Source organism: Pyrgilauda ruficollis, unplaced genomic scaffold, assembly GCF_017590135.1.
Source record: "Pyrgilauda ruficollis isolate IOZ18807 unplaced genomic scaffold, ASM1759013v1 scaffold111, whole genome shotgun sequence".
NCBI lineage: Eukaryota > Metazoa > Chordata > Aves > Passeriformes > Passeridae > Pyrgilauda > Pyrgilauda ruficollis.
In genome coordinates, this window is record NW_024509322.1 from 333,057 (window position 1) to 404,025 (window position 70,969).

The following is a 70,969-nucleotide window of genomic DNA, read 5'->3' on the forward strand; positions in this document are numbered from 1 at the left end:
CACATCGCTTCAGAGAGTGGAAAAATGCCTGTGAAGGTCTTTTAGTGGCGGAGAAATTGTGAAACTAGTGGCACATTACATCTGGCCCTGTTGTCTGACCTCACTGATGAGCTCAGTCAGTGTCCCATAAATCCAGCACATATTCCACACATTCACAGGAACTTTTTCTGGGGAGGAGCACAGAGTTAGAACATAGGCTGCCGCAAACCGCTGATTTTTAATATCTGACTTCAGCCAAATTACTTTTTTTTTTCCTTTACATAAGCAGAAACTTAACCTGGAGCAAAATGTTTTATTTTGGGTGCTTGAAGGCCAGCGGAGTTGCTGAACTGCCCACGCTGCTGCTGCCCCTCTGCTGCCCTTGGGTGATGCCTCTCCTGCTTTATATGTGAGGTTTGATTCCCTCCTCCACAGCCTGACCTGAGTGCAAGGAGGGGCTGCAGACCAGAGTGAGTTAGGATGAAATGCAGAAATAAATAAGGCTGAAATGCAGAAATAAGGATGAATTGCCTTCCCCTCTGACAGCCTGAAGGCACCAAGAGCTCAGGCAAGTGCTCAGGCTGTGGTGGGGGTGCCCTCATATCACCCCAGCTTCCCACCCCTGTGAGTCCTCTGGTTTTTAAATTTCATAGATTTTCCACCATTATAATACTTCTTTCTGCACAGGAAAAATACAGGCTTTTCCATAGCTGGCTACCTTGAAGGTCTGGGTTGGTTTCATTCCAGCTGGTCCAGTGTTTTCCCATGGAGCCTCTCCAGAGCAGGAAGTTGTGGCCCTTGAACTTGTCCTCTCTCCTGCCCACCCCTCCTCACTCATCCAAAGACACGAGTCTTTTACATAAGAATATTTATTGACAGAAATACATGATGCTCTCAAAATATATTTGTAGGAAAATGCAAGAATAATCTCTTACAATCCAGTTCCTCAGTAAATTCCAGTGTAAATCAGACTCCTGTCCCCGTGAGAGGTGTTGCTACAGACAGTATGTAAGAGCTCTGCTATATGTGCAAGGTTCAACAGGTAACCACCTGGGGAATTAAGTTTTCCTTCACCAGTCCCTCATGGATTATGACTTCTGTGTGTCTTCTGTAGGCAGCAGTCACAGTATCAACCTCATCAGCTGGGTCATGGCACTGCGAGCGGGAAATAAAATGCTCCTAAAGTATTTACACATTTCCTCTTGAATCTGAAAATAGAAAAGTCTCTTGCAAGGACATCTGAGCTGCTTGTAAAGCTCTCGCCGAAAGGTAAGAGCAGGAATCTCTTTGTACAATGTGTGGGATGTTAAAGCTGTTTTGGGGCAGAGAAGAGGAGCGCAGGGAAGGGAGGAGGGGCAGGGAGGAAGGAAATGCCTCGGTAAATCTTTTATTTTTATTTATTATTTTTGGTCTAACAATTATGGCTACAGTCTACGAAGGGAAGGGTTAAGGCCAAAGATGCTCATTGCTGCATTTCCTACCTGATTTTTTTTTTTTTTCCAAAAAAAGAATGTTCTCAACATTAAAAAAAACAAAAAGTACTGTTTTCTTTTCCTGTGGAAATAGTTCTTTTAAATAGGGGAAGGAAAATCTACTATAAAATATTAGTGGTTTAAAAATATGGTGTCTGGAAAAATAAATAAATGTACAATTCCTATTCAAATATAAATCACTATAAGCACTTGCTGAGCAGTTAATATCCTCACTGGTCTCTGCTCGGAAAGATTTAAGGTTACTTGATCTCAAGCCTCTGTAGGATTCTCTTGGAAAGTCTTTGGACCTGACTCATTAAAGCACTTTGGCATTTCTTTGCTGGGAAGGGGGAATCTTTAGGCACATGCCAAAGCCTGGAGATGCCCTGCCAGAGGTGTCCTTGTGACAACTCCAGCCCCGGTGGCCACAGCATCACTGCTGCCCTGTGTTTTCCCTGTGTTTGTTTTCTGGGAAGGACAGAAATGTGAGGTCATGGACCTGCTGCTTGTCTGTCGGGGCAGCTGGGAGGCCACACTGCTCACAAGAGCAGTTGTGGATGTTGAGTCCCATTCTCTGGGACTCATGGCTGTGTTAAAGAGCTGAACTTGATGCTGCCAGAACAGGGACGAACCTATGGCACAAAGTTACTTGGGCAAAAGGTGTTTTTCTGCTTCATGTCAAATTTTATTCTCCTACCAGGCTGGCATTTAGCTTTTTCTTTATTTTTTTATTTTTAAGATTTTAAAGGTTTGTTTTTTTTTTAATTTGTTTTAGTTGTTATTTCCCCTCCCCTCCAAAATTACTTCCCCATAGTGCAGTGCACAGGTAAGTGAAGTGTGCGGAATACATTGCTAATGAATAGCAGGAATATTTACATACAAAAATAGAAAGGTTTGAACACTTCAGACTCTCCCCTTCAGTGCAGGACAGAAGGGGGAAGAGCCACTTGTATCTTCTGCCAGTGCCTGTCCTGTGGCTGAACGAAACACCCCAATCTCCTCCTTCCTGAGTACTCCCAACTCCACCAGGGTTTCTCCAAGCTTCCCATAGCTTGGCTCTGCTTTTCCCCTCATTCAGGGCAGCCATGGGAGCAGATCCCAGTCGGGTTGGCTTGGTGGCAGAGCCCAGAGGAAATCTCCCCATTGTGCCTTGGTTTATGGCAATAGAGGAGAAGGGCCTTGCTCTTGTCTGCAGCTCCTCTGGCTTGCAGAGGGTTTGGGACAAGCACCATCCTCACACTGGGAGAGAGACTCAGCCAAGTGACCTTCTGGTCCTCGTGTGCTGGAGGATGGACCCCAGCTGGAGGATGATCCCTGCCTCTTCCAGGACTGAGCTGCTTCACCAGAGCAAAGGCATGAACCTCTCCCCAGCCTTTTAGAGCCATTTAGGAGCTGTGGTGAGGAGTCAAATCCAGAAATGGCCTCAGTCCAGCCATGTTTTTCTTCTCCCGTTTAAAGGCTTCAGCAAAGGGAGACCTGGCTGCAGGACAAAGCTCAGTCCCAGCTTCGCTGCTGAGCTGGAAGTTGCTTTGCAGGTCTCTGTTATTTTAGTGGCTTGTGAAGAAGAGCTGGAGGCTGAGCTTTTAAACCTTGAGGGTGTGAAACACCAAGGCCACCTGAATGCCACTGAGCTCCCTGGTTCACGTTCTGCTGCTCCTCCACCTCTTCTGCTGCTCACACAGGAAAATGCGCCCTCAAACATCACAAACCGTCGTGGTGTGTGTGTCCCACAGTCTCGTGGAGGATGGATGAGGGCTGTGAGATGCTGCTGTGTAATTCCTGGAAGGCAAGTGATCCTTCCAGAGGGAAGTGCAGCACCAGAGCTGAGCTCCTGCACCACAAAACCCCCAGCATCACACCTGGGCTGGAGACCAGGCATCGCTCTTGCTCTCGACACCCTTCCTAGAGTGATGAACTCAAGGAATTCCTCCTTTTCCTCTCCCTCCATCTCATCCTTTCAAAACAAGAAGCTGCTGCACCTTTCTCGGTCTCCAGGTGGGTGCAGGATCTGTTCCTCAGCCCTTGGCACGGGGGCTGAGCATCACTTGGCACTGCTGCATCCCTGCCATCCCACTGGGTCTGGGTGCATCCTTTTGCCTATGGCACAACGAGGGGCTCTTGTGCGTTTCAGCTCTGAGGAGGGGCTGGAAACTGGATTAAAAAGGAACAGGCTGTTCCAGCATTTTTCATTCACTACCTAGGTGTCAGGGAGGGCAGGGCGATGACTAAACAGCGTGGGCCAGAGGATTTGTCGAGCTGTAATTGCCAGGTGCTGCTTTGCTGTCAGATGCACTCCATCTCCCACCCTATTTATTTTATTTCTCTTGATTTTTGAGTCACTCAGTAGCTGGAGGATGTGGCTGGAGTGGTCAGATGTGGGATGGGAAGGGACATGCTTGGAGGAGACACCAGCAGCTCTTCAGGAGCAAAGCCACCCTGTTTGCCCATGGCTGGTCAGGTCTGGCGTGGGAGGTGGGTGGGGGTTGGAGGATGCTTGGCCAGATGTAGCCCCCAAAGTGGCTTGTGTTGTTGTGCCCCAGAGGTGTCTTCTCATGTCCTTTTCTCTTCCATCTTGCACCCCCTGTGGTGGCACGAGGGGCCACGATTAGTTCATTAAGGGATTTTCTGCTTTTTGGGGGGAATTTTGCCTTATTTTGGAGGTCTGTGTGCATGTGTGTAGGGTTTATGGGGTTTTCTTTTGGGGGGGTGGTTGTTTTTCTCTTGATCAAGTTCTGCATCCTATAAATGCGTGTCCTCCTCTTCCTCCAGGTCCTCCTTCATGAGGGTGTCCAGAGGAACGATCCAGCTGTCCCCCAGCTCTCCGTTGAGGTTCACCTTCTTCTCCTGCATTTCGGAGGAGGTCTCCATCACCTCCAGCGTGGGGTTGTCGTGGTAGCCGTTCTCCATGGTCTGCATCTCCTCGGTCAGGCGCTGCTATGAGGAAAGAAAACCATAAACCCCACTGAACAACACCTTGGCCATGCTGCAAGTGTCACCTCAGGGCTCAGCCAGCTGTGACAGCTGCCCCATAGAGATTTATATAGCTAAATATAGAGACTTTCATGGTGAGGTTGAGGCAGGGGGCAGCAAGGGGATAGCATGGAGCTGGTAAGAGGAAGACTCTGCTGATGATGGGAAGGAGGAAAGAGCAGCCAGAGACATGTGGAAAACCTCCAGGAGCAGCTGCCAGCTTCAGTTTATTCCATCCAGGACCTTGGGAAGAGGTTGAGCAACACTGCATCCCAACTCCTGCCTCCCTACCTCAAATCTGCTCTTCCCCTCCCCTTTCTATCCACCCCTGGCCTTTTTCTAATTGCTTTATTATTCTTCTCCTTTAGTCAGGGGCAGCTTCCATCTGCCAGATCTTGAGCATTGTCCTTCCTCATTCTGGAACTCTCAGTGGAAAGCAGGCAGGGAAAGATGGAATCACACACATAATCACCCTGGTCCTTTGGTATGATGTGCTTCAGGCTCCAGCTCAGCCCTTCATCCCTTGGCAGAACCCCAGCCCATCCTAATTTTGCATTCACTTGGGCTTCTGCATCCCCATCCTTCCCTAGAGGGATTCAGTGGGGAACTGAGTCCTTGCTCAGCCCTTTTTGGGAAGCACAGGGCTCTTGGTGGATCCTTCATCCCTATCCTTCCCTGGAAGGATTCAGTGGGGAGCTGCAGTCCTTGCTCAGCCCTTTTTGGGGAGCCCTGTTAAAATCTGCCTGGATTCACAGCTTGCTCTATTACAGTGCTCCTATAAATGTCAGGAGACAGACGTGGGAGGGAATCCATGGAGAAGGAGAGGGATGGAGAAGCAAAACTGCAGGACTTGGTGCTGGCAGAGAGGCTGCAAAGGCACTGCTGGGAGTCCCCTGTGTCACTCGTGGGATGCTCGAAAGCAGAGGACACACCTGGGCTCTCCCAAGGGCTGCTTCCCTGTGGGATTGCTGGTCTCCCACCATGGCAAGGCACCTTCCAGCCATGCAGCGAGGGGAAGGGGGCTGTAAAGCTGGGCTTTAGTCCTGTTAAAAGCCACTGGGCCCTACCAAGCACCGGAGGTGAGAGCTGGGGGTGTTACGGATGCGGCGCCCGCCCCTCCGATCCCTGTGTTGGAACTCACATTAAAGATCAGGGCCACATGTCCATCATCAAACCCGGGGACATCAGGGTGGATGTTCTGGGTATTTCCAAGATAAAACAACAGGGAGGGAGGTGGGGGGGCGAGGAGGGTTGGAGAAAAAAAAAATAAAATAGAAAAAAAAAACTTTCAAGTCATTTTTGGAAACGAAACAGAAGGAGAACAAAAGAAACCACCCAAAAACAAAGCCAGGAAGGAGGAATGTGTCTGATTTTCGGAAATGGCATCCCTTGCTTTGGTTTTGCTATTTTACCCTGTGTCTGGTGGGAATTTACCTCTGGAACATCCAAGCTGAACTGGTACCTATTCCTCTGCACCAGGTTATTTTAGGAACATGTGTTCCCATCACTAAAAATACCTTATTTCTACCCATTTTCTGAACAACATGGGACGTGTTACGCTGTTATCTGTCCCTGGTGGGATGTTTTTCACGCCAGCCAGGGAGGTTTCATGCAAGGGATGATGAAACCCTGGAAGCTCCAAGGGGACCACAGTGCAGGTCAAATGTTTATTGAGGTATTGCTTCTTCCCCTATTTCTTCCCTAAAAATCAAGCCTGGTAAGTACAAACAAGTATGACAGGGGCATTAGTTTGCTCTTCCCTGCCTTCTGTGTTCACCTACCTTGCACTGTAAATATTTAAAGCTTTATCCCTTGTTTTCCCATGGGGCAGAGGTTGGGATCGCTGAGAAAGGATGGACTGGTCCAGGGCAAAGCGATTTGAAGTAGGAGTGAAGTAGGTTTGCTTCTCCATCAGGAGGGTGATTTACCCTGATTGCATAATCTGATTTCATAATTATTTTCCTTTTCCATTTCTGTCTGAGCTAGAGCTAAATCCTCAGGAACAGCAGCTGGGACCAGTGCAAACCTTGATGCCCCAGGGTGTGGGAATGGCCAGTCCTTGCAGGTGGATGCTACACTAAAATCACCTAGGATTGCTTCCTGAGATAAAAATCACATTATTTTCTCTTTCTGTGTTGGTTCTTCCTTAAATCCTGCTGCTGCTGCTCTGAAATTGGGCCTTGGCCCAGCTCTTGCAAAGGCTGAGCCCTGCAGTGTTGATGCCCCTCCTGCTGACACCCTCCTTCTTCCCTGCACACAGCCTGGGTCTCCCTGGCACCCAACCCAGCTCCACTACTTGTAGAAGTATTTCAAGAAATTTTTTGAGAGGTACAGCTTGTTTTTGGAATGGGGTTTTGGATTGAGAAAGCCTTTCTTGTCAAAATTACAACCCAGGGTTGTGCCCACTGGGCAAACCAGGTTGTCTGCACCATGAGAGACAGCAACACTGACGATCCTCATCTCCTGAAGATGCTTCTGGGATGGAAAAGGTCTTGGCACACCTGTCCCACCCTCCTGCCACCTTACCTGGTCCTTCTTTTGGGAGAAGCGCTGGTGGCAGCCGTAGATGGTCGCGACGAGCAGCAGGGACCCGGCCAGGGTGATGATGGTGATGATCAGGGGCGTGCTGAACTCGTCGTTGATGGTCATGTCCTCCACCATTTTGTCAGAGGTGATGTTGACAATGCCGAGCTGCCACAGAAGGGACAGGTCAGGCTCCTGTGCCACCCACCATTGGGTGACATCCCTGGGGCAGCTGTGCTGTGACCAGGGACCCACTTACCTCCTCTAACATGTCCTTCTTCTCCTTCAGCTTTCCGAGGACTTCTTCAGAGTCCAAGGGAACTGGGGGAAGAAAAAGGCTTCAGTGAGCACAAGGTGTGGGCAAGGACAGGTTGTGCCACCATCCCCTCATCAGAGGGGTGACCCAATTTCTGGAGGAGGTAGATGAAGATGTGTGGGGATGAAGCCAACCCTTGTAGGTACTTCACAGCCTGACCAGGAACCAGGACCTTTTCTGGAAGGGGGGAGCTCCAGAGCCTCCAGGCCCCACCACCATCTTCAGTGGGTGATTTATGAGCAAGCCCAGTGAGGGGCTGTACTTGTCTCCTCAAGGATTAGTCTCCAGTGCCTGGGTGCCTTCCCTGAGGTTGGATGTGGAGTCTGGATCACCCACCCAACTCCTGCTCTGATGATGAGTAAGAGCAGGATGGAGTTCAGACCTTCCTCCCCCTCATGCTAGGGCAGCAGGATGTCTCCATCTCCCAGGCACCCTGATCCTAAAGCAATGTTTGGGCACACCCAGGCTGAGCTGGGTATCCCTACAGAGCTCTGACATGGGCGAGAACCTCTTCTCTGAGGTCTTTGGAGAAGGATTTGAACTGGGCACCCAGTTTTAACCACCTGGGAAGAATTCTTCCTCCTGGAGACTGGTCAATGCCTTTACTCAACATGGCAGAAGGGTCTGGTGCATTCCTTGGGGCGCAAAGGATTTCTGGGATCGTTCCTCTCCCAGACCACTGGGATGGGACAGAACAGAGCCCTTTGGCCAAGCTCTAGTAGACTTGAGGGCTCTGCCAAGCCTCCAGCTCTGGGATCCCCACTGCCACCCTGTCCCCCTGCAGCAGGAGGAGGGATCATACTCACGGTGCAGGACCACCCGCACGGCCCAGTGGCTGGAGGGGCTCTTGCAGGCCGTCAGCATCACCTTGCAGTTGTCCCTGCTGGCATCAAACACGTGCTGGGCCGTGGAGCAGAAGCTCTCAAAGAAGGAGTTGTTCTTGCTGGCAGTCGTCCACTCATCCTGCGGTGACAGCGAGGGTCAGCAACGCTCCCCCGCCCAGGGACTGCCCAGGATCATCCCTCCCCATCACCAGCGGTGCAGGACGTCCCATGCTTACAGAATGACCCCTTTAAGACTGGATGTGCCACTCCGTGCCGTGGTTTGGTGGAAAAGGTGGTGTTGGGTCATAGGTTGGACTCAGTGATCTCAGAGTCTTTTCCAACCAAACGGATTCTGTGATCTTCCCTCCTCCCTGTGCACTGCCCGGCTGCTGCCGGCCCTCCCGGGGAACAGGAAAAGTTTAAAAGTAGTTTCTTTACAAGGAGCCGAGCTCTTGGCTGCCGTTCCTCACCGGGGCCCTGCACCAGCCTTATCTGTGAGCCACAGCTTTTGGTGTTCCAGGAATAGCAGGTCCCTGAGGGAAGCGGGGCGGGGGAGCTGGGGAGGCCAGGGGGCCACAGCGGGAGCAGGGCAGGGCTGTGCAGCCCCACAGTTCCCCCACAGCCTTTCTGCCCTCTGTCCCCACCAACACAGGTCTCTGTCCTGCCTAAAACTTTGCAGGGAAGAGCAAGAAAGCAGCTCTGCAGGGAAGAGCAAGAGAGTGTGTCTTGCTTTTGGAGAGAATCACAGAATGAATCACGGAGTGGTTTGGGTTAGAAGGGATCCAAAACACCATCCAGTTCCACTCCCTGCCCTGGGCAGGGACACCCTCCATAGACCAGATTGCTCTAAGCACCTCCAACCTGTTCTTGGACACTTCCAAGGATGGGAAACCACAGCTTCTCTGGGCAAACCAAAGCATCCCTGAAGAGATGGGAGAGGAGTAGATGGAGCCCATGCTCTTCTCTGGGATGTTCCTGAGGTTTTTTGCTCAATGCTTTGTAGCATCTGGGAGCTCACTAAAATGCTCACCCTCCTGCCTGCACGGATCCTGATGTGTGGATGTGGCACTTGGGAACACAGGTTCATGGTGGATTTGGCAGTCCGGGTTAACTTGATGATCTTAGTGGGCTTTTCCAACCTAAATCCTACCATGATTCTGTGCACAGACCTGGCCCTCACAGGTCCTATGTGAGAGGTGCTGTATATACAGCTCCTGCATGCTCAAGTCTTTCACGTGCAGGTGATCCTGTGTGTAAAAGACTTTAATCCCTGCTGAAATGAGGTGCCTGGCTGTGAAAGGCTCTGCTCCTGCCTGCTCCATCACCCCAAACCTTCCCCTCCCATCCCAACACCACCGGTGGCTGGCAGCACCCCGCTTTGCTGCACCACAGGGACGGGAGCTGCGGGCCCCGGGACGCACCTAATCTCACCCCATCTTATCTAAATATTTGGGAAGCAGCAGTGGAGACAGGATGCACTTGCCGGGGCGGAAGGCTGGCCCCGGGTACAGAGCTCAGCATCGGGAGGCCCCGGCTGTCCCTGGGAACGGCCACTGTCCCTTGCCTGTCCTTTCGCTTTGCATCGGGACAACTTCCCCGGGGCCCCTCTGTGGGGTTGTACCATCCCTGGGAAAAGAGCTGGATGGGAAATCTGCCCCAGCCCGAGGGCAGCATTCCCTGCAAAGCTGGTTCCCAGCGGTACAGGGAGGAGGGGGCTGCAGCTCGGTGGTTTTATCACATCTGGACGCTGGGTTGTGCTCCTACGCTTGGAATGTCCTGTGATTTACCAGTCCCTGTCTGTGCAGCATTTTCTGCTTGGCAGAGGAAGGGAAAGCCCCTGCTGCTTCCCTGCATCCTCCTTCCCCTGGTTTTGCCGCAGCTCTGTTTTCCCCCGGCCCTCAATAACCTGCCTCTTCCCCTACCACCCCATGGCGGGGAAAAGACCCTTTTTGGGATGGGGAAGGAAATGAGATGCGAGGCTAAAACCTCGCTGAGACCACTTCAGTGGCGGCTGGCGAGCAGTGCCTGAAGCCCTTCAGAGGGTGAACTGGAGGGATTGGCCCTTTCCAGGGCTGGAGAGGGGCAGGGTGAGGCCGCTGGGCCGGCAGGGATGCCCCTGGCAGCTCCCCGTCCGCCGCCGGAGCCGCTCGCATTCCTTGGCCGGAGTTGACAGGCGCTGCCGAGCGGCTCGGATCCGGTTCCCACACTGGCGGGGACCTAAAACCAACATCCCCGAATGAGGTAACAGCACTTGAGTCAACAAACCACCCCCGCCAGCTGCACGGGGTGAGAGGGGACCACGACCCTGCTCGGTGAGGGAGTCCCTGCGCCTGCTCCAGGGACTGTCCTGTGTCCCCAGACCGGTGGGTGTCACACAGCAATTCCAGTGGGCTCGAGTGGTCCTGCTGTGGTTTTTGCATCCCCCACTGCAGCAGGTTCTGGTGCTCCCCAGAATGCACTGACTCAGCTCCTTGGACACATCTGTGTCCAGGTGGGGGACATGATGGAGGAGGAGCACCTGGGAGATGGGCACGGGGTTGTGTGGCTGAACCACAGCTCAGGCTACACCAACTACCTCTGTCATCGTCACTTCTTGCTTCACCTAACTCATTTTGGGGTTAGGGTGAGGAGCAGAGCATCCATCCATCCATCCATCCATCCCTCCATCCATCCACCCACCCATCCATCCACCATCCATCCATCCATCCATCCATCCATTGCTTCCAAAGCAGGAGAAACCCAACTGAAAATGTTTGTGAGCCAGACCTTAGAAGAAGTCATCCTCTAGAATGTAAAGTATTGAGCTAATAAGTCTTACTAAAAAACTCATTAAGATCCTGCTGTAATTAAAGGAATGAGAAGGAAAAGGTGGGGGAACATGGACCAACCTGTTCAGCATTGGTTCAAAGCATCACCTGAAGAGGAAGGATGCAGGGAACCAACCAGCCTGTGAAACACCTACAGTCCACAAAGTGCTACCAGCTATATACTTGGTGCTTCTTTTTTTAAGGATTTCTAGTTTGAGTTCCTTGTTTTCTGGACAAAGTGAGGTGTGGTGGGGTGAAAGGTCTGCAATTCCTGGGTTCAATCCCAACTGTTTGCAGGGTACACCCATCAGAGGTGCTGCCCCACCAGCCCAGCTGTGAATGGGGTGGGCAGCTCTGCACTCTCCTTTCCCCTGCCCTATGTGATCCAGACATGTCCCCCACCACTGGTGACCCCACATTGCCCTGGCTTCTTGCTGGATCTGAATTTTTAGTACAATGCCACCCCGACTCTGGCTTGTTCTCGGAGCAGGATTGGAGCTGTTTCTGGAATTGTAGCACACACTTTCCTGTTTTCCCACGGGCTGTGAAACGCAGAGGATTTTTTCACTTTGCTGTCAGGATTTGGCTACAGACGTGTTTACCAGGCCTACAAAGCAGGGAAACCAGATAGTGCCATTTCTCTGTTATCTGCTCGGCTTGGGAGGCACAAAATGGGCTGGAATTTTCAGGAATACAAGGAGTGGAAAGTTAAGGGCGAGCTGGGGGGGAGGTGCTCTGCAGCTGAGGAGGGCGATGGGATGGGAGGATGCACCCTTGAAGCCCTGAACCTTTCTGTGGCTGTTTTGAGCCTGAATTGGCATTTTGTGCTAACAGTGCTCTGGCTCGTTATTACACCCAGAAGAATCAAAGGGAAGCAGGGTGGGAGACTCCCTGGCTCACCAGCTGCAATGCTCCATGGCCCTGGAGCAGGCCATGATGCCAAGATGTGATCCCTCAGCTCGCTGGTGCTTCCCAGCCTCACCATCCCTGCTTCCAAAAGCCTCCCAGAACAGCTCCATGGGAAGGACAGCAGCTCTGGAACATCACTGTGCCCAGAAGGAGGGGGGAAGCTCTAAATACCAGCATGGTCCTAAGTCCCTTTAGGCTCCAAAATTGGATTTTGTCAATCTGATTGAATATTTTTATATATTCAATACAAAATTTGATGAGAAGGTTTTCCAGCATGAACCTGCAGCCATGTCCAGACAATACATGGGGAAAGGGATGGTCTCAGGAGAAGCTGGGGCTTCTCAGAAATTAGGCCCCTGCTTGGAATCATCCTCAGGATTCAGAGCATCACTGAGGACATCACCACTACTGCAGGTGTGAGGGCAAGGAGCATTCACACCCAGCAGCAGCCAGAGTAGAAGGTGACAACAGACAGCAGGCAGGTGCTTTCCCTCCTCCAGGAGCACAGTGGATGATGCTGGGAGGTCCAAGCCCTGTCCAGGGCTGCCAGGCAGGGCCATCACCCAGGAACAGGGAATTTCAAGAGCTGCTGTGGTCAGTAGTTGCATTCACAATGTGTCTGAAGGGGTTTTGTGAACACTGTGGCATCACTTGGAGAGTCCCAACTTGGCTGATTCTGTGATTCCCTTAGGACAGGAGTGAGAGGACAAAAGGGAGGAGTTTTAAATTAAAAGAGGAGAGATTTAGATTAGATATTAGGAAGAAACCCTTTACTGTGAGGACGGTGAGACACTGGAGCACGTTGTCCAGAGAAGCTGAGGCTGCTCCATCCCTGGAAGTGTCCAAGGCCAGGCTGGAGAGAGCTTGGATTAATCTGGTCTGGTGGAAGGTGTCCCTGCCCATGGCACAGGCTGTGAGAAGGTCCCTGAAGTGACAATTTTCCACTGCTTACACTGCCAGAAACCAGAGCATTATCATGCCAAACTCCTGAGCCCTACCCACAGTCACTCTGGCAGGACCTCACCAGCCATTTTTCTGGTGTCTCTTCCTCTTTTTCACCAACTTAAAACTTGCTGCTGGTGCTCCAGACCCCTCCCCTGGACATGCTCCCCTCCACCTCCATCCTCATTGTCTCTTCTCTGGAAAGCTCCAGGAGAAAGGGATGGGAGTAAATGACCTTCAAAGGTCCTTTCCACCCCAAACAGTTCTGGGATTCTACAACGTGGAATTGCTTTGCTGGCAGATTTTTACTCTTCTGACACAGGAACAGCAAGAAGAGCTGCAGGCTGCACGTGGGATGGAGCTGAATTAACACCCCTGAGAGGTTCCCACCTTCCCAGCTGGTGCCATTACCTCGTTTGAGGAAGAAATGTTGGGTTGTGGGTGGCCAGAAGTGCAGCCCTCTGCCTGGTCTGTCTGGTCTCCTGGGGCTGGAGGCTGGGCACTGGCAGGGCTCTGGGAGGCACTGGTGGGTTTGGCTGATGCAGATCCAGCGTCCTGGGTACTCTGGTCTGGCTCCACAGTATGCACCAAAAAACAAGCAGACAGACACTGACACAGTATAGAGGATACAGCTGGCACAGCCCTCTTAGGGATTACCTCAAAATCACTTTTCATCTCTAGTTCTGCCTTGAAGCCCATTCTTCTGGAGAGGCTTTAGATTGCTCCTTTAATTTTATCTATTTTTTGACTTAACTTTGATATGGAAAGAATCTGATTACTGATTTTGTTTTCTGCTGCTGAAACTCATCAGAGAGGAACCAAAGGCCATGGGATGGCTGTGTGTGGGTAGCTGGGTAATCACTGAGAAGTGTGGGGTGACCCTCTTTTCACTTTTCCTGGGGAGTCTTCCATGGAGATTTCCTCAAAAGACGCAGACCTGGCTACCCAGGATCTGCCTCTGTTGGGAGGGGATGTAATGCCATAACCTCTGCTGACTGCACCTCCATGGAAAAATTCCAGGGTGACAAGCTTAGAAGTAGTGCCTGGTTCTACAGGAGACAGCCTGGGGTGTCCTGCCTGGTATTCCAGGAGGGCACAAGTCCCAAATCGACCATCCCCATTCAGGTGTCTCTGATACCGGAGGTCACCTCTGAGGACTTGGTTAAGCTCTGTGTCATAGAATTGTTTGTGGGAGTAGGGCAAGGAGCACAGCAGCCTCCTGCCTCCCCAGACCCCTTTGAAGACATGGATCTTCATCCCTGACTTCCTAACTGATCCTTAAGTGGTGACAAAGAGAATTAAAATGCCACAGGATGTTCACAGCCTGTTTGCTCTCGGGACTCTACCTCTTCCACAGAAAAGATGAGGGATATTTCTCTCCCAGACACATTCTGAAGGCTCCAGGAGAGAATTAATTCCAAAGCCATCTGTTTCTCATGAATTCTGCCAGCTATTTATTAAAAATAAAGGGTTTTTTAGACCTCTTCTGGCTTAATGCTTGAGGCCCAGTTTGAATTAACATAATTTTATATATGACCCTTCAGTGGAAAACAGTCCTGTGGAGCAGGAGGGGAACGAAAGAAAAAAAGAAATATCCTTCATGGATATTTTCACCTCATTCCTGCCCACACATGAAAACATGACTTGGGGGAAGCCAAGATGGCCTTGCAATAAAACTTTGGCCCACTCAGTGATGCCAACAGCTGAGGAGCTGAGGGGATGGAGATGGTTTTCAAGTGGCTTCTGTATTCCAGGTAACTGGAAACTGGGTCAAGAAGAGCATTTTCCAGAGGAAGATAATGAAGGGCTCCAGTGTGATCACAGCTTTTATTCAGAGCCAGGTGAGAGCTGAGCCCACAATGCCAGCCAAGTCTGGAAGGCTCCATGGAGCCCTCACAGTCCCACAGGGTCTGTGAATTCCCTGTGAATGCCACCAGACAAAATGCCAATTTGGGAGGCTGAACTGTGCCTTGCCAGGACACCCAGGAGCTAGCATGACCGTAAAACTTCAGAGGTCACAGAAAACACCTTATTGGTGTTCAGCAAGGTCCTAAACAGCACGTGGACACTCCTACTGCTGCCTAGACAGCAGCCAGCAGCCAAAGCCCCTGCAGCACTGATGGATGTCCTACCAAAGTCAGACTCCTCAGGGGCTGTAAACTCAGAGTTTAGCCACAAAATCTCCTTAGTCATCTAAAGCTCATTTTCTGTGCATGCCCAGACAGCCTTCCCTAAGCTGTCAGCTGCACCAGGGATCTCCCACGGGCAGCATTCCGACAGCTTCCCAAATTCTCCTGCCTCAGTCCCCAACCCATCGCCGCTGCTCCCGTTCGCCGTCACTGAAGATCGAGCCACTGCAGTTGATGGTGCTTCAGGCACCATTTGGTCCATCCAAAAGCCAGTGCCTGCACTTTGCCACTCGATTCATTCCTTGAATTTCACTGGCTGCCTTGACTCAACCTCCACCGAGGGCAACAGGGACTTAAACACGCGCTTGTCACACAGACAACTGCGCTGGAAAGTCCTAAAATGAGACAAGGTGCTGACAGCCCGTAATGGCAGGAGGTGCTCAGGTAGCTAGAGGAAGAGAAAACACAAAAAGGCCTCCCCAGCAGAAGAAACCTGCCTCCTGTTACCTGCCCCAGGAGCTGTCCTGGTGGCTGCCTCTGGGATGGTGCCTTTGCTGCCAGGTTGTGGCGTCGGGGTGGAGGGAAGGGATGAGGATCCAGTCGGAGGGGTAACAAAAGTTTTGGTGCTTCCAGAACTGGTGGAAGGGATTGGTCCCTGGGCTGGAGAACTGGAAGAAGGAGGAGGCTGCTTTGTAGGACAATGCGGATCAGGGACAACACACTCCTTGGAGCTTTGGGAAGGGTCAGTCCTCGGCACTGCGGTGCTCACAGTGGTTTTATGCAAATGATCCAAAGGCTGCTTTCCCTGAGACGCTGTTGTGGGAGAGGATGTGCCAACAGCCCCTACAGCTCCTGGAGGACTGGCTGCATCAGTGAGGATGGATTTTGCAGCAGCGGTGGTGCCTGAGCTTCCGGAGCTGGCTGTAGTACCCGGCTGCTGTAAAGTAGTGGGGCTTGCAGCAGCGGTGGTTTTGGAGTTAGTGGTGCTGTGTGAGGAGCTGTCCTGCCCAGATATGTGGGATGGGGTGGTGGTGGCAGGCAAGGTGCCCCGCACTGTTGTGGGGCTGGCCCCAGCCGCTGTGGTAGGTGATGGGGTGGTGGGGGACGGAGACGTTCCTGGTTTGGTTGTGATGATGATGCTTTGAGCAGGGTTGGTCGCAACCACAGTGGGCTGAGCCGTGGTGGTGGTGGCTTGGAGTGTGGCAGGTGGTGGTGCAGGGCGGGTTGGTGAGGTCTCTCTAGCGTTTGCAGACTTGGGCGTCGTGGGGATGTTTGTGGTTGTGGTGGTCGAGGCTTTTCCTGGGTCTGTGTCATCCTGAGAGCTGACACCTGGGGAAAAGTGAACACACAGAAGTAAATGCTGAACTATGGAAACTGCCCTTGGTTTCCCCTCAGAACGTGCATTTGTAGAAGTAAACACTGGTGTAAGCCACGGGTCTTTCACTCAGGGCTTGCCTTGTGCTCTCCAAAGTCATATCAAATTCCATGTTCTGGTATCACTGTGTCCAGCAGGAGGTACAGCAGAGGAGGACAAGAGGAACCTCCAAACACAGTCAAACTAACAGGAATTTAGAGCAAGAGCAGGAGGACAAGGCCTGCTGGGCTCAGGACACAGGGCTCCCTCAGATGGGAGGTCCAGCAGCTTCCATGAAAAACCCTGCAAGTGGTTCCCAAAATAAAGCAGATCCCACCCTTGCAAGGGGACAAACAAGGGATGCACTGACTGCAAGTGTCCATCCCTGCTGTGAGGGCCTCCCACATCCCTGAAGGTAGAAGGTGACACAGAATCATGGAATCATTAAGGCGGGAAAAGACCTCCAAGATCATTAAGCCCAAACAATTACCTCACATTATCACATGCAAAGAGATCTGTGTTTGGTTTCTGAAGAATACTTTAAACTTTCAAATTTTGAAGCTGTTCCTCAGTGGGGGATGCAGCTGAAGGACAACTCACCTGACAAGAGAGAACTCTCCCACTGCAGAGAGCTCCACAACGTGCTGCAATGCCAAAATGGGGAATTTTCACTGCTAAACCAGTATAAAAACCTGGGTCTATTCTTCTGTTTGTAATCACTGCAGGAACTCCATCAATGGCCACAGAGAATGTCCCTATGTGGTGGTCACCAGTTCTGGGCTCTTGCTCAAATTTACCCCTGGAAAAGTTTGACCAATTTTTCACCTTTCAGGAAGCGTTCCACTTTATCCATGGAACCCTCTGGAATGAAAGTGATGGCCTGATTTGGGGAGGAGGTTCTTCCATTTGGGGACTTTCCAGAAGAACTGCTATAATGTTGGGGTTTTTTTCCCATGAAGCATTCATATATTATTTCCAACCCTCCAAAACAGGAGTCACACTTCCAAGGACTGATTTTTAGCCTAATTCTGCTCTCCAGAGATCTGCTTTGTTCCTCCATGCTGGCAGGCAGGCAAAGTATCTTCTCTTATAGAGCCTGTCTATTGACACTGATTGTGCATCAAAGATCTGATGAAGCTCAAGTTTCTGGTGGGAAAATTTAACTCCACCATGTCAGGATCTGGCTTGAGAAGGACCTGGGGAGTGGGATTGGGGATGGGGAGGCTGCAACAAGTTTGGGTTCCTGTGGGAACTGCCTGGGGACAGAGTGGGTTTGGAGGAGGCAGAGGAGCTACAGCTGGGCCTTGCATAGGCATCCAAACAGGGAATGGAAAGGAAAGGAATGGAATATAGAATATTTCAGTTGGAATGGACCTACACTGATCAGCTCATACAATTTCAGGGGGATCACAGTACCACAGACTGATTTGGGGTGGAAGGAACCTCAAAGCTCATCTCATTCCAACCCCTCCTGCTATGGGCAGGGACACCTTCCACTGTCCCAGGCTGCTCCAAGCCCCATCCAGCCTGGCCTTGAATGTTTCCAGGGATGGGGCAACCACAGCTTCTCTGGGCACCCTGTGCCAGAGTCTCACCACCCTTCCAGACAAGAATTTCTTCCCAATATCCCATCTAACCCTGCCCTCTGTCACTTTAAAGCCATCACCCCTTGCCTTGTCACTCCGTGCCTTTGTAAAAGTTCAGATCTCCTCCCAAAACATGGTTTCCTCACCAGCCACCAAGAGCAGCCACTCCTGGAAACACAATCAAGATGTGAGTGCAACTGAAAGTAGCAGCATGAATTATTTTAGGAAACGCTTTAATTGTGAGAAAACATTTCCATTACATCTGCAGGAAAAGGGCTTTAGTGGAGATAAGTCATATTTCCTAAAGGCTGACCATTGTCTGCAGGAGAAGAAGAGGTAAAGAAGTAAAACACCATCACAGGGTTGTGAGAGATAAACCCCAGGTGCTGAAGATAGGAGGGAGTTTTAATCTACCACCTCCTTAGTTGTGTTATCCATTTGTGTGGCTTGAATTGTCAGCTTGGCTTCACCAAGCTGGGGAGGGACCAGGCATCCAGTGAGCCACAAAACAGGTCTGTCCCATAAATAAGGTGTAAAAGTTTGACAGGAGGTCTGACAACAAAGGAGGTGCAAAAAAAAATCCCCTAAAGGTAGAGACAATACAAAAGAGATGTAAAGACAGAAAGGGCTGGAAGGAAGGAAGGAAGGAAGGAGGAAATCCCCCACTGCTCTCATTTCCTCTTCATGCCCCAGGCTCATCCCAGAGGGGCAGAAATTAAAGGTTCCCAACAGAGGTCAAAAAGACAATTCAGTTCAATTCAATTCAACTCAATCCAAGAGAAGTGGACAGGACTATGCTTTGGCTCTAGACCAGTCCTGGTGGCCAGCTGGGACCACCCTGTCATCCAAGGAACCAGGATCCCTGCCCCAGCACTTTCCTGTCCTATCCTGGGGAGATACAGATAGGATTTTACCACTTTCAGTGAAAAATTGAGAGCAAAAGCCCAAATCAAGGGAGTTCTTCTGCTAATGGAGAGGTGTGGTGAGATCCTGCAGGCTAGTCCTGGCTGGGGTGGTAGAAGGGTCTTTTTTGGGGCACACAGAGTGACACAGCCCCCCTCCCCCCCCAAAAAAAAAGACTGGGAGAAGAACCAAGACTCAAGTTGGTGCCCAAAAATCTCATTAGTATCCTATATTTCTGTATCTCTGCATCCAGTTCTAGTGTTCCTCCTCGCTAAGGTTAAGAGATATTAAAAATCCATTTATTCTTCCTCATTAAGCCAGGACCACTGATTTAAGTGGGATCAAGCATCATGGGCTGGACCTACAGCACACCAGTGGAGAGGGGCTGTGGCTGTGAGATCCTCTCCCACAGAGGAGCAGCAACATCCATCCATCTCCACACCCCTCCTGCAGGTTTTGGGACACCTTTCTGTCAGCAAAATTTACCTTGTCTATCCTGCTGCATTAAATAAAACTGTTTTCTCACTGCTGCTGCACCAGGTGCTGCTGCAGTCACGGGGCTCAATACCTTCCTGCAGCTTTATTGCTCTGAGCTTAATGTTGTTGTTTGTCCAGTGACTCTGTCTCACTGCAGCATTGGGAAAAAAAATGCATTTCATTTAGAAAAACTGCTTTTTTTTTTTTTTGGTGTTTTGCAGGATCACCACCCACAGAAGACCTGACTTAGGCAAACCCATTGCAAACTTAATTCCAAAGCAGAAACAACTACAGAGCAAGCACCACAGCCCCAGGAGCCACTGTTTTCCTTCCACATGTACTGTATCTCTTTAAAATGCCAGAAAATTGGGGTTTTTTTTTTCAATCTCTTCCCCCCTCACTGGCCACCTGTGCCAAATTTCAGTGGTGGACTCAGGGGTAATAACTGGTAACGAGCTCCTGTTTGCCTGGGCTGGTGGCCAGGATGGCCTGACAACTGTCCCCAACAGAAGAAATTAAAAGGATCTGGTTGAAGGAGGAGAAAACCCCTGGTAAGAACAGCCAGACAGAACAGGATTATGTCTGGGGCCCCTTCAGCATGAAAATCACTGACAAAAGATACAGTAAGTCCTTTTGCAGGGGACAAGTGATCCCTTCATGCCGTGAGCCAGGAGATAAAAGGATTTAAGACATCTATGAGAGAGGAGGAGGAGGAGGATGGAGCATGGAGATCCTCCAGGTTATCACTCCCCTTACCCAGAGGAGACCCTTCCCAAAAGAAAGTCCACTTGAATTTCAGCCAGAGTCCCTCACCCTGTTTTCCAGAAGGCAGAAAAAAACCACCTGCCCCTGACCTTCCTGGCTGCATTTTGGCACGCCAAGGCCGTTTTTTTGATTTCACTTTTCTGGACCGTCACCAATTCCCCATTTTAGGGAAGATGAGAGCAATTTAGCAGCTACTGGGGGTATTTTGACTTGGCTGCAGCGAGTCTAAAGGTTGGTCTGTGCTTCTCTTTTTGTGTCCCTCTGAAAACCCAGACCTCTGGGGCTGGGTGTGGGGTAGATCCGTGGGAGGAGGGCGCGAGCCCTGCACGCATCCGCGGGCTCGGCGGCCAAACGGGAGGAAATGAGTGCGCTGCAAAAACATGATTTCATGTCCGGATACGTGTATCCCATGGCCAGGCCTGCGATACAGCGTGTCTGGGATGGGGACAGCCAGCAGGGGAGACAACTTTCCCTTATTGCTAATTACCCAGACGGGCCTGCTCGGCCCATTTGGGAGGCTGGAAGGGTGTGGATGGGGATGGTGCAGGAGTTCTCTGGTCAGGGGCTGGTGGGATGTGAAAAGTTAGCCAAAATGTAAAAGGAAAGGTGAGCTGCTTTGTGCCAGCACAGCTCCTTGCAATAGCAGTTACAGACACAACTTTGAGCTGCTGTGCACCACCTCTAACTCATGGAATCACAGAATGATTTGGGTTTAATGGGACCTTGAAGTCCCTCTAGTCCAACTCTCTGCCATGGGCAGGGACACCTTCCACTATCCAGGATGCTCCAAGCCTTGGCCTTGAACACTTTTAGGAATGGAGCAGACACAGCTTCTCTGAAGTCATCATCATCCTCACAGGAAGAAATTTCCTACTAATTTCCAACTCATATCTAATCTAAAGTGTCTCTCTTCCCGTTTAACCTTGCCATGGAGTGATGCTCTGGTTGTAACCTCAGTGCAGTGAGTACGTGGAATTATCCAGGCTGGGGAAGGGCACTCAGGGGAGAAGCTTTTTTGCAAAGGTCAAGGCTTGGAGCGTAAAAAGAGAATCAAACAGGTTGAAAATCCAAAGCAAAAGGACACGTCCCGTCCATCCTCCCAGAGCCCACCCAAAGCCAGTGATTATTCCCTCTCCACGCAGCTCCTCTGATTAATTCCCTCCCCAACAGCTTCCCGCTTCCTATTTTGGTAACGCCTCCCCCTGTCTCCCCCCCACCCACCTTGTTGAAACAGCTCAGATATTGGCTGAAATTCTATTAATAGTGAGAAAAGGAAACTCAAAAGAATAACTTAGGAAATGGTGGGTGACACACCCCAGGCCGGCGGGCTGAGCCCGGCTCGGAGCCTTACGCCAGCCAGCTCCTGCTCCTCCCAAGGCGGGATGAGAAAGCCAAGGAGCCTGAGCAAGCCAGGGAAGGGGAAGGGATGTAAGCCAGGCCCTGAGGAAGTTCCTATTTTCCTCCCCTTTTGTGCAGCCTTTCCTGATTGAACAGGGGCAGCGGGTTGAGTTCATCAAAGGCAAAGCAGGGGCTGAGGCTCCGGGGGTGGCCTTTCCTAGGGGACAGCATTTGCCAAAGTGAGTGAGGAAGCTCCTGGACTTTTCTTTGCATTGCAAGAAGCTCCTGGGAGCAAGGAGGGTTTTATCCACCAGCTGCAATGCAGCCATATCTGAGGTGCAGCAGAGCCCAGTCACTGCAGAGGACAGGAAATCTGTCACCTCCTTTTGAAACTGTGAGAGGGATCAGATTGGCAGAATATCACAGAGCAGTGTTATTTATCCTGGAATTAAGCTGGGCTACCAGAGCAAGTGGTTGCTTCACAGGATTTTTAATTTTGCCTGTGCAGAGGCTCTTTCCCTTGCATTGGCTTAGGGATAGATGAGTTCCAAGCAGGGTCTTCCTGAGCTGCCTGCGGAGATTTTAGTGAAGGATGTGGTACAAGGACATTTTACATGCCTCCCTGGCACTCTCCATGTCTTAAGATGCTTTCCTAATGAGCATCACCCTTTGCTGCCAGCCTCACCATCAGCTTTATGAAATGGCTTCACCCATGCCAAAGATGAGCTTGGCTTCCTGGGTTAGAGAATGGGGAAAGGTCCAACAGCAGCTGCCAGAGGATTCACCTCTAATCCATGAGTCCAATCATCCAGTGCAGCCATAGCCTCTCCAAACCCCTGCCAGAATAAAAACTGCTGCAGAACAGTTTTGATAGAATTGCTCTGCAAAATGTTAAAGATGAGACCTAATGGCTGGGTCTAGTTAGTGCTGCAATAACACTTGGGGAGGGGCTGCATCAAAGAGGTGTGGGCAGCAGGTCAGGGGAGGGGATTTTGGGTGGTGAGACCCTGGCACAGGATGTCCAGAGAAGCTGTGGCTGCCCCTGGGTCCCTGGAAGTGTCCCTGGCCAGACTGGGGCTTGGAGCAACCTGATATAGTAGAAGGTGTCCCTGCCCATGGCAGGGGGGTTAGAATGAGATGATCTTTAAGGTGCTTTCTAAACGAAACTATTTTATGGTTCCATGCAATGAGTGTGCCTGGACTCTGATTTAAAGCCACTGGGTTTATTGTCAGCAGGGAACCTCCTTTGGCCCGCTGTGAAAAGACTCTATTTTAAAAACTCTTCAAATTGCTGTGCTGCTGTTTAGATTGTGCGTGGAAGTGACAATGACACGGAGGCAATAATGTTGAAAATGCCCTCTTCTCTGCTGTCAAATTGAAGGAATCTGCAGCACTGCCTCTGCCCTGAAAACCCTTCCCAAAAAAACCCTTACTGTCTGGACTTGGAGCAGGGCAGGGGGAAGAAATGGATGTGCTTCAAGCCCCAAGCAGTTCTGCCTCATCTCCAGATGGAGAGGAGCATCCAGGGCTTCCTACTCCACTGCCAGCCTGGAGATAACCCTAAGGAGGAGATCTGGGCATGCCATCACAGCATTCCAGCATAATCTTGAGGACTCTAAGTCTGCAGCATTTTGCAGTGAATCACATCCCTACAGCAGCCAAAAGGCCACTCTGTGTGGTAATCACATATCTTCTGAACAGAGAGAGACATAATTCTCTCACAGGATTTTCCTGGGAGCTGTGAGAAAAATAAGAGAAAACAATTTTTATCTCTACTTGCTTCACCTGTTGTTGTGCACATGTAGAATGTGCTGTGGAGATTTGTTTAGCAAAGAGTGATTTCTTAATTGGACTCTGGCAATAGTGTTTTGATTGATTGACCAATTAGGTCAAAGCTGTATCAGACTGTCTGGCAAGGGCGATGGGTTTTTCTTAGTAGCAGCAGCATAATATAATATAGAATAGTGTAGCAACAATAAAGCAATTGATCAACCTTCTGCAATCATGAAATCAATGCTTGTTATTCCCCGTTCAGAAGATCGCCACTACAATTATCTTGTTTCCAGAAATGGGAAAAATTCAAGTTTTCTCTATTTTTACCAAGTACAAGTAACCCTAAAGCCCAAAGAGCAGACTTGAAGCAAACCTCACGTGAGCTTTGGCTGCTGCTTCCTCTCTGTTAGATCTGCCTGGCTTTATTTTATTCACACAGCAGCCTTTAAACCTCCTTGGTTTCAACCAAGGAACCCACCCGCAGCCTGATACACTTTTCCTGCCAGGACTGCAACACATGTCCCCAGAACCCAGGTTTTGATGAACCAGCATTTTCTGATGACAAACTTGCTTCATTAACAAATTCCCCATCAGCTCTTTCTGCAAGTGTTTGAGCCAGCTCAGCTCATCTGCTGTTTCATTTGGAAGTGTGACAAACATTAAAAATAATCATCCCAAGGCACACCTCCCCATACTCCTCTTTTCCTGCAGCCCTGACTCGTCTCCTCTTCACTCCCTTGGTCTAAACACCACATTTGGGGAGGCAGAAATGGGTTAATTTGCTGCACTAATTAATGACCAGCCAGTGGGTTTGAGGGAGCAGGAATATCTCCGTGTTCCTCACTCCCACCTTCTCAAAAACATTGTTGTTGAATTGTCCTTCATGCCACACTTGGAACTCTTCTGAATTTCTCCTCAGAGTCTGGGATTTGTCAGGAATTTGTGATCAGTGGCATTTTTCACTCAAGTGGATCCAGCTGGTCCATCCCAGGCTGTTCTGCATCCCATGGCCAGCTCCAGCCAGAGGTGAGGAATGCCAGCAGTGGGAAGTCCAGCCTCTCTTATGGATAAACATAGGACATCCTATTTAGGATTGTGTCTCCACCACTCTTCTCATGGAAAATCTGTGGGTCTCTAAAAAGTGAAGGGGAAAGATGAAAAAAAAAATGAAAGCTCTGAAATCCTTTACAAGAGGTTGTCAAGGAATCAAACCAACACAAACACAAGTGCCCACCTCTATCCACGCAACCCACAGGCATTTTTCACCACTAAGCCTGGAAATAATCCTCTTTCCATCAGGGGAAAGAGGATATTTCCATCCCATCCACCATGGGATTTATAAGGGACCTGGCTCCAGCCCTGCACCCTTCCCAGGCTGCAGAATGAGCTGGGGTCTCTGCAGCCACAAACATCTTCTTGTGTAGGAAATAACACCAGAGCTGCTGGAGCAGAAACGTGGGGAGCACAAGCCAAAAATGCCTCATGTCCCAGCCTGACCAGGCCCTCCAAAACACAGAGCGTGGCCACGCTCCTGTCCTCTCCTGAATCCTGTGTACCATTGGAGTGGAGCTGTCCCATGATGACCTTGCTGCTTTGAAGGAGGATTTGTGGCCTGTATCAAGAGAGCATCAATCACCCATCGCCGAAGGACACGGTGTCTGGTACATTTAGCCCTGAGACCCCTCTGTTTCTGCAGAAATCACACAGGACTTTGGAAGAAACTCAAGGTTTACCCCGAGTAATGGGCCAGAAAGTCTCTCTGGATCAAGGTAAAGCACAGGTGCTTCTGTCCCAGAGCAGTGGTCGTGAGTCAACAACACTGAAAACCTCAGGAGAGCTGTAAGAATACAGAACTTTGTTATACACTGACTATCTGGGGTTTTTCTTCAACGTTGTAAGTCTTTAAGATGGTCTTTCAGGATTTTGTCTGTGGACACGAGCACTTAAACAGTCTTTTTTTTTTTTTTTTTTTTTTTTTAAAAAAAGGGAAAAAGGGTAAAAGTTTAGGTTTTTTTTTTTTTTTTTCTGAATTTGGGCAGGAATCTCAGGTCCATGAGAAGAACTTAAAGACTGGGGCTGCCAGATTGGGAATTCCACCTTGACCACATGAGGATCCCACCCAGCTTTGCCACCTCTCCCTGGGGTGGAAGAAGGTTTGGAGGAACTTCAGCACCTCTCCCCATGGTTGAGGGCTGGGCCCACGAGTTGATTCCAGCACTAAGGAGCTGTGGAGCTGTCAAGGTGGTGGGAAGGAGCCCTTTGGAGAAGCCAACACTGTGAACTGCTTGGCCAAAGCATCAGCTTTACTCTCGAGGGCTGAGCTGTCACATCCCTGCAGCCCCTCCTGGGGACCTGACCTCCTTTCTCCAGCCCTGCTGCTCACCAGTGAGGGTGTCTGTTGATACTGATTTATTCATTCAGACAGAGAAGAAGTTCCTCCCTCTGCTTTTCACCCCAGAAAGATGAATCATCCCTTGCTGGCTTTTCCTGGAGGACTTCAGACAGCTTGGGAAGGAGTGAGGACGTGAGCCCATGAGACAGGAACTGATCTTTATACAGCCTGATGGCTTGTCTACACAGGGGTACTCAGAAAAAAATAAAATCTAAAATTAATCTAAAATTAAAAGTAGGTATGATTTCAGAGTGGATTAGTCAAAGTGCACACAACCCACCAGGTGGCCACTCTTGTGCAGCTTTAAATCAGTCTTTATTTAATTTAGATCAAATGAAGTAAGTTAAATCAAACTCTCCTCAGCTCTTAAACCTGATGAGGAGGAGCTGATGCACTTTGGGAAAGTTAATTCAGGAGAAATTTGGTGATGGTCCACAGAAAACAAACTCCTAAATGTTGCACTGACCAAACATCAGGGATGGGGCACACCTTTCTCCCCAGCTGAGGTTGGCCCTTCCTAATTCCTGGGCATGGAAAGCTTTGTTTGATGTCAGATTTGATGTCACATCATAGAATCATCGATTAGTTTGGGTTGGAACAGATATTTAAAATCTTGTCTAATTCCCTTGCAATGAGCAGGGACATCTTCAACTGGATCAGGTTGCTCAGAGTCCTGTCTTGAACTCTTCCAGGGATGGGTCATCCACAGCTTCACAAAATGTGCCAGCATCTCAGCACCCTTATCATCAAAAATGTCTGCCTTGTATCTAATCTAAATGGAACCTTGTTCTGTTTAAAACCATCATCCCTGTCCTACTGCACAGACCCTGTAAAAAAGTTTATGCCCATCTTTCTTATAAGAACTGCAGAAAGGCCATGATCAGGTCCTCCTGGAACTCAGTTTTTCTCAGTTTTTGCCATGGAGAAAGGCAGGACCAAAGAAGGCAGTGGAGAGAGCACCCTACAAGTTGTTGGGTGGCACGGGGGGATGAAATTCTTTGCCTTGCTCTCCTCTCCAGCTGGCTGGGTCCATATTTGGGTTCATGCTGGGCAAGGCAGGGATGGAGCTGGCCCTGAGCTACTCATCCCGCTAGCTGAACTTCTGCCAGCTGGGGAAGAGTTGTCACATCCAATGTCACTCAAGTTGGGTGCCGTGCATCAGCGACAGGTCTAGACTTTATCCATGGGCAATGAGGGCTACAAGGCTCTCATGGAGCAGAGCTCCTCTGGGTTGATTGTACAGCCAAAACTCCCCTCACTTTTTGTGAGCATCACTCTTAATTTTTGCACCGAGGAAGAGGAATGGAGGGAATATTCCCTTTCTTGTGGCAGGGGTTCTTCATAAAGGAAAAGGATCAACCCCAAGCCAAAGGAGAGGTTTCTCTGGAGCCTCACAGCCTGGCAAACCAGACCACAGAGAGGTTTTAAAGCTGGTGTTAGCAGCAGGGATCTAATGCCCAAACTCGTGCCATGAAAACCGAGGATGCCATCCTCAGCTGGAGGCTGAACCTGCAGGCCCAGCATGCAGGAGGTCCAAGCCACAGCCCTAAGGGGCAGAAAACAAGAGGAGAGACCCTAAACCCAAAAGAATAAGGAGATTTTGGCCTGGTCACAGGCTGCTGTTGTACAAGGGAAAAAATGGAGACGGGTGAGTGGGAGGTGAGTTTGTGCTGGCACACAGCTGCCGTGGTACTGCAACACGTTGTCCCCTGCTGCTTGCACCTCCCTTTCCTCTCCACCTCTCCTGAAGATTTACAGCAGGAATCGCCCCCAGGCAACAGCTCTGCCTGCTCCTGCCACCACTGTGGGTTGTGGGGAGGTGGCCAGTGCCCCGGGGTCATTCTCAGGGCAGGACTCGGACATTGCCTGCCTACCGCGAGGACAGAATGGACCAGCAGATGGTGGGGACAGGATAAGGCCCAGAGCCTCACCCTCCTTTGTGAGAACCTCTGATGAGTCACAAATCAGCCCAAATTTACGCCCTCCAGACAGCAAATTTACTTTTCTCGGTGGAAGTCATGTTGCCTCCCCAGCCCATCTCACACGCCACCCACCACCAGGCCAGGATGAGCCCAAAGAGGATGACCTGAAATATCTTGAATTGGCAATCCTTGTGGGTCCCTTCCAGCTGGAGATACTCTGTGATTCTGAAATCTTTGGTTTATTGACACTCTAAGGTGATGTGAAAGACAAAATTGATGCCAAGTGACATAGAAGTCACCTCCAAGAGGCACTGGTGATGCCCTCAAGCATCCCAGCCTCTCTAAGTAAAATTTTGGGTGATGTCACCATCATATTTTCTGAAAAATCCCTTAGCCAGGATTTCTTCTCCTGGGAAGCTGAGAAGCCTCAGAGAAAAATGTAAATAATAATTATCTGATTCTCTTCTCCTGTGTTTGCTGCTTTGGAATGTGGTCTGGAGGTTGTTTACCAACAGGTGCATGTTTGATTGGTTCCATGTGAATTGTTTTTACTTAATGACCAATCACAGCCAGCTGTGTTGGACTCTGAGGACTCAGTCACAAGTTTTTATTATTCATTCTTGCTAAGCCATTTGATGTATTCCTTTCAATATGATATGATATGATATGATATGGTATAATATAACAATATATCAGCCTTCTGAGAACGTGGAGTCAGATTCATCTCTTCCCTTGTCCTGAAGACCCTCACAAAGACCACAGGGTGATTTCTGGTTAAATATCCTCCCCAGTTCTGTCTACTTTGCTTCTCTTTCAGGCTATGCTGGAAACAGGTTCCTCTGCAGGCACATCTGGGACACCTGCAAATCATTACTGACATAAAAGCTTCCCCCTCACACCCCTCACTCCAGGATTTTTGCAGGAGATGGATGTCAGGATCCATCTCTCCACCACAATCAGTCCCCCATGACCTTGTCTAGCCAGGGTTACCGAGCCAGCAGCCCAGAGATTTCCTGCCAATGCCGTGAGGAGAGCTCCACGTTTCCTTGGGATCCTTTGTGAGTCGCTGCTATTTTGGGTCCCACCTTTTTTTTTTTTTTTCCTTTTATTTCCTCCAGTTCCACACCCACAACTCCCTCAGGGTGGGGTCTTCCCAGATGATTGGGAAGCTCTATATATACACATTGCATGCATGAGCACCTACATATATTTATATACTGGGCCTGTGAGTGGAGCCTTCGGGCACGGACTGGACACGCTGGACTTGGCAGCAGGCTCAGTGCTATTCTTTAGGTGGGGAGAGCCTCGGAAGGGAAGGACACAGCCAACCCTCCCTCTTATTCAAAACTATTTAAAGACTGTCTGGCACTGAGTTTCTTTCCCACCAAATGGCTCCAGTGACGATCTGGCTTTACAGGCCCCTGGTTTTACAGGCCCGTGTAATCTGATCGGCTTCTATTGTCGGCAGATTTGTAATTGCCTCATTATTTAACTCTCCTGGAACTTTACAGAAAGAGAAATCCATTTTAGATTTTTGTTTTGTTGTTTGTTTGTTTTGTTTTGTTGTGTTTTTCAGGAGAAGTGGGACTCAGTTTCCATTTGAAGTTCTTGTACTCTTTGATAGCTCCTGCTCCTCCCCTCCTTAAAATAATACACATGATCAGAGAAATCACTTATTAAAGGCACAAAGAGTGAGAAACTACCTTTTGCATTGTTGTCCCAGGGCAGGACCCTCCAGCACAGCATATTTGTTACCCAATGGCCTCTGAGGTAGCACTGAAGCAACACAAGTAAAGAAAGTGTCCAAGGCCAGGTTGGATGGGATTTGAGAACCTGGTCCAGGGGAAGGTTGCCCATAGCAGGGGGTGGAATGAGATGGTCTTTAAAGTCCCTTCAACCCAAACCATTTTGCAGTTCCATGTTCTAGGATTCACTCCCAGAGAGGAAGAAGGATGCTCCTGTAAGCACTGTGTGCTGGCTCACCTCCTTGCTGAGCCACAACTCTCTAAAACAACCCTCGTTACACTTGTCAGTCTCTCCCTGCCTCAGTTTCCCCATCTCTACCTGCAAGAATAGCCTGATTTTGGACAGAGGAGCTGTCTTCATTTACAGGCTGATCCAGCACCTTTCTAACCAGGGCCCCAACCTTGGTTAGGTGCCAGAGCAATACAAATAATTACTAATAGTAAATCCCATGGGAGTCTATTACATTATGGTTCAACTTCCTCCCAAACAATTGCTCCTCTTCCTTGCTTTGTGTGTTCTTCAAAAGAAGCGGCTGCTGTGCTTTAGGGCTGGGACACCGGCCCTGGTAAACACACACCCAGCGTTCCTGCTCAGCAGGGCCTGGGCAGCAAAAAGGAGATAAATCTGACTGAGACAATCACACTGCAGGCTGAAAAAGCCCTGAGGGTTTAATGGAAATGGCGAGGTGGCTGCACGAAACAGCGTTTGTCCTGTGGAGTCCCTCGGGGCACATTTATTCTCTGGTTTTGGGAATATTCTGAGAGTGGCAATGAGAGCAAGAAATGCAAAGAGCAGAAGTGGCCAATGGTCTCAGGACTCAAAACATCTTCATTCAGAGTGGTGAGGGTCCTGGCAGTGCAGGGGCACTCAGCTGAGGGAAGCAAGGACTTACTGTGGGCACATCTCTTGTCATGCTTGGACATGCCCCTGCTTTCCACCTGCACTGCGCCACCCAAAAAAAGTACATAAAGGGAAAGATGATCCAGAAATAGGAAGAAAAATGCCCTTGGCCCACAGCCAGTGGATTAAATTGTCCTTGTAAGGCCTACAGGGTATGGGAGCACCCCAATGCCATAGGTTTAGGTGCAATGTCAAACTCCTGCAGGAGCTGGGAACCCAAAATATCAAGTGTCCAACAAAAGGTGTGATGGTAACGCAGAGAGGCCATCCCAAAGTGGCTTGAGTGGGCTTTGGGTGAGCTTTCTTGAGGTCTTTGGGGCCTCATTCAAACAGCTTGCTCTGCAACACATGTTGGGATATTTCTGAGGAGGTTTTCCCATTGCCAGGACCAGGAATTAAGGCCTGCACAGCAAGTGGCAAAGTGGAGAAGGAAGAAAGGTCTTGCTTCTTAATCAGCCAACTGGCCTGACTTAATGCTGACAAAGAACAATGTCTATTTTGGTCATCCCTTCCAAGATGGAGCCTGCAAAAGCTTTAATTAGTCAATTAAAAGTGGCTTTGTCATAGGAGATGAGACACAACCGGGATCAGCCAGCTGGGTTCTTGGCTGCTGAATGACATTGTCTTTCCAGCCCAATGACCTCATTGTTAATGACTCAATAGGGGAACAATGTTGTCCACCCAGCAGCCCAGCAAGGAGTGAGATTCCTGCGTGGTTACAGCTGAGCAGAAGAGCATGGGAAGTTGTGGGATGTCACCGGGTTGGGGATGCAGTGCTTTGCTCTCAGTAGGTTTCGATGGCGTGGTGGCGTGCTGAGAAACTCCAGCCAAAAAAATGTCATATGTGAAAAAATAGAGCACACAACAAGGGTCGTACTCAGGTCCCCAAAACTCCCTGGACAGGTAGTGAGTTTGAGCACAAGGAGATTTGCCAGTCAGGGAGGAAAAACCTAAACAGTATCCAGAGGAAAGCAAAGCTCACAGCACCTACACCCAGGGTGGCTGGATGGAACAGACTCTGTCCTTGTCACGTTTTGAGCTCAGGGCTTTGCTGATATCTCCCTGCCACCAAAACATCTCCCTGCCATCAAATCCTTCTCTCCAGGGCAGTGCCTGGAGGCTGTGCCACAGGGAAGGCCGTGGCAGGGCAAGGGAAGGGAGCAAAGGAAGCAGGAAGGAAGAAGGAGCTGCATCCCCTCCCTGCTGCTAATCATCCTCCTCTTCCTCCTAAGAGAGGCCATCAGGTCTGCAAATACCAGCCTGAGCTCTCACCTTGGAGGGGATCCACAGCTCTGGGTACAGGAGGGAGCTGTGGGGCTGGGCCTGATGATAATATCTCAATTCTTCTGTTCCTGGGGTGACAGACACCAGGGGAACTCTGACATGTCATCTTGGGCATTTCCTTTAGGAAACTGAGCTGGACTCATGGTGGGGTTGGAGATAGGAGAGGGCAGGGACATGATGGGAAAGCCACAGCAGAGCAGAGGAGAGAGGGGGGACTGAACTGGGATTCAGTGGGTGCTGCTGGTTGTAATCCTGGAGCTGGGCAGTGGAGGTGGAGCCCCTGCTCTGGTGAAGGCTGCAGCTGCATGAACATTCCTGGCATGTTTGCAAATGATCCCTGGCCAAATCAAAGCATGGCTTTGCTGCCAAAACTACCTGAAAACAGCATCCCTGATTACAGCTAGGCAGAATGGAGCTGAAAAATCCCCCCACACATTTCAAATGCACATTTGGAGAAGCACAATCAGCTGTGCAAAAATACCCTCTCACTGCCCTGAGCCCCATCTCCTCCTGGCATCTCTGGAAATTATAATTGGATAAAATGCTGCTGGACACCACTCAGAAATCAAGCCCTGAGCCTGCTGACCATGGAGGCAGAAAGAGCTGAGCCATCAAAAGCAAATGACAACTTCCAGCAATGCTCATTGGTAATTCTCAGTAATTGATTGTTGTTTGCTTTAAATTCTTAGCAACTGATTGCTTTAAATAATTAATTACTTGCAAGCCCATGTACTGCAGACACTGCTCTGTGGTGCAGGCTCCTGACCCTGGTGGCTGGCACAGAATCATCACAGAATCACAGAATGGTTTGTGTTGGAAGGGACCTTGAAGATCATCTCGTTCCAGCTCTCCTGCCATGGGCAGGGACACCTCCCACCAGACCAGAGCTCCATTCAGCCTGGCCTGGAATTGCTCTGCTTCTCCATCACCAGTCCCTCCCAGTACCCAGACCTCTCAATGTGGGCCACAGAGTCACTGATGAGAGGCTGAAATGCTCAAATGATACAAACCAACAGCACCAGGTCCTTTGACCAGGAAGTTTCTGCACAGCAGAGCAGCCAAATAAATCCAGTGCCTGGAATCCAGGCAATGCATTTTGGGACTAAGGATGATGCAGCAGATGACCAAGTCCTGTGCTGCTGCAGGATTCAAATCAGCTCTCCCAAACAGGAGCAGAAACAGTGCTGGAGGAAAGCAAGGTGTGGAACAAATCCCCTTCTTACAAACCCTAACCCTAACCCTGATGCTTGGAAGGCAGCCCAAACGTGTGATGGAGATGAGTTACAGCATCAGGACATTTGGATGCTGGGCCCTCAGCCCTGGGAAGATGGCTCAAATCCAAATCCAAGCAGATCCAAAAGCTGATCCTTATTACTACAGAACAAATTCCTTATTCCTAATCTAGATTATCGAGCAGAGGGCTCCTTCTTTCCCCGCTCTTGGCAGCTTCATGGCAACAGCCATAACTTGAACAGACTGGGAAAATTTGCAGCTCTTTGGTTCTGGGGAGTCCTGAGAGATGCAGGTGGCACCAAGTTCCTGTAACAAGCCATTTCTTGCCTTTTGTGAGGAGAAAAATGGAAAATCTGTCCACAGGCACAACTGTCCATCTCAACAAGGAATAGTCATGGTGCTTAAAACAGGGGCTGAGAGACCCAAGGGTCTCAGAAAAAAATATTTCCTCCAGTATTTCCTCTATTTCCTTTCTAAAAAAATTCCTCTAAGAAATAAATTCCTGAGGCAGGAATCCTTCTAATTTCTTCAGATATAGGCTGTGAGCATCTGATCTTGTCAGATTTGAGCAGAGACAAATTCTTAGCACCCCTTCTTTCTCCTGTCCCTCTGTGGGGCGAGTGCCACTGCTCAGACCGAGTGGAAATCCTTGCAGGAACAGCCATAACTCATGGGCTGCACTTTTCTTATCCTCCCCCTCACTGTGATGAGTGTCAGCCTTCAGGATGTGAGTAAATAAATAAATAAGTAAAGTGGGATCCCAAAATCCAGCCTCAAAGGCAGTTCCCCTACAGAGGTTTCCCTGTGCTGCTCCTCCTCACCCATCCACTTTATCAACACTCCTCTTCCAGCACCTCAGGGTACCAATCTGACCAGCCAAGACGGAGATAAACCCCTGCCCCAAAACTGCTTCTGAGCTGGATTAGAAGGAAACCCTCCCTAAAAGGCCAGCTGGGCTCGGGGCATCCCCTGGCTGCTGCTGCCAGGGAAAGCAGCTTCACATCCATCCCCCATCCCTGCTGCTGCTCCCACAGAGAGCCCCCTCCTAATCAAGCCTCCTCCTAATCAGATTGGAGCCATCCTGCCAGACATGCAAAAGGCTCTCACGGCAGAAAAAGCGTGGAGTTGCAACCCTCCTCCTCCTCCTCCTCCTCCTCCTCCTGCTCCTGCCTCTCAAACACAAACACAGCCTGAAATAGCCGGCATTCCTTCGGCGTGGCTGTCCCCCCAGTGCTCCCCATCAACCCCCCAAGGCACATGAAGCTTCTTTTGGTGCTTTCCTGACTTATTTTTTTTTTTCCCCTTGCAGTATTTTATCAGGATTGGCAGTGGGATTTTTCTGTGTGAGAACACAGGAGATAACGGAGAGCTGTGCGCAGTGGGACCACTCCAGGGCTTGGCTTTGGGCCAAAATAACCCACTCTCCACAGTACCCCCATGAATATCTCATCGTGCTGGGGCTCTGCACCCATCCAGAGCCTCTCCAATTGTCCATGGCATGTCCTGCAGTGCTGAAAGGCTCCGTGCTGGCCAGGGATTAAGTGCAGAGACTCCTGCAGGATCAGGAGCTGCTGCTGGGGCCAGGTCACTTTGCTTCCACCAAGGATGCTGACAAAATGCTGGAATTTTCATTTCCAACATGGTCAGGGAAGAAGAGCACTGGTCCCTTGGGGTTTTCCTGTCACACCCAAGCTCCTTTAAATGCCCAAAATTTTACCAGGTGCAGTTATCAGCACCAGGTGCAGTAATAGGAACACACAAAAAGGTGGAATTTTTTAAAGCAGAAAACCATCTTTTTTGCTTTCTCAACCCATCAGTTTAGACTCCTGCATTTCCCTCTCCAACCCTCTGTAAAGGGCATTCATAAATGCACACACTGGTCATGACATCCCCTGCTTCTCTTGCCACCAACCTAACCTCACATTTCTACTTTTCACCACCCTCCCACCACTCCACCCTGCTTGAACCACTTCCTTTGCCAAAATAAAAACTGTTTTTTTCCCCCCCTCCAAAACTGGCTGCCCTAAATCACCCCCAGCAACTGAAGCTGTGATTTGGAGAAACCTGGGAGTGTGGACAGTGATGGGTGACAGGTTTTGTCCTTCACTGGCCACCCAACAGTGGGGGTTGTAATGCCCATCCTTGTCCTCATCAGGAATTCCTTAACACCATCCCCTCCACTATTGACCTTCTCCTGGCTGGAAAACTCCCCAGAAAATAATGTTTGGGGGTGAGATGGTGAATTACAGGCCAGGTTTTGATAAGTACTCACCATGGAAGAACTTCTCAGGAGCATGGCCATGGTGGGATGCTGCTCCTCCCAAGAGCCTGGGAAGGATTTGGACCAAGGAAATGCAGAGTGAGAGCTGCAGGAAGAACCTGCCCAGGAGTGAGAGTGCATCCTCCACCTTGAGCTGGGTCAAACTGCAGCTTTTCAGAGACCTTTATCAGCCTAAATTGATGTGTTGCAGCAGAAGCAGATGTGTCCTCTCACTGGAATGGCTTTGAGCAAAGAGTGATGGCAGGAGAGGCAATCACAATCACCTCAGGATTATTTTATTTCCCTTTTTTTCTCCCCTCTGTTGTTTTAAACAGCAAAGTTTTATTTGCCAAGCTTGCTGGGGAAAATGCTCTCATGTTGGATAAGCAAGGAGACACATCAGAACAAGGTGGATGAGGGGAATGAGCCACAATCCATTGAGGCCAAATCTCTTCCTAATTTTTGGGAGACCAGATTTTATCATCTAGCACCAAAAAGAACATTAAACATATTGCAGTGAGACCAGACCCAAGCAGGACACCCATGGCACTTGAGGAACTCAGCTTTCCCAGCACTAAGTGGGGCTGGATTTGGATGTGAGACAAAAACAGTGGTCAATTAAAGGAGGTCTTGTTAATTTTTACTTCTCTATAATTGCTCTCCGCTTGCACTATGGGCAGATGTCCAGGGTATCCAGACATGGGACAGTCATTTAGACAGTCAAAAGTTATTTGCATAAACCTCAGCTATCCACTGAAATTCCCTCTCCAAGTCAAGGAGAAACACATTCAGCTGCTCCACCAACAGTTAATTCCAGGCGGCGAAAACAACTGGAAAACGGCAGCTGAAAAATAAAATTGTTTCCTCTCCCATTTTAAACAGTAAAAGTGAATTTTAAGAGAATGACTCCTGCTTATTTGAAACCCTCCAGGGACACAGAACAATTCATTTCAGTCACTAATTCCATCACAGTTTGACGCTGGAGATTTGCTTAGTGAATTACTTAGCACTAAACTGAAAAGTTTGCTGAAAAGTTTATTGCGTAAGGTACCCAGGCCCTCGGTTATTTGATGTATCTTAAAGGAATTGTAAATGCTCTTTTGCATTTGTCAGTTTAACAGAAATTTCCTCTGCAAGCAAAGAGTGATTTCCACCAATAAACCCTAAATTAGTTTTATTCATCATCACCAAGGACGACTCCAGAGATGCATAAATTAAAGCTCAAAATAGAGAGGTCTCAGGCTATAAAATTCCTTCCACAAATATGTTCAGAGTGTGCCAGCCTGGTTAGAAAACAGAGTTGAAAGGCAAGAGTGGGCTGTAAATCTCCAAGTTTTACAATGAGGAGAATCAGCCCTGCTTAAGGGATATAGCTATGAATTGTAAATGAAAAACATGATAAAAATCAAATCATTCAAATTATGACTTTCTCCTTCTGTATTTTAAGTCATGATTAAAATTCATAATTTAAGCCACATCAATTTAAATCAAAGCACCCTGCCATAAAATGAGGTTTTGAACCCTTTGTGAAGCTTTAATGAGAAAAAAAAAAGATCATTCTCCTGTTGAATGCGGTTAATGGGGATTTATTGGTGCCATTCGTGGGCAGGAACTGTCTTAGAAGCCCACAAAATCACATGGACTGAGAGCCTTGAGGGCTTTTTTTAGCCAGCTGGGGAAATTTTAAGGAAACAAAATAATTGTCTATAACAGGGTGTTGCATTAATCTCTAAACTTTCATTTTCCACAGCATTCCACGTACTGTACAGGAAAATTTATTCTTTATGTCAAAGAGATCAGCATCTCTCCTTGGCTTTTGGTATGGGAATGACCCTGAGCCTTGGGAAAGTGGAGGTGATGAGGAGATTAACTCCTGCAGGCTTGAAATTTGGGCTCAAGGCTGTGAATTTTGCTCTCTGGCTTTACAGCTGACACAATGCCCTGTCCCATTTTGATTATCTTTTGTCCTGGCTGTCTCTCAGTTGGATCAGGATTTCTGGGAGCCCCAGAATTGCTGGTTCCTCCCATTTGCAGCACAGGTATCACAGCTTTTCTTTGTAATGCAGGATTTTGGGGTGTTTATGGCAATGCTGTGATTTGGTATAAATTTATGTGCCCTTAGAATGAGGCAGTGGAGAGCCCAAACATTTCTTAGCATTTGTCAAACCAGATCAGGATGCTGATCCACCTGAAAATGAGACCAATGTTAGAAGGGAAAAACCAACAAAAAAGAAAATAAAACAGGAGGAGGCTGTTTTCTGCTTTTACTGCATGTTGCTACTTTCTCTGCTTTGCCAAGAGAAACCCACAGGAACAAATCCTTGTTTATTTGTTGTTTTTACTCCTTCAGGCTCCAAAACCGAACCAGGATGCCAGCAGAGAGTGATGGCTGCAAAAAATTCATGATGAGAATACTGATTTGGAGTTCTGCAATCCCGACCTGCTTTGAGGCTGCTCCTTATCAACTGACTCAGTACGTGGTAGAAAATTTGCTTCCCTCACCTGTGCTTTAAACATTTCTTCTGTTGCTTGATTAATTAGAAATGTCCAATGAGGATGCCTTTATTGCTTATTTAATGTGGATATAGGTACATATAGATATAGATTAGATATAGATATTAGATATATCTCAAGGACCTTGGTTACTTGATGTTGTTCCAGTACAACCACTGCTAACCAGATTTGTGCTGGCACAGAGCATCTCTTAAATTACTCTGCTTTTTCTCACAGTCAGGGCTCACAGTATTTTGATAAGCAGCACATAATAGTCACCCTCAGAGCTCTCCACTTTCCACAGCCTGCAGCAGTATCATTTAAACTTTTCTCTCTTTTTTTTCCCCCCCATTTGCCTACGTGGTGGAATGTCTTATCTTGCCCTCCTGCCTTTAGACTCCAGGGAGGAGGGGGGGAAAAAAAGTGGTCTTTGCTATTAGGTTTCAAAGAAGCACTTTCCCAAACAGAGTTTCTCCAAGCCTTTCTGAAGAGCCTTTCAAGTCCCCTTTGTCCAAGTTAGAAATTGGGTATTTTTCTCTTTGCCTGTATCCAGCAGAAGCCACTTAGAATAAAAGTCTAACAAGGCTGTCTCCTCATTTCTCTACAATAGCTCTAATATATATTTAAGTATTAGGGCTTAATTTCTAAGCCAATTTCTACCTCCTCCTCCAGTTAAATTTGCCAAAATCAATTAAGGCTGAGAGAGAAAATCTCAGCCTTTGCCATTAATAACTGAGGCCTTATTCTTCCACTGCAAAATGACCTTCCTTCCCCTTTCACCACCCTCATCAGCCATGTGGCCTAAGACCAAAGCTCTCTGCACACAGAGCCTGTGAAACGGAGAAAAAGCCACTGGATTAATCCAATTTTTATTCAGGATGATAAGGATATGAACCAGATCTCAAAGCAGCATCTAAAATGGGACTGACTCAGAAAGAAAAAAATTACCTTTTCAGTTTTGGAGGAGATTTTAACGCAGATCCCATCTCTGCCTCTTTCTAAGAATTTGTCCTGCACCTGACAACAGGCACAGATTTGGTTTTTAAACCCAAGGACCATGTTCTTCTTATTTGTCTGTTCATTTTGCAGCCTTTAGGGCGCACTCCTGACCCACCAGCAAAAAGTTCATCCAAGTCCAAAACCAATTTTTTACGTTTCTGAGCATATACAGAGAGTGTTACACAACATAAGTGTTTCCAGGGCCATGTCCTGGATATTTTTGGTGCAACATGAGACCATGTTGGGGAGCATTTATGGAAAAAAAAACATCTCTAGTGGACAAATTATCCCAAGATACATCTGGATTGCCTTCAGAAGGCACAGCTGGATTCAAGGATAACTCAGCTTCAACCTTAAACACCTTAGTTAACTATCTGAACCTCCATGGCCTTACCCTGGGTCCCTCAGTGGGAGGAAAAAGCAGAAGAGTCACACTGTGACTCCCAGTTTTCCCTTCCTCCTCAAGTCCAGTCATCCCAGCTTGTCCAGGCTGGAACCCATCCCCTTCCTGCTGCCACCCAGCCCCAAGACACAGAACCTCGGATGTTATTCACAAGTGGAGCCTTGCTGAAAGCCAAATCTCAGCCTGTCCTGCTCCCTTCCTTCCCTCTGCTGTTCATTTTGGATGCACATCCAATGTTCCAGCAGCGCTGGAATTCCCATTGCCCAAAATAAAGGTTCACTCCTGTTCCTTCCCCCTCCCGCTCTCTGCTGGATGCTGTGGCATCACACTGAGTTGATTTTAATAAGTTGTTTGAATTCTCCTCGTGCCCTTGCAATGCTTTGTCACCAAAGTGTCACCGGTGTCTGCTGAGAGCGCCCGGCCCGCGGCCAAGCGAGGCGTGAGACTGGCGTTATTTACGGGGCAGAAAAGGTGCCTGCAACATGCAGAGCTGCAGGGATGCAAGGATTTGCTAAACAGGCACATCTGGTGGTGAGAAAACTTCCATCAGCAAGACCTGGGAGCCAACAGGCAGATGGGTAATGGAGGATGTTGGTGCTTTTGGAGTTTGAGCAGATTCGCTTTGATGCCTCAGGTTTTAGCTTTCAGGGGGAAAATGATGCCTAAGGTTTTAGCTTTTATATTTTTCACATTCTGTGCTGCTGTAGTGTGGGGTCTGAGCTCCACATTATGGGATGGTGAGCTCTGTGCACAGAGCAGGGAGACAAAACAATTCCTGCTCCAGCTGGGCACCAAGGACAAATGATCCAAATCTCAGCCCAGGAGCACAAACCCCGTGGGCTGCAGAGAGAAGAACAAGCAGGATGGGAGTGCAGGGGCTGAGCTGGAATTGGACACTGAACTGCAATGTGCACATGGAGCAGAGCTGATCCCAGGGAGAGACCCCGGGAGCGCTCGTGCATTTTGGGACCATTTGGGTTCATCTTGGGGGCAGCCCTGGCTGGGCTCTTGTGCTGCCCGAGGTGCATCCATGGAGGAGATCCTTTCAATCAATCCCTGCTTTATTCTGGAACTCTGTCTAGTCTCTCTTCTAGCTCAGCTTTCACAAGGCATCAGTTTCATCTCTTGAAGGAGAGAGGGTTTTTTTTCTCTTTAAGGTATTCTGGCATTTTCTGCTTCCCAATGGATTTCAGCAATATTCAGTGCCAAAGGCTTGCTCTAAGACACACAACAGCTCAAATCAAGTGTACATGGGCATGTAACCCTCAAAAAGTCACCCTAAATAAGCCACCACAGAGCTCTACACTCCCTAAAGTCATGAAAGGTACTATTGGCATTTTCCAAGATTTCCACCAATAATCATTATTTCCAGCATTATTTGCAATTCAAAGCCAGCAGATAACTTGAAACAGGTTTAGTCATCTTTGAGAGAACCTCAGCTTCCCTCTGAGGGTTGGGAGGCCCTGGCACAGGGTGCCCAGAGCAGCTGTGGCTGCCCCTGGATCCCTGGAAGTGCCCAAGGCCAGGCTGGATGGGGCTTGGAGCAACCTGGGGCAGTGGAAGGTGTCCCTGCCCATGGAATCATGGAATCATTAGTAGGAAAAGACCTCTAGGAACATTATGTCCAGACATTAAGCTAACATGCCAGGTCCCCCACTAAATCATGTCCCTAAGCACCACATCTACACGTTTGAACACTTCTCGATGCTATTTGTACCACAGCAGCCCCAGCTGGGAGAATCCCCCCTCCCCTGACCACTCACTGCACAGCCCTGCCACCAAACACTGAAAAACAGAGAGAGGAACTCCACCACAGCCAGTTCTTTAAACAGCATTTCACCTCTTCAGTTTATAGCTGAAAAAAAAATAATCTTACATGATTTTTGTATAGTAACAAGGAAGATTATCTGCTTCTTCCCAGCTGTGTCTGGGAACAGACAGGGATTTTTAGCATAAAAATTAGCATCTTTTTGGATAGCCCCAATGGCTGAGAACCTCTGGAGCTGTGATATGAGCAGAGCACATCCCCCCTGCCTGTTTGCAGTGGATCTGTGTATTCCTCAAGGATCCTCAGAGCAAAACAGAGCAAGGCTTCAGCCCAGCACAACAACAAATAATTAGAGCACTTAAAACCCAATGAAGCTCAGAAAAACTGTCCCCAAATAACAAAGCACTGGAGGAAGCACCCTCACTCTGGGGAGTGGGACACCATCCCACCAGGCAGTTCAGGGAAAAAAAATGAGGATTTTTTTTCTTTTTATTAAGCCCCCGTGCCAACAGAGAGGTTTTTGGGGGAGATGGGTGGCACATCCCCAAAGGAGCTGCAGGACCCAAATGGAGAATTGAGGCGGCTTCACAAACTTCAGGTGAAAAACTTCATGGATTTGTTTGGCAATTCCAAGCCTAAAGGAACTGCTCTCTGCAAGGTGGAGTATTTGGCAGAGCCCTGGGGGTGGCAGTGGACTGAGCACAGGTAGCTGGAGAACAAGAAATGCCAGATGACTGCGTGCATTGCTTAGAAAGTGGGAAAAGAGAAGAAAAAAAAAAAAGAAAATAAAAAAAAAGCAAGGTTTGCTCAGGATCTCTCTGTGAAGGAAAGGGCAGGCATTGCAAGAATTCAGAAACAACATCCTTAGGTGGAGATGGGCCAGTAGTGGAAGGGGCTGAGCACGTAAACAGGCTGAGGAGCAGGAAGCTGTCAGGAGCGTGTGAAAGCTCTGGAGAGGCTGCTGAGATTTTGAGATTTCACATGCCTGCACACGGGGAACGGACCCAACCGGGCCACCCGGATTCCTGCAGGGTTCAAACCCTCTGCTGCTGCTCTGGGCAGAGCTGGGGGTGGGTCCTGGTCGTGCAGGGATGGTGTCAGGCTGGGAACAGCACTGGAGATCAGGTGCAGGCTCAGGCTCACAGCCTGCACATTTCTGAGTGTCACCACTCCCCATCAGCTCAGCAGTGGGGAGGCAGGAATTCCTGCACATCCACAGGTGGGTTTGCTACAGGCATCCCTCCTGCCTGCACCACCTGGAGATGAAGCTGCTGGAGGCACCTGAGCTTGGGGTTTGAGCCCCTGTAGCACAGGCAGATGCTACAGCAGGACCTCACCTCCATGGAGCATCACCTGTGAGGATAAAACCATAAAACCCCACTCACCCCATCCCTGGCTCTGCAGAGCTTCAGGGGGCTCTGGGAGGAGTTTAAAGGTGGAATTTAAAAGGTGTTTTTTGCCTCGTTTGCTGCATCTCTTGTACACACTGGCTCTTCTAATACCCAGGGAGCAACATAAAAGCATCTCTAAGGAGCTTATTTCAAAATTTAAGAGCAGCAAAGAATGGCAGAAAACACTGTTTTGAAGGATTTAATCAATTAATCTTTGAGAAAGATGTAATAGGGTCACTTCAGAGTGTTATGGAAACAGAACCACACATTGTCCCCACTACAAGCCTGTTTAGTCCCAATCCCAGTGTATTTATCACCTCATTTGGGAAAACAGGACAAAACCTTCTGAGAAGGCAAAGTCAGCTAAACTCAGCTAAATTCTGGCCAGCACAAGAAAAATTGCATGAACAGCTCCTGATTTATGTCAGTATTAAAGATGCTCAGGGCTTCCTGAGTCCTAATGGGAAGAAAAAAATCTCTTTTAAAGAGATGTTGGCATCAGGGACAGATGGGGGTTTACACCTGCCTGCCCACCAAACCCTGTGAGTGCCAAGAGGAGCAGGAAAAAACAAGGAGCAGGCAGAGATTTGAGCCAGACCTCTGGGAATTGACCCCAGAGTGAAATCCCCAGGGCCCTGCCTCCACTTGTGCTTTTACCTCTGGTGTGGTGGGGCCTTGGGACACAGCAAAGGGGCCACCCAGAGCAGCATCACAGATAAAGGGGCAAAATTTAGGGTGCCTAAGCCCCAATAGCACCTCTGTGCTCTCACAGAGTGATAAAACCCCCAGGGGGATGGGGCACAGCACAGCCAGAGGGATCCTCACTGGCTGTGAATTACCTCCCCCAGTCCCAAAAAGCATCCCTGAACTCGTGCTGGTGGGTTTAGACCTTTTAGGAGTGCAGATGGGGAGAGAAAATACACGGTTTATAGGGAAAACAATAACCAAAGTGCTACCCCAGCCTCGCTGCAAATGCTGAGAGCAGATATTTCCAGACACCAGCATGAATGATCACCCTCCTCACAGGCCTTTAGAGCGACTCCCTGGAATTAAATCAGTATATTGCACGGTTCCAGTTCCTTTCATCCAGGAATCTTCGAGTGATTTACAAACAATCCTTTAATTAAGCCTCCCAAACAGCCCCCGGGGTTGTTTTACTGTGTCCGTGTGGGGAATCGAAGGATTTGCACGGCTAAAATGGCAAAAAGTTTGCAAAAGTCTTATCCAAGTTCCTCCGAGACAAAATATCTCAGAAGAGCCTCTCTGCTTTGATGCTGATTCTAAAACCCTCCGGTTAAACATTTTTTTTTTCTCCTCCTGGGGACATGGCCCCAGTTGCCTCCTCCTGCCCTGTCAGGATTAGTATTCCATGGATAAAATGTTTGTTTTTTAAACGCACACCTCTGACAGCTCATCCACAAACACGAACTCCCAGTACTAGGGAACTCTCAGTACTGGGGAGGGAGCCTGGGAATTCAGCTTTGGGGGTGAAAAGCGGTGTTTTGGCAACAAGGGTTTCAAACCCATCAATCTGTGGTTTGCTTTGAGCCCGGTGCTTGATCTCCGCTAAAAACCCTTCCTGCCCTTTCTTGCCCCCAGGACAGGTTTGAGCTGTGGCTCTTTTGAATCCCCTGAGAATAAAAAGTGTTTTTTGTCTCTTCCTGATGTAATTTTGCTATCAGACCACCAGTGGGAATACAAGATGCAATGTGGAGAAAATAAAATAAAATATCCCATGAAGATGCTGTCATGGGTAACTCTGAGCCCCTCTCTGGCTGGTGGAATTTAAAGATGGGGTTTTTTTGCTTAATGCTCTGTTTGCTGCATCTCTTGTACACACTGGCTGTGCCTTGTCTAAAGCTGATTTTCTTCTGATTTAAGCAAGGATATAAAGAGGAATCTCTGCAAAATGAGGGGATTGGGATGTACAAGCCTGGAAGTCAGTATTCCTAAGGAAACTGCTGTACCCCAGAGAGCTGCTTTTAAAAACTTCATCAGCCTTGGGCTGGTTCTGCTGTGCCCCACACACAGGAGTTGTCACCTTCCAAAACCCAGCTCTGAAATCCCCAACTCTCATTTCACATCCAGTTTAAACACAGCAAATCATGCAGGCTCCATCCCAATCGTTATTTCCTAAGATACCCAAAATACTACAGCATCACTTACAAACTCAACTTCTTCCCATTTAAAGAGGAAGGGGAAAAAAAAAATGAATTTTAGGCTTTGAGGAACTCAGATGACCACAGCAGATTCCAGTTTTGGAGTTAAGCACTGCTGGGACTCTGAGCCCAAACACTCAGTAAATAGGGATGCCTATCTTGGTCCCTAAGGAAGAAACTCCTGGCTCCAATACTCAGGGAGCAACATAAAAGCATCTCTAAGGAGCTTATTTCAAAATTTAAGAGCAGCAAAGAATGGCAGAAAACACTGTTTTGAAGGATTTAATCAATTAATCTTTGAGAAAGATGTAATAGGGTCACTTCAGAGTGTTATGGAAACAGAACCACACATTGTCCCCACTACAAGCCTGTTTAGTCCCAATCCCAGTGTATTTATCACCTCATTTGGGAAAACAGGACAAAACCTTCTGAGAAGGCAAAGTCAGCTAAACTCAGCTAAATTCTGGCCAGCACAAGAAAAATTGCATGAACAGCTCCTGATTTATGTCAGTATTAAAGATGCTCAGGGCTTCCTGAGTCCTAATGGGAAGAAAAAAATTATTTTAAAGCCCATGTTGGCATCAGGGACAGATGGGGGTTTACACCTGCCTGCCCACCAAACCCTGTGAGTGCCAAGAGGAGCAGGAAAAAACAAGGAGCAGGCAGAGATTTGAGCCAGACCTCTGGGAATTGACCCCAGAGTGAAATCCCCAGGGCCCTGCCTCCACTTGTGCTTTTACCTCCGGAGCATCCCCCAGCTTTTGTTACCTTGAATAAAAGCACATTCAGCTCTGCAGAAGCTCTTCTGGGAGCTGTTGAGTTGGAGCAGGATTTTATTCTAATTTCATTTAACTATTTTATTTTATTATTTTTTATTCTATTGTTTTATTATTTTATTTTATTTTATTTTATTTTATTTTATTTTAATTTTTTATTTTATTTTCTCGCCTTCCTTGATTACAAGAAAGAAATGCCCCACTCCTCACTACCTTTACTCACTCTGGAAAGCATCAGTGCCTTTCCTTTCCCTGCTACTTTCCCATGTGGTTTATGGCCACCTCTCCAACAAAACACCCCACCAGAGAGCCACAACTCCATCACTCCATCACCCCGAGCCTCACCCTGAACCCCAACACTACCGCAGAACCCCAGGAGCTCCCAAACTCCCAAGAATCTCCAGTTTCACCTTTTCCCATCTCCACCGTCGACTTCCATTCCCAAACCTCCCCAAGAATCTCCAGTTCTACATTTTCCCGTCTCCACCATCGACTTCCACTCCCAAACCTCCCCAAGAATCTCCAGTTCTACATTTTCCCATCTCCACCATCGACTTCCATTCCCAAACCTCCCCAAGAATCTCCAGTTCTACATTTTCCCGTCTCCACCATCGACTTCCACTCCAAAACCTCCCCAAGAATCTCCAGTTCTACATTTTCCCATCTCTACCATCGACTTTCACTCCCGAACCTCCCCAAGAATCTCCAGTTCTACATTTTTCCATCTCCACCATCGACTTCCACTCCCGAACCTCCCCAAGAATCTCCAGTTCCACCTTTTCCCAACTCCACCACCAACTTCCACCCGGGAATCGCTGTCTCCCGCAGCATTCCCCACTCCTCTCCCGCGCCATCTCTGGCTCACGTTCCGCGGGTGCAGCACCTGGACCACTGCAAGAACAGCCCAAATTCCCCACCCCGGCTCCACGGGACCCCCAAAAACGGGGTGAGAAGCTCGGCGCTCGGCACATCGCCCTCCGCAGAGCCCGAACCCCCGAGCGGGGCTCGGGCAGCGGGATGCGGGAGGGCAGAGCCGGAGGCTCGGGCTCATCGCTCCGCAGCACCAAGCGGCACTGCGGCTCCGAGACCCGAGCTGCGCTGCCGCGGAGGGCTGGATGCGCCCGGGCTGATAAGATCCGCGATAAAGCCGCCTTCGGGCTCCGGGTGGGCGCCCGGCGTCCCCCAGCCGCTTTTCCCACAAACTCGCCAATAGTAAGGGGAAAAGCGGAGCGCGGCCAGAAGGCGAGGGATGCTTGAAGCGGGGCACAAGGCACGGGAAGCGGAGGGCGGCACTCACCGAGCAGCAGCAGCAGCGGCAGCAGCCCCGCAGCCCGCATGGTGCCTCGGCGCGGCCGTCCCGGCGCGGCTCCCGGCGCTCTCTCCCGGCGGGGCGGGCGGGCGATGCCCTCCCTCCCCCGGCCCCGGCCCCGGGCACGGCCCCGGCCACGGGCTCCCCCTTCTCCCGCCGCCGGGGGAGGCGCAGGACGGCCCCGGACCGCCCCCGCCTCCGCCCCCGGCGCGGGGGGAGAGAGCGCCGGGATGGGGATGGGGATAGATGGGGATGGGGATGGGGATGGGGATGGGGATGGGTGGGGATGGATAGGAATGGGGATGGATGGGGAAGGGTGGGGATGGGGATGGGATGGAGTGGGCAGCAAGGAGCAGGGGATGCGCCTGTGGAAGGGATGGGGGAGACTTCATTGGGATGGGAGGTCTGGGGGAGATTTGGGCTCCTCAACTTCATGGAGGAATATGGGGGGTTTCCTTGGAGGTGGGAGGTTGGAGAGGGTTTAAGGGAGGTTGGAGAGGGTTTAAGGGGTTTGTTGGGATGGGGATCTGGGGGAGATTGGACTTAGCTTCATGGAGGAATTTGTGGGGTTTCATTGGATTTGAGATGTTGGAGAGGGTTTAAAGGGTCATTAGCATGGAGATATGAGAGGGGGGTTGGGATTCTCAGCTTCATGAAAGGATTTGCGTGTTTTGTTGGAGATGGGAGGTTGGAAAGAATTTAGAGGTTTCATTGGAATTGGGAGGTGGGAGAGGGCTTGGGGTTCTTTAAGATAGGTGTATGGGGGATTTGGGATTCTCAGTTGCAGGAAGGAATTTGAGAGTTTTGTTGGGGTTGGAAGTTTGGAGAAGGTTTAGGGGGTTTTATTGGTATTTGGGGTTCTCAACTGCAGGGAGGAATTTGGGGGTTTTGTTTGAGTTGGGTGGTTGGAAAGAGGTTTAGGGGTTTAGTTGGAGAGGGGCTTTAGGGGGATTTGGGTGTTTCTTTGGAGTTAGGAGGTTAGACAGGGTTTAGGGGTTTTGCTTGGATTGGGATTTAGTGTTGTCAACTGAATGGAGAAGGAGAATTTCACTGGGACAGGGATGTGGGGTTGGGATTTGGGGTTCTCAACTGCATGGGGGTATTCAGGGGTTTTGTTAGAGTTGGAGGGATGGGGAGGATTTTGGGTTTCACTGAGGTGGAGATTTGTGGAAATCTGGGGATGGGATTTGGGATTCTCAACTACATGGGAAGATTTGGGTGTTACATTTGATTTAGGAGTGGATTTGGGATTTCCTTTGGGATGGGGTCTTGGGGGGTGGTGGGATTCCTGCCTGCATGGAGGGAAATATTCACCAGGATGAAGACTTTGGAAAGATTTGAGTTTTTTATTTGAGGGGAGATTTGTCATTCCCATCTCTGTGGGGGAGTTTGGGTTTTCATTGGATTTGGGATGTTGGGGAGGATTTGGGGTTTTTATTGGAATGAGAGGAGTGAGGATGATTTGGCATTTCAACCTACACAGGAATGATTTGGGGGGTTTCACTGAAGCCAAGGGTGGACTTGGGGATTTCATTATGGTGAAAACTTGTGGGAGATTGGGAGTTTTAATCTGGATGGTGGTTTGTAAATTTATTTTTGGATTCCCACCCACATGAACCAGGGTTTAGGATTTTTGTTTGGATGCTGACTTGGGGATCTCTTTGGTATTCCTACCTGCATGGCAAAAATGTGTGGGTTATATCAGGATGAGCATATGGGGGTGGATTTGGGATTTTCATCTGGATGGGGATTTGGGGTTTGATTTCAGATTCACATCCAGGTGTGCGTTACTTGAGGATTTTCAACCATATTAGGTTTGTTTGGGGATTCTCAGCAGGGCTGGGGGTTTATTTGGAGTTTTCATCTGGAGGTGGGATTAATTTGGGGTCACCTTCTGCACACAAACACTGACCCCTCCTCTTCCCCCCAGAGAATGTACATTTTCACAGGATGTTTTCTGGGAAAGATCTCCACTTGTTTGAGAATCTCTCAAAGGAAGCCGTGCACCCAAAGCATGAAGGACAAAATTATGATCAATTCTTGGCATTATTTTGTGTTGAGGCATTGAAAATTGTTCTGTGGTGTTCAGGCAAGGAGTGTTCACTGCAGCTGGGAGGAGACTGAAAATAAGCTCAGGGCTTTGCACTGAATCCTCCTCTTGGCTCTGCTGGATCCAGCTAAACAGGGACCTTCCCAGCCTGGACCCAGAGGTGGCAAAGACAACCTTCACTCCAAAAAGGACTTTTCAAACACGGTTCTCTTGATCCCTTCAGTTAAAGGTGGAGATTATTCTTGTTGCAAGGTTATCTTCAGAAGAGGAAGACCTGCTTGGGTTTGCTGGCTCAGTCCTCCCTGCTTTGCATGTTGTCCCCAGAAAAAGTTTCTTGTCCTGATTTAACTTCTGGGTCAGTTAATAAAAAATTTTAATACAGAAAAGATAAAAGAAATTTAAAAAAAAATATATCTTCACAAACTCAAAAAATAATAATAATCTACAACTTTAAAAAAATCTTAAACAAAAATTTTAAAAAATCTAAATTAATATAAAAGCAAAACACACAAAAATGAAAAACAAAAAACTTATATTTATGATTATGAGAGGCTTTCCAGGTGCCTCAGCCCAGCCTCACCTCTTTTTGCTACAACTGTGCACTACACAGCACCCAAAACTGAAACTCGAGTTACAATAAATGAATGAAAGTGTTGGTACACATTATTAATCCTTCCAGTATCAGACAGGCAGTTCCTTCTCCCCCTGAGGAGTATTTTTAACAACAGATCCCATTCACATACACACACACTCTCCCAATTTTTGGTGTTAACTACCAAGCCAAGACAGCCCGGGGAAAAACCTGGGCTGGTTCAGTAGAACAGATTCTGGGACAGAGAGGAGGGAGGTGATGCTGAGCTCCTCAAACTCTCTGTTTATGGCACCAGTGCCCATAAAACACTGCAAAAATATCCTGTGGCTCATTGCCTGGGAGATGGGGTTTCCCCAAGTGTGTTGGGTCTCCTCTCTAACTGTGGGAATAACAGATAAGAACAGAGCTCCCTTGGCAGCAACCTAAGGAAAACAGAACAGAACAGTCTGAAATCACTTAAAAGTGAGGCTGGATTTGGTTTCATTGTGTGATGTTTGTAGCTAATGAGAGTTAGGAGAAGAATTCTGTCTGGTTGGTCCCATCAGCAGATCTGGGCTGTGCTGGTCCTTTGGCCTTGGGCAAAGAGGATGGAGCCTCATCCCTTGAACATCTAAGTCCTTCTAGATTGCTGGTTTGGGATGTAGGTTTTCTCTTAATGATCACAGAAGGCACCCTGACACTCACACAGGGAGTTTTGTGAGTTCTCAGCAGACTTGTTGGACCTAACTCTCTTTTGTTCCCTCAAACCTTGGCTGCTGGCAATTACCACGGTGCCTGAAACAACAGCACGGCCTCCACTTCTTGGGAAAAGGGATTCATCCAGAAACATGGAGCTGAGCCTCCTCTTGCAGGAGGGCAGCAGGAAGGTCTCCCATTATTCCTGCTGCTTTTCAGGGTACAGGTACCTTCCCACTTGTGCCAGCTCCAAATCTGCCTCTGCTGGAAAGGGGATAATTACTGAGGGTTTCAGATCAAGGCTATGAATCACGAGCAGCTGATGGCAAAAAAAAAGGGGATATTTAGCATGACTGCTTCAAAAGCTGGGTGTCTGATAAAGTACATCCCAACCATCAGCTGGGGGAAAGGTCAGGAAAAAACCCTAATTTGGGAAACTGGGCACTTTCTGGGGGTGTCAAAAAGGCATTGCTGTTTGCCAGAAAGATGGAAACAGCCCTTGACACCCCAAGACATGCAGCATTGCTAACTAGGAGCTTTTTCACCAGTAGCCCAGCTCTGGAGGTTTTCCTAAATACCAAAATCACAGGGCCAGGAAATTATGTAGAGGATTTTGCTTTCAACTCCAAACATGAATGTCTTCATGAGGTGAAGGGAAACCCTTTGGAGAATGGCCCACACATCTGTCTGAGAAGTGGGAGCCAAAAATAAGAATTTACTATAAAATGTATTATTGACATTATGATTATTTAAAATCTCACGGGCTTAAGTGATTCAAGTGTTTTTTAATTCTGACATTGATGTGGCCGCACACAGGTTCACATTTACCTGGGTCTGTGTGTTCCAGCCAAATATTTATGTAAGGCTCTGAAAGAAGAGCACAGGGAGTCAGTGGTTTCAAGGTATGCAAGTCAGCTGGGCTGAAACCCTCTCAGGAGGAGGAAGACTCCACATGACACAAGATTTCCTTGCTGGGGAAATCTCAAAATGTTTTCGTGATTCCCCAAAGGGTACAAAGACCCCATTTCTTCTGCAGTTTAGAAGTAAAGTGGACAAAGGAGAGGAAAACATAAAAAGGAGAGGAAAACATAAAAAGGAGAGGAAAACATAAAGTAGGAGTTGTTCTTGTGATTCACAGTGCTGGGATTAATTCCCCAAGACAGTTTTATCTTTTCTGCACCTTGTAATTCCTTCTTGGTTGCGTTCAGATTTGTCACCACGTCTGACTGACGTCTCCAGGCAGCCTGGCAATATTTACCCTGGCAATATTTACCTCTTCTCACAGAAAATGACCGAGGGAAGCCTGCACAGCTTGAAAATCCTTGGGCTAGGATCCAGTTTGGGATCATTTAACTTGCCAGTAATCCGATTCGACTGAATGTCGTCACTTCTCTCCTTGTGGGACTGGGCACGAAGTAATAACGTTTGGAATTCAGATTTGGGGTTGAGATGGGGAAGAGGAAGGGCTGATACCTCTGATGTGAGCAACAGCGTGAGCAACAGCCTGTGGACTCCTGGGCTGAAGATCACCTGAGGCTATAAAGCTACCAAAGCCAAACTACCCTCCTTTCATCAAGAGACAAAAATACCTGTTTGTGTTTGTATTTCAGAAGTTGGGGAGTCAGAAGTGTCACATGGGAATCTGTTCCTCAGCCTGGACCTGACCCAGAAGAAGGAAACAAAATGCAGCTTGCCTCAGGAGCAGGAATTGTGTGAAGGAAGCCAAGAACAGCCCAGGATACTGCTCACAATGCCAGCTGTCTTTTCCTGAACTTCTGTGAGTGAAGAGGCAAAAATCCTATTGGTATTAGGCAAAGATTTGTAAAATCCAGGTTCAGCCCTCAGTTCTGAAATAATCTCCTGATCCCAGCTGTGATTTATTTTGAAGACTTCTGTTCTTCCACTTTTCCCTGCTTTTGACCACTCAAACAGGTGCAATTTCTGATTCTATTGGGTTTAATTTCCCAAGAGAAAAAGTGAGGAACCTCATTTTCAGCAAGCTGCCAACGTTCCTGCTAGAGAATCTCCTGTAGTGTTTAATTGACTATGGTAAAGAAGTGCTTCCTCATGTCCAGTCTGAACCTCTCCTGGCACAGTTTCGAACCATTCCAACACATCCTATCACTGGATATCAGGGAGTAGAGCTCAGCATCTTCCTCCCCACTTCCCCTCCTCAGGAAGGTGCAGGGAGCAATTCAGACAGATCTTTTTCCCAGACCACAGCGAGTGGATGACTCCTGATCCAAAATCCCTCGTGTTCATCCTCCCCCAGACTCCTGCAGAGGAATCTGGGCTGTGAAGGAGCAGTGGAAGACCTCTGAAAGAAATTTGGGATGGGTCGCACCATTTTGCTGGACAAGGGATCAGCAATGCTTCCTTCCAGATGGAGCAGGGAAATTCCTTCAAGTCCCAGTCTGGATTCAGTGGGAATTTCCCAAGATGACCCTTGGGTGCAGCATACCCCTACAACCTAAATATCTTCTGCCACTTGGGCACACACTGCTCTCCAAACTCCAACTCCACATCTCTTTGGAGTGGCCTTGCCACCACCTCTTCCCTTTGACAAGGATCTGCCCCAAAAAAAGCCTGGAAGTTACCAGGGCAACCTGCAAAGGTCCAGCAGCTTGGATCATTGTTTGGGGCTGCAGCAGCCCTGAGGAATTCACTATTTGTTTTAGAGATAAAAGCTGCAACTTCCACACATTCTTCTTCAATTTCACTCTCCATTAAGTGCATTGCCCTGTCATAACAAAGCTCCTTGAATTATTAGAGATGAGGGGAATTTTTCGGAGCCTGGATTGGGGAAGGGGATGGGAGGGAGCTTGTGGTTTGTCTTTGTGGATCCCCTCCACGGAGCATTTAGGATGTGGTTGGGGCCTGGGGGACAGTGAGGGCTGGGAGTGAGGGCCAGAGGGTTGGATTGGGTGAGGTAGCCTTGGGCAAACCCTGTTTGCTTGTCTCTCTGTCCCTGTCCTGTGTTTCAGTTGCTGTCCTGCTTTCCCTTGTGCTTTTTTAAACATTGATAAAAAATAAAGAGGAAAGAATGGGTCAAATGAAAGCCTCATGTCCCAGAGTAGTGGTTGACCCCTCCAGCTCCTCCAGCACTATCAAAAATCTTATTTCCTCTTCCCCACTCCAACATCCACTATTGGACACTGGTGCTCCCAGCTGCCTTTGAGCAGTTTCCTCCCTGCCTGGTGCAAGCCATGGGCTGCTGAGACATGAATCACCTCAGAAGGTTTCCTTCCACCCCCAAAACCCCTCCCTGGACATCAGCATGGCAGAGTTGTGAATCCTGTGTCACCCCAGCACCCTCAGTCCTTATGCTGGTGTTTGTTTGTGGTAAATTAAGGTGAGAAAGGTGCTTTTGGAAAGGGGAATTCACTCCTGTAGTGGGAATTCAAGCTGGGCCAGATGAGTCACTTCTTGCAGTCAGATGAGGTGAACCCCACTCGTGAGTCTCATTTCTAATGCTCAGGTTGGTTTAGTTTTTAAAATGCCATTTTCCCTTCCAATTCCTCAGTTTTTCAACACAAGCTCCAAGTTACATCCTGCATCTCAACAAGATTAACAAGATGCTCATGGGCTGGGTCTGTGAAAGATTTTGACATTTACAGACAGAACATGCGGTGGAAATAATAAATGTTATTATTTCCATGAACTAAAGCTTTGTACGATAAACAAATGTTCTCTTTTTTTCCTCAGCTGCGAGGGGTTTTTAAACACTTTATGTGGAGCTCTTCTATTTAAAGACAAGGCTGAAAACAAACTGGGAGCTAATTGAAACACTGCATCCCTTTTATTTCCCTGCTTCCATGTTTCAGGGAAGACTAATTTAAGGGACATTCACCCAGTTAGTGGAAATGCGTCACTCTCATCAGCACTAATGGGAATTACAGAAGGACATTGGTTGCAAGGTTGACAAGGATGGAGCTAAATTTTCCTGCTGGAGAATTCCTGCTTGCACCAAAACCTGTGGACAAAGTACTCTTCAGGAGAGGACAGCTGCAGCTCTCTCCCCCTCCAGTTGCCAAAGAATAGGAATAAATAGCCAGGGGAAAAGGGGAGATGCAGCAGGGGAAATCCCCATCCAGCCAGTTCCTCACCATTCATGCAGCTCTGTGCAGGTGCCCACACCAGCAGCACCCCCAGCATGACAATTTTTGAGTGGTGTTTGAAAAGAAAAGACAGCTCAGAGCTTTCCAAGCAGCAGGAAAAGGAAGGACTATGAAGGTGTGAGACCCTGTCATCATCTCCCCTCTGCTGGTGCTGGGACTCCCAGCAAATGCTGACCTTGGGGAGGGTTTGTGGTGGTTTCCCTGCTGCAGTTGGGTGCTGGTGATCTGTAGTGGCTTTAGCTTCTTCTCTGGCACTCAGATGTAGGATAAGTTAGGCAGGAGTTATTAACCCAAGTCATCCCAAATGTGGAGTCACTGTTGATTTGGCTTAAGCCAAACCTACTGCCCAGGCACTGGGAAATTGTAGCCAGGAGACCTCATGCAAACACTTCACCTCCTTGAGATCGAGCCAGCCTGGGGGCAGAATGCCTCTACCAGTAAAAATAAATTCTCCTTTCAGCCTGGGACACTGGCAATGAGATGGGGTTTATCAGAGCTAAGGAATATTACTGCTCATTCCTGTGGTTCAGATTGATCTCAGAAAGCTCAAATGGATTCAAGAGCTGCCTTTTGCTCACTGCTGTGCAAACAGGCATGGAGAGCATCCCTGTCCCAGCACAGCATAAAGCCGCATCCTCTTGGCTGTGTTAAGGATGTTAATGAGGTACCTGGGGAGCTGACATTTAGTGAAGGACAATTAGCAGCACTCACAGCCCTCCACCTTGGTATTTTACATCGGATACAGCTCTGCTTCGTGCCTCAGCTCTCTGCTACCTGCAAGGGGAGGGGTTCAGCTCACAGATGCAGGAGGAGATGCCAGGGGAGTTGTTTTGTCCTAAAAATGTCAATTTTGGCTCTCAGGTTGAGCATCCTGAAGGAGGGAGATCTGCAAGGGCACTCTGACACTCTGCAGTGTGATGGGCTGCAACTCTACCAAGATAATAAAAAGAGAAGAGTTAAAAGCCAGAGTAGAGAGAAAAAAGAAGAAAATTAATAAACAAATCCCCAGCAATCTGTGGTTTGTGGCCCAGTCTCCTCTCTCCAGGGTGGCTGGTGGGAAAGTTGAGTGTCCAGGAGAACACTCCAGATGTGGTCTGTGTTTCACTCTGCTGAGATTAACAATAAAAGGAAATTCTGGGAAGAACAGGGGGCTGGGCTGGACCTGCTCCTGTAAGAAATGTGGTGGGAAGGCCTCCATTTTGGGGAGAGCTTTGCTGAATTTCTGGGACTGAAGGAAGCTGTCATTATGCTGTGCATCCTGTGTGTGAGGGAGAACTGAGGAGAACATCTGCAAAAGATGCAAAAGGATCATACAAGGCTTTGACCTCTCTCTCCAGGTTGAACCTGATTGGTTTTCCTGCTAGCAAATGGCAAATCCACTCAGAGAAAACCTTCAATTCCTTCCCCAACAGGCTTGCAAACAGCTAGACCTCAACACACCACCAGCAGTGACCACGCTGGGGTGGTCCCATGCCTCTGATGATGGGTTTTTGGATTTGGGTTTGGCAAATCAGGCAGCAGGGGATGAAGAGGCTGTGCTTTCCATGGACCTACTCCAGGATCAGAACTGGATCCCAAAGCTGCCAAGAGCAGGGTGGAACTGGAATCCATACTATTGATCTCCATCTGTACTCTTGGTCTCTATCTAATGTATCTGGGTCTGAACCAGAGGGAAGGCTTAGTCTCAATCCACACCCAACCAGTAAATGCTCCATATCCACTGTAAAGCTCCTATGGCTCCTGGGTCACCAGCAGCTGGGCTTTTTCAAGGGTGTCCCTCCATTTAGGGTCTCTCCAGTCACTGGAGAGGATGGAGATGTTTTCCTCCATTGCTCTGGGTGGGATGAACAGAGAAAGATTAACATGGAAGTTCACTTTTTTTCCTCTGAGAGATGTGAGATGAGGCACAGCTACCCCCTCACAACACAGAAGGCAGTGCCATAATAACTTCATTCGTACCTGGAAATATTTAGGATCCTGAGTCAACAAGGAAAACATGAAATCTGTAATATTTCTGTGTTTATAAGCCTCTGGACAGTGAGGTCCAGCACTGAGATGACCAGGGAAGGCAGGGTTGCCCATCCACGTGCAGTAGCCACGCTGATGATACCTGGAGCACCCAGGGTGGAAGGAGCAAGGTGATCACAAGGATGATAAGGGAGCTGCAGAACTGGGCAGAGTCAGTGGAAGGATTAACCTTGGAAGAACTCCCAGCCCTTTTGTCTCCAAGATCCTGACAAAAAAAGATTAATTCCTACCCAGACTTTAAGAACATGGTTATTTAATGTATAAGGCTTCATCTGGATCAATGCAAACTTCCTGCTTCAGAAGGTGGAAAAACCTCTGTGGAACAAGGACTGTGAACACAACTGCTGTCCCGTGAGAATCTTCCCTGCAGGAAGAGCCTCACCTCCTTCAAGGCTACTGAATTCACAGGGCAGATGACAAACCCAGATGTTGACTCCTAATGCTGCTTTTCAAGATGCTGGATTAAAGCACAGGTTGATGTTGTAACATTGTAGTTCACACACTGAATTACAAAAAACCCCCATATTCTCCAAAAAGAGTCTGTCCTCCTCAAACTGTCTTCTCTTTCAGGTCTCTGCATGTGATGGCATTACAGAACAGCATTTAGTCCTGCACACAGGAGGGCAAACATGGAAAACAGGAAATATTATGGCCATTTTCTACAGATAACAACCCCAAATATGGTAGGCCTGACCTCACTCTCAAAACCCTCCCAACTTAGTTGTCCTTTTTGAGGACTGAACCTCAGATGAGTGAGAACCAGAGAGCCAAACTGCAGTGACCAGCCCAGGCTGGGATCTCTTTTCCTATTTTTATGTGACATCACTGAGTTTTCCTGATGTGCTTTCCTGGCTCCTATGGCACCAGGCAGGGTTGGACTGCTCATTCTTCATTAAAAAGCACAGGATAATCACAGGAAATAATGAGAAACAAAATGGAAGCCTGAAACCTCCTCTGGTGTATTAGTCACAGAGAGTTTCCTCTCCAGCGTGCACTGGGTTCGATATGAGACATTTATTTGTCAATGAATGAGAGAGAATCTCACCACAGGGTGCTTGTGCATGTTCTGAGAATGATAAACAGAGAAATCCAAAGCAGAAAGAGGAGTAGGGAAGGAGAGGAGCAGGAGGTGGAGAAGAGCTCCCTGTTTCCCTGAGGTCATTCCTGGCAGGACAAAGAGGCACAAGACAGAACATATTCAGGAATAAATGAAGTTCTTCCTCCTTGATTGTTGTCATCTCTTATTTACTGGCCAAAGGCCGCTCTCCTGGCATGGCACACGTCCCACCACGCCTCCCTGTGCTGAAGAACAGCTCTCCCTATATTTATCGTTCCCCATCTCCCATTGTGTAGCTGCAAACACATCCCACCCGTGCTCCATGGGCACGCCAAGGTGGGGCTTGGTGATTCCTGGGGGACACTCCCTATTTTTAGCAATCAGATGATGTGTGGATGTTTGTCAGCTCCTCGCAATTCTTTCCAGGAAACAGATCTGGACACAGTTTATATCTGCCCATGATGTAAAATCCGGCACATTTTCTCCGCCTGGAGCCAGAGGGATGGAGGAGGAGAGAAAGGTTGGAGATGTGTCCTGCAGGTGGGCTGGGTGGGATAAGGTGAGATGATTCCCCCAGGGAAAATCAATCCAGGCAGAGCTCTGGGGAGTCAGTGAGAAGAGAAGGCTCTGGGGAGACCTTTCACAACCTTCTGTTGTGTCCTTTCAATACTGAAAAAAGATGGGGAGAAACTTTTCAGCAGGACCTGTTTTGATAAGACAAGGGGTGATGGTTTTAAACAAAAAGGGTCGGTTCAGGTTAGCTCTAAGGAAGAAATTTTCACAAAAAGGGTGAAAAAATACTGGCACAGGTTGCCCAGAGAGGTGGTAGATGCCCCATCCCTGGAAACATTCAAGGTCAGGCTTGGAGGAACCTGGTCTAGTGGAAGGTGTCCCTGCTCATTGCAGAGGGCTTTTAAAGGTCCCTTCCAACCCAAAGTGTTGTTTGATTCTATGATTTAATGCTTGAACCTCACACTATTAGGCACATTCATCTTCTCACAGGATGATGTGGACTACAGGAAAGCCTCTTGTGGGAATTCTTCCTGACAGCACCCAAAAAGCAGCAGTTTGAACCTCAGGAGTGAGGCCATCCTGCCAATGGGCACTTTCTTTTGCTGGACCCTGTCAAAAACATGGGTGAGTTGGCACATGGGCAGAATCTGATCTGATGGGACTGATCCAATTCCTGGAGTGACTCCCCTACTGTCCTTATTCAGAGGCTGCAGTGATTAATTAAATGCTTAAAGCTGGGGAACAAAGGACAGGAATGCGTGGCTGATTTTCCCAGAAGAGTCGTGATGCTGGTCCTGTTCTGCACAGACTGATCTGGCAAAGGGGGTGAGAAACCAGCAGAGATTTATGCTACTGAAAACTCACCAGGAAAACCTGCTGAAGGATATTCTTCCTCGTCTGCAGGAAGCGGGCAGGAAAAGGGACAGGCCTATATTTGATGTTGAAAAGTGAAAAAGATTGCACATGAAAAAAAAAAAAAAAAAAAAAAAGCAGCCTGAGCATACAGAGGCCCCAAATTAACCATTCCCAGGGTGTCATCCTTGGAAAGAGTGAAATGTCATCACTGCACTCAGCCAGAGTCACAAAGGTCAAATAGGAGCTTAGAGTTTTATTGTTTAAAAACCCCACCTGGGCTCTGACCCCTTGTGTGGTAGGGACAATGCTGATCCCCCACCTCAGGAGGATACAATGGTGCTGGGAAAGGTAAAAGCACCAGGAACAATTGGCTCCTGTGTAAGAATAGACCGGGTGCCCATTGTCTGCAGCAGAGAAAGCTGAGCAGGAGAGCAGCCCCTGGGTCACAGCATCCTGGGCAAGGGGGAGGAGGCAGGAGCCTTTGCTGCTGTCCCCAACTCCAGCAGCTGGGCAGCATCCCTCAGCCAAGCAACAGCCAGGAAGAGCTCAGGTGTGGCTCTTGCTGCCTCAGCATGCTGTGGAGACCAGAAACATGAAAAAAAGCTGAAAAATTTTCACAGAGGCCGTGAAATTCTGGTGACATGAATGCTGATGAACGTGATGCTCTGGGCCACCACCCTCGTGCTGGAGCTCCTGGGGAGATCTCCTGTTGCTGCAATTCTCATTCTGCTCTCCAGGAATATTCCTCCATTCCCATTCTCCCCCTTTATCCACCCCTAGTTATTTTGGGGACCTGGTGGTGGCTCAGACCAGGCTTTGCTGAGCGCCAGGGTGGTGGCTGTTATTCCCCAAGGAATGTGAGGAGCTGGGATCTGACAGTGAAAAGAAGCACAGTAGAATCGTGTCAAAAGAAGAGCCAGGGGAGCCCCTTCAAACAGCAATTATAAAGAGAAACCGGCCCAAAAAATGAAGGGCTTGAGCCTGCAGGGTTGTACAGAGATTTGCTTTCCTGCGGGGATCAAAAGGAGTCAGGGATACCGCAGAGAAGATTTGCTTTCCTGCGGGGATCAAAAGGAGTCAGGGATACCCAGTGAGACAGAGGGAGAACCCAGAGTTCCCTTGAGAGTGATTTCTCCCTCAAAACCCCAACGAATTTGTAGGGTTTTTTTTTCTTGGGAGCCTTCTAAGGAAGGGGATAAAGAGGCTCTCAGTTCTGGAAGCACAATCCCTTCTCTGCTGGAGGGGGCAGGAGGCTTAATGCAGCCCGGCATCCCTCCCTTTCAGTTCAGCCCCCAGACACAAAGGCAGAAAAATGCCAGGAATTTCCCAGCGCCCTCCCCAGACCTGCTCCCATCTCCCTTTCCCCCCTCTCCACCTCCTCCGGCTGGGAGGGAGGAATACTAATAACAAAATAGGGATCTTTAATAGGCCCCTTGCCTGGTCACTTTGGGGTTGAATGCTGAAAGGGATGGACGTGACCAACCATAAGGAATGAAGCTTCTTCAAGTCCCATTTCTTGATTTTGCTGCCTTTTTTTTTTTTTTTTCCAGTTTCTCCCCCCTTTCTACTCCCCCTTTCTACTTTTTTCAGCGCTGAAAAAATTCCCCTCGGCCCCTCGCCTCTGTTCCTTTCCCTTGGAGTCAGGCTGCAGCTCTAATCACTGCTGGGTGATTAGCATGTGAAGGGAGAGAGGAAAACAAAATCTTTGTTGCTGGCTGGTGGAGCTGGAGCAGCTGTCTGGATGGATGCTGGCTCCTGTGTGATCCTCTGATCCCTTCCATTGTGGATGTTTTCCTCTAAGAACAGGCAGCACACCAAGGAAGGGCAGAAAAAGGGACGGGGACCAAAGTCAGAGCAGGTGGGCTGTGTTTCGTGGGGAAAAAACAGAATGTAATTTTTGTTTTCAGCTGTGAACTTGGGAAGGGTAGGGGGGTGGGGGGGACAGTGACTTGAGTGCTGTGCAGAATGAAAGGATAATTTGTAGTGCCGACCTCAGTGGGAGCGGGAGGCACAACACAGAGCCCTTTGATGAGTCCAGGCCGGGGATGGAGGAGGTGGATGGAGCAGGAGGCTGGGAAGGGACAAAAGGCAAATGCCATGAGTTAGGTGGTGCTGGGGACAGTGGGATGAGGATCCAACCTGTGCAAGACATCCCTGTGCCCTGTGAGGGAAGTGCTGGCCAGCAGAAGATGATGAAGGGCCGGCAGGTGGACAGGATGTTTTTTTACCCATCCTCCCCAAGGCCTCGATGAGCGATGGGTCCGTGAGGAGCCTGCAGCAGCCTGGAGCAGAAATTACAGCCCGAGGTTGGACAGTGGCTCCGATGGATGTGTTAGTGGAGTGGAAAACAGTATCTGGGATTTGTTAGGAGGCTGTGATGGGAACGCTGCTGCCTCTGGGGCCGGTATTCCCTGCAGGCTCCAGAGCTGGCTGTGCTCAGCCCCTCCTCCCCTCGCTCCAGGTGTTTCCTCTTCTGAGCTCGATAATGAAATCTGTGAGCCCCAGCCAGTTTATATTTAGTTTCCACCATTGCTGGCAGGGGTTTGCTGGTGCCTAACAAACAGCAGCAAAACACCTCTGGTGGGTTTCCAGCCCCTGAGGCTTCGGAGCTGCCTCTGTGGGGGCAGGAGGTGGGATTTGAGGGATGGGAACAGGGACAGCAGCCACTGCTTTGGCCCAGCCCCCCCAGAGCCATGAGTTCCAGAGCAGTTTTGTTTTGGGAACTGTCTCTGGCTATGCAAACTAATCCCATATAATGTCTGGTATTCCTGACCTGTCTCTGCTCCCTCAGCGGAGAAGCTCTTACCAAACGCAGGTGGCCTCCACCTTCCACGTCACTTGTTCCTCAAGCTGAGCTTTACTTTGGTCTCCTGACCATGCCATGCACGGTAGGTGGGATTCAGCTGCCTGATCATGGGTTTATTGGATCATCTGGGTTGTCTTGTGAGGTGTCTGATGCATCTGTAAGTTTTCCATACTCCACAGAGAGGACTCAGGCACAGGGTGGGGTTCCTGGGCTGTCCTGTGCAGGGCCAGGAGTTGGAATTGGATGATCCTAGGGGATCCCTTCCATCTCAGGATATTCTGTGACATCCTAGAGCACCTCAGCTGGTGTCAGAGCTCAGCTGAGCTTAGCCCTCAGTCTCTGTTGGCTTCCATGGGAGTTTAAACACCCAGCTCAAAAGGATGGAATCACAGAGTGAATCACAGAGGGGTTTGGGACATGGGTAAGGGACAACTTCCACTGCCCCAGGTTGCTCCAAAACCCATCCAACCTGTTCTTGGACACTTCCAGGGATGGGGCAGCCACAGCCTCTCTGGGTACCCTGTGCCAGGGCCTCACCACCCTCACGGGGAAGACTTTCTTCCTGATACCCAATTTAAACCTGTCCTCTGCCAGTTTAAAGACATCACCCCAAACATATTTTGTGTCATGGGCAGAGTTTTAGGGCATATTTTGATTCCAGTCACAGGAAGCACTTATCTACTGGCATCCTGTAGGATATCTTGAACTCACCAGCCAGGCAGACAGAGAGGAAACTTTTGACAACTAGATCGTTGTATCTGCTCTTAAATCATCTCCTTGTGGCTGGGTAACTCACTGTCATTGAGGACTCTCTCTAGGCTTAAATTAGAAACATCACTGAAATTAATGGACACCAGACAAGGAAATCTTGATATTCCCAGAGTATTTGTGGCACTGAAAGTCATCTTGAGTGATGGAGATGAACTGTGGCAAATAAGGTTAATTTTCAAACCCTCCTGCTGAGGAAAGTTAATGCCTCACAGAGTTTTGTCATTGTGGATCCTAAACCAAAAGGCTGTTGTGTCAGGAAGTTGGTCGCTGCTGATTAGATCAGAGCTGCAATGTGCTTCAAAACTCATTCGGTGTATGTTTGGTGCAATGAGGGTGTGATACCTGTTATTGATGTGATGCCTGTTTATTCACAGAAAGAAAATTCCAGTCATGGGGGCAAAAATTCCATGTTTTGCCACGTGTATCTACAGAACTGTGCACTTGCACTGGACAGTTATTTTAATAGAATCACAAAATCATGGAATGGCTTGAGTTGGGAGGCAGCCACAGCCTCTCTGGGTACCCTGTGCCAGGGCCTCACCACCCTCACGGGGAAGACTTTCTTCCTGATACCCAATCTAAACCTGTCCTCTGCCAGTTTAAAGGCATCACCCCAAACATATTTTGTGTCATGGGCAGAGTTTTAGGGCATATTTTGATTCCAGTCACAGGAAGCACCTATCTACTGGCATCCTGTAGGATATCTTGAACTCACCAGCCAGGCAGACAGAGAGGAAACTTTTGACAACTAGATCGTTGTATCTGCTCTTAAATCATCTCCTTGTGGCTGGGTAACTCACTGTCATTGAGGACTCTCTCTAGGCTTAAATTAGAAACATCACTGAAATTAATGGACACCAGACAAGGAAATCTTGATATTCCCAGAGTATTTGTGGCACTGAAAGTCATCTTGAGTGATGGAGATGAACTGTGGCAAATAAGGTTAATTTTCAAACCCTCCTGCTGAGGAAAGTTAATGCCTCACAGAGTTTTGTCATTGTGGATCCTAAACCAAAAGGCTGTTGTGTCAGGAAGTTGGTCGCTGCTGATTAGATCAGAGCTGCAATGTGCTTCAAAACTCATTCGGTGTGTGTTTGGTGCAATGAGGGTGTGATACCTGTTATTGATGTGATGCCTGTTTATTCACAGAAAGAAAATTCCAGTCATGGGGGCAAAAATTCCATGTTTTGCCACGTGTATCTACAGAACTGTGCACTTGCACTGGACAGTTATTTTAATAGAATCACAAAATCATGGAATGGCTTGAGTTGGGAAGACCACCCAGTTCCACTCCCTGCCATGGGCAGGGACATCGTCCACTGGATCAGGCTGCTCCAAGCCCCATCCAACCTGGCCTTGGACACTTCCAGGGATGGGGCAACCAAAATTTCCCTGGACAGCCTGTTCTAGTGTCTCACCACCCTCACAATAAAGATTTTTTCATAATTTATAATCTGAACCCACTCTCTTTCTGTTGGAAGCCATTCCCCCTTGTCCTGTTGCTCCATGCTGTTGTGAGTCCCTTTCCATAACTGGAATTTTCTTTCTGTGAATAAATCTTTTTTCAAGGCTGCCTTCAGCTACTTAAGGGTCACATTCCAGTCCATCTGAGCACCTAAATGACACCATGTTTGCTTTTCAGGGCCAAACAGAACATTGCATTTTGGATTCTGAACTGCTTGCAAGCAAAACTACAACCCCCAAAATTTCAAACCTGTCAAAACTCATCCAACCGACCTTGGGAATCATAAACCAAAGAGTTTGGGTAGTAAATTCCATATTCCTGGCTAGGAAGAACTGCCCAGGTTAGAGCTGAGGCAGTGCTATTTGTGCACTGGGACTGCAGAGACCATCTGACCCACTGGAGACACCTCCCTGAGCATTCATCCCCAAAAGGTTTGCTGTGCATACAGAAGTCAATGCAAAATGTCACAGCAGGCAGCCCCCTGAACCTGCAGTGGGGAGAGAGCCCAGGCATAATTCTGCAATAGCACTGGAATTGAGATATTTTATCTCCAAACAAGTTCCAACACGTCAATTACCTCGAGTTCTCAGGACCTTCAGTTTTTTTCCTTCAGCCACAGCTAACAGCTCCTGTGTCACCCTCTGTCCTGCAGCCTGGAAGTGCAGTGGAGTGCATTGTTTATCCTCAAGGAGCTTTCTGTGGGTTTGAGGCCATCATACAATGCCAGCTGAGATGTATTTTTGGCAGGAGCTGTGACGTTTGACGGAACATCCTTCTTGACATTTTCTATAGATATTTCCATTTAAAATAAACTTCTGTTTAGCCAGGATTTTGATTATAGGCTCCCATGCTCTGGAGAGTTAAAGAACATAAGGAAATGCATTGTTAAGTGAAACCTTTGTTTTAGTGGAGCTACTTGAAAGAAGTTTTAAGCTCAGAGGTAGTCACTAGGGTTTTCTTTTTGAATAAATTGAAAAATTGCCTTTCTTAGGACAAGAGTATGTGAAAATTAAAGGGACACACTGATCACTGAGACCTGGTATACACTTCCCCAAATTCCTATTCAAGAAATCAAAGAAAATTCACTTCATGAGAAGGAAACTACTGATACTCAGTTATCTAAAGCCATCTTTGCAAGGAGAACCTCCTGAGAGGTTCAGAAGCAAGGACACAAAGCCAGAATCAACTTTGCACTGTCAATGCGGATGAAAGGTGGGGGTCAAAAGAGGAGTTTTGGGGAAGGCTGATGAAATAATAATAATCACAGCAGCGTGGCAAATAAAGCCAAGCGAGTTCAAAATTCAGAGGAATCGAAGCATAATGTATTCCACACATTCCCATGGCTCCACACTGTGCATTAATCATTGAGGGAATGATCCAGAGGGATCCACAAAGATTTCTTTATGCCAAAAAGTGCTGGTGGGAAGTCTTGCAAGGAATATTGTTGGTTGATGAGGAGCTGAGGAGCTCGATGAGCTCAGCTCTCCTGCTGTGGTGGGACTGGGGCAGGGCAGGTGCCCACCCCAGCCCTCCTTTTCCTGTAAGTTTTCAGTGGTGACATTTAGATTTCAGGGGACCAGAATCCTCCCCAGTTTGCTGAACTGGAGCTGGAGAAGCACAGCAAATCTGCCAGAGTGTCCCTGCCCATTGCGGGGGGTTTGGAACCAGAGAGTCCTTGATTTCCCTTCCAACCCAAATCACTCCATGGTTCTAAGTGAAGGAAACTGAGGGTTTGAGGGCAAAAATCTGAGCCTGGCTGAAGGAGCTGCCGAGCTGCCCTGGCACAGGGAAGTTGACTTTGTGCCAGCAGCTGCAGGAAGCTCTGAGGGTGTGATCAGCACCACATTCCTGTGCCAAGCATTGTTGGCAAGCACTGCAGTGACCTGGCTGTTTGCTGGAACGGACTGAGAGCCCTCAGACAGAGAAAGCTGAGCCCAAGGGCCTTGGGTATTTCTTTGTGACCACCCTAAAGCATGTCCCACCTTGTTATCTCTGTGCTAAAGCATGAGGCAGGGACTGGGTCTCCACTGTGTGCAAGGTGGATGCAAAGAAGTGACTGAGAATCAGCTTCAGAGCAAGAATCTACATTTTTGTTTGCAAAAAGCTAAGGCAAATAGTCACTGGTGTTGTGCTTCCTCCAGGCAAATAGCACGATGTGCCTCTCCTCTGTACCAGTCTAGGGACTAAAAGTGAGAGCAGACACCATCTTTTCACAGAACCAGAGAAATGTTTTGGGTTGGGAGGGACCCTAAAAATCATCTTGTAGACCTTTAAGATCACCTAATAATCTTTTCCAAAATATCTGATTGCATCTTCCCCCTGTAGTGCTGCAGACTGTTTTTCTTCCACAAGGGGTAAACATTTTAAAGTATTAATTCAGACTATTCTGTTTTCAAAAGGCACTGAGGGAGACTTGACCATGATTTATTACCATTCAGGGATTGGGGACATGTGTTGGTGACACCACCATGACATTCCTGCTCTTCAGACAGATTTGCAATGGAAAATTTAAACAGATTCCTAATTTTGACCCCAGAGCTCTGGCTCAGCTGCTTTAAAAATGTGTGTGGTGGTGCAGCCCAGGCACAAACTTATTTTGGTGAACCTGGTTTTCTTTCTGAGGCATTGCCTGAAAATCGCTTCTCCTTTGCAGATGGGTTGGGATGTGAGAATTGGACCAACTTTCCTCTCAGAGTGCAGAGCAGACATGGAAAACAGCTTTTAAGCACTTGCACAATTCTCTGTGCATCTTCAGGGCATGAAGGGAATCAGCTTAGGAGATTTGCTAGTTAGAAATAAATAAGTAGAGTCAGATGGGAAATAAGTTTGAAAGAAAGGAGGATATCTGCTCTTTGGGTGTTCAGTCAGGCTCTTTAGTTGGGTCTAAGGCTCATCTTCATTTTCAAGGTCCTTCCCTAGGTGCAGGTGTGTCCAAAGAGGGTCACTTACAGCAGACTGAGCAGAGGGGGATGTTCCAGGAACTTAGGAGGGGTTTCTGATTTTGCTCTCGATACAGGGAATTGAAGTTTCCTGTTTTCACATATATTTTCCAGAAATACCTATCTAAATGTAGGTGACCTCCATAAGAACACAGGATGTATCTGGTGGTTATCAGCTGCTTCACAGAGAATGAGTGTTACATCTTCATCTGGGAAATTTTTTTGGCTCAGAAGCTCTTCTCAGAAAACCTAGCCTGTAAAAAATCAAAATATGGATATTGGTTGAACCAAAATGAATTTTTTTTCTTTTTTTTTTTTTTCTTCACAAAAATAGAAAACCAGGCAAAAATCATATCAGGTTGAGTCATCACTTTGGGTTCAACATTTTAAATCAGGTGGCTTTTTCTGCTTATCCCTGCAAGCTCTTGAGAAAGGTCAACTTAAATCACAGCAAAGTTTGCAATTTAGCACTTCAACTTTTCAGTTTGAAAGCAAGTAAAAAAGTGTTTTTTCAACGTCTTTGAGTTATTTATTTATTAATTTATAGTTTTTTTCCTATTTGACAGTGTTTCTCTGGGCAGTTCACAGGCAGACCTGTGGTACACTCCAGCAGGACCCTCGTCTGGAGGAGGATGTTTCTCCTTGATTAGATTGGACCATCTTGACCCAGCCCTTGAGAGAAACCTATAATAAGCACATTTTTCACCCCTCTAAAGCTTGCTTTGGAAACTGGAAAAAAGCAATCTGTCAGTACTCAAAGCTCAAGAAAAAAAGAATATACATTTTTGGACATTGCAGTAGCAGAATAAAAAAGGTGAAGAAAAACAGACAATTAAATCTCCTGTCACTTGTGGGTGAACGCCAAAATATTGCTTTTGGAAGCAAAAAAGGGTTAATTTAACCTATCCAATGGGGTTTTTGGGGGTGGGGAAGTGCCCAGCTGAGAAATGCAAAGCAGAGGCAAACCAGGGAAGGGGATCACACCTCAGAGGTGTGACCTGGCTCGGAGAGGTGCTGGGGAGGCACAAAGCCCCTGTCCAGCTGATAAGCTCAAACCCTTTGCCAGGCTGAGGACAGAGCACTAAATGTTCTTATTCCTTTTGCCCTGGCAGCCTGCTGGGCTGGCAGGAATGTGATTCTCCTCCTTCTTTCCTTTTATCAGTGCACGTTACTCCGCGGATTTGTAACTGTCTCGGATTTTGCCTTCGCAATCCTGACGCAAACCCACCGGATCCGCGGAGTGAATTATTACTTATTTTGGGACACTTCTCCTGGCTTTCCAACAAGCTGATTCCAGTTATGGCAACAAGAGGAACATATGTTTGGGGGGGGAAAAAAAAGCTGCAGTTCTCTCTGTGGTGATGTCTATCTGTGTTGGCAGGGTCCCTCACGGTGTTATTCCGACCCGTCTCAACCACTCACTTGAGCGATGAGGCAGCTCAAAAACAGTCACAGAGAAAAATCTGCAACATTCGTCAGCAAAAAATGGATGTGTGGTTCTGGGGCAGAGAGGATGGAATGGCCTGAAGTTGCACCAGGGAAAGTTCAGGTTGGATATTATGAAAAGTTTTGTCACTGGAAGATTGATTAAGCATTGTAACAAGGGATGTGGAAGAATCATTTTTCAAAAAACAAGAGTTGGCACTTTGTGATATGTAGTGATAGACAATGGAAAATGGTTTTAAGCAGAAAGAGGGGAGATTTAGGTGGGATATTAGGAATAAATTCTTCCCTGGGAGAGTGGTGAAATACTGGAAGTGGTTGCCCAGAGAAGCTGTGGCTGCCCCGTCCCTGGAATGTTCAACACTTTTTCTCCTAATGAGCACGATTTGAGGTTTTCAAGACAGAGCTGCTTTGAAGACTTCTACTAAATGTGTACATCATATCTTTGTGCACTGCAAACGGGTTATCCAGTCACCTGAGGCACACACAGACATCCAGAATGTGAGAATCTCTCACAGGCAGGCACCGGGGAGGAATGCCATGAGAGGGAGCTGGAGAAATTACCTGCGTGCCACGGGGCTGAGTCACTCCGGGACTGAGTCTACTTATCAGGGGGAAATGGTACACGGTGGAACATTGTTTAAATGTGAAATCCCATCTGTGTCAGTGAAGGGGCAGAACGTAAATTACAGGCAGCAGAGGGAGGCTGGCATGTGGGAAAGGCAGAGAAACGAAAGGCAGGTTTCAGTGTGAATTCAGAGCAGAGACACAACAAGAGAGAGCTGGATTTAAGGAAGGAAAAATGGGGCAGGGGGAAAGGAAAGAGCTTGGCAGTGTGAAAAGAGGAACAGATTAAAAATATACCCCATGTTCTAATTAGTAGTGGAGCCCAGAAGTTCCAGACATGGTTCTCTGAGCAAGGAGGTGTCAGCCCAACCTCTCCCAACTCACCCTGTGCAAACTCAGAGCTGGACTCTGCTTTGGGCCACAAGACAAATCAGGACCAAGCACTGAGCTGCACCTCTTGGAATGCAAGCCTCTCTGAGCTCCTCAGAGAGGGAGGTGAATGCAGGGGTTGAATGAAAGCCTTTAGAGAAATTAAGATATATTAAGCCACACAGATATGAAGTTGAAATGTAGGTTTAAGTTTTTAAGTAAGTGTAAGTTATAGTTTTAAGTTAGTAGAAATATGTTTTAAGTCCCTTAAGAAACCGTGTTAGCTAGTAAAAGCCCTAAAGCCTAGTTTAAAAGTTCAGTAACTTAGCTCCAAACATAACAAAAACATAGCAGAACCTTGTTTCCATCTCTAGAACAGGTAGAACTAAATAGATAGAACTATTCATGTAAATAGATAAACATATATACATAAATTTTAAATAAGAAAACAGTATATTTGCATAAATAGATAATATTATATGTGTAGGTTTTTAGGTAAGAACTGACATTACTTTCATACTACTTTTGCATGGTAGAGTCAAGTTTAGATTGGTTTAGAAATTATGTTTTAGGATCATGTTTTTCACTGATTGGATGTTTTATGAATAAAATGTCCTGTAATGGGGTGCAAGAAACAACAACCACAGCAACGAGAAGAGAAGGAAGGAAGAACAACAAAAAGAAGAAAGAAGAAATAAGGGCTGTGATCCCTGCTGCTGCTGCTGCTGGGGACATTGGACTCTACTCCAGGGAACAATTGTGGCCACTGCTGCCACTGCTCCTGCAGGGAACCTGGCACTCCACACCAGAGAGCAGCCTTGCAGCTCCTGCTCCAGCTTGGACTCTATGCCAGAAAACTTTAGCAGGGACTTTAACACCTTGAACTCTTTGCCTTGGAGACTGATGTATTCATGCAATAAACAACTTTATAGGAACCAACAACTGCTCGTGTCTCTTTGAAGACACGAGGCCCAGCTAAAGCTCGACACACACCAAAGGCAGAACCTGATCCTGCAAAAACAACAAACAGGATGGGCTGCAGCAACACTCCTTCCTCCTCTCCTGCAGCCCAGCTTTGCAGGCAGCGTGTGGTTGCTGTACATTTGGATTTTAATCCTGAGCTGTGGGTTAGTGGTAGCTGGTGGGTGACTCCTTGTCCTGCAGCAGTGATGAAGAGGATCCTCTTCCTCCTGCCCCCTACTCAGCTCTGTCAGATCTGTTGGTAGGGCTCTCTAATCAAAACCCAGCATCTGTGGGAAGGGTTAGCATTTACTGAGCCTTGTACAGCATGTGGAGGAAAACAGCTTTAGCTCCAAAACAAGCAGCTGATATCATCAGCAGGTATCCCATAGCTCTGTTCTGATGATGATGACACTGCACAGAAAAGCCACCCCTAAAATCCTGTCTCTGACTGAAAGTGCTCCAGGAAAAGCCACAGAGGCAGCTGCTTTCTCTGCTGCAGCAAACTGTGTAGGATGCTTTATAAGGAAATCACCAATTTCCTTTATAAGGAAATAACCATGCTTTTTTAGCTTCAGTGTTTACTGGAGACTTCTCCAAACTTCCCAGATCTACCTGCCTTGTGGCAGGAGAAGAAAGACTCTACTCAGAGTGGAGAATTAAATAATTTGTAGGCAGTTACAAGTCCACAGGACAGCAGAGGACAAGGAGATTGAGGGTGCTGGCCAATGTCTGAATGACCGTGCCAACTCCTGGAGTTTCCTGATGGAAAAAGGCAGAGATCCCATTCACATTCAAAGAGGCAGGTGAAAGGATCCAAGGAACTTAAATCTGGTTGACTTTTCTTCAGATCTTTGGAAAATAATGGGACAAGTCCCTCTGTGAGCTGTTTACGGACATGGAAGTTTTTTTAAAAAGGGATTATGAACATGATTTACTGAGAACAGGCTGTGTTTGGATAACTTTGTTGACTCCTGGGATGAGGTGACAGGCAAGAGCAGCTGGTGTCTCCTACCTGTATTTAGGCAGCACTTCTGACATGGTCACACACGTCTGTGCACAGACTGGAGAGATGGGGACTGGATGGGCAGAGTATGAGGCTGCAGCAGGAGATGGACTTTGCTCAGTGAAGATAAAGGTGAACTGCAAGATAGCAAGAGAAAAGTAAAAAAAAAATGCAGAAAAAGAAATTCTCTCTGGTTTTAAGGTGCAATTCTTCACCATGGGTGTGACTGATTATTGAAACAGCTTTAGAATATCCTTGGAGAGGTTAAAAGTTGGACTAGATGATATCTGGCGGAACAAAACCTAACTTTGAAATTAACTCTGATGATAATCAGGCTATGATTAAATGATGGGTCATCCTCAGTGTACTCTCACCTCTCAGAGGCCAGCTTTTTCTGCTCTCTACCAGAGGTATAAAAGTGGTTAAAAAAAAACTATTCAAAGAATGACATGATACAGGAGGAATCACTGGATTTTATTTCCTTGTTCCTGAAGCCTGGGAATTCCAGCAGCTTCCAAAGCTGTGCTTTGACAGTGAACATAATGTACATAAACTCAAACATTTACAAGGGAGGAAAAGATAAAAACGTCCACTAAGGAAACTTTATGCCCCAAAAGGGGTTGAACTTAATCAAAAGGGTGGAAACTTTCAAA

At 48.2% G+C, this 70,969-nt stretch overlaps 1 protein-coding gene across 1 annotated transcript; it reads right to left on the reverse strand.

The window, feature by feature from the left end:
• Positions 1-830: 830 nt before the first annotated feature.
• On the reverse strand, positions 831-46,262 carry PODXL (podocalyxin like). The gene is made up of 8 exons (XM_041477460.1): positions 46,091-46,262; positions 15,379-16,200; positions 13,154-13,311; positions 8,067-8,223; positions 7,204-7,265; positions 6,948-7,112; positions 5,563-5,619; positions 831-4,385 (listed from the first exon to the last, which is right to left on the reverse strand). Exons 1-8 carry the CDS (start codon positions 46,128-46,130, stop codon positions 4,191-4,193), a joined length of 1,656 nt encoding a protein of 551 aa, XP_041333394.1. The 5' UTR covers positions 46,131-46,262; the 3' UTR covers positions 831-4,190.
• Between the last annotated feature and the right edge of the window lie 24,707 nt (positions 46,263-70,969).

Bases quoted from the DNA above. Each gene is read 5' to 3' on its own strand.
- PODXL (XM_041477460.1), bottom strand. From the start codon at position 46,130: ATGCGGGCTGCGGGGCTGCTGCCGCTGCTGCTGCTGCTCG. The intron at 16,201-46,090 runs GTGAGTGCCGCC...ACTTTTCCCCAG, and splicing joins GCCGCTGCTGCTGCTGCTCG to GTGTCAGCTCTCAGGATGAC. The intron at 7,266-8,066 runs GTGAGTATGATC...TTCTTCCCCCAG, and splicing joins CGTGCGGGTGGTCCTGCACC to TTCCCTTGGACTCTGAAGAA.